The 72,089-nt window shown below is 37.6% G+C and overlaps 3 protein-coding genes and 1 non-coding gene across 4 annotated transcripts; 2 read left to right on the top strand and 2 right to left on the bottom strand.

The window, feature by feature from the left end:
- Positions 1-20,789: 20,789 nt before the first annotated feature.
- foxa3 (forkhead box A3) lies at positions 20,790-26,824 on the bottom strand. The gene is made up of 2 exons (XM_014994221.2): positions 25,997-26,824; positions 20,790-23,883 (listed from the first exon to the last, which is right to left on the bottom strand). Exons 1-2 carry the CDS (start codon positions 26,066-26,068, stop codon positions 22,603-22,605), a joined length of 1,353 nt encoding a protein of 450 aa, XP_014849707.2. The 5' UTR covers positions 26,069-26,824; the 3' UTR covers positions 20,790-22,602.
- Positions 26,825-29,714: 2,890 nt separating this feature from the next.
- Positions 29,715-29,904, top strand: LOC148155732 (U2 spliceosomal RNA). The gene has a single exon (XR_015765165.1). It is a non-coding gene; the product is annotated as a U2 spliceosomal RNA (small nuclear RNA).
- A 722-nt stretch (positions 29,905-30,626) lies between these two features.
- On the bottom strand, positions 30,627-38,528 carry irf2bp1 (interferon regulatory factor 2 binding protein 1). Its single transcript, XM_088011627.1, has 3 exons — positions 37,232-38,528; positions 35,406-35,768; positions 30,627-35,057 (listed from the first exon to the last, which is right to left on the bottom strand). The coding sequence occupies exons 1-2, from the start codon at positions 38,224-38,226 to the stop codon at positions 35,438-35,440; spliced, it is 1,326 nt and encodes a 441-aa protein (XP_087867753.1). The 5' UTR covers positions 38,227-38,528; the 3' UTR covers positions 30,627-35,057; positions 35,406-35,437.
- Positions 38,529-38,642: 114 nt separating this feature from the next.
- On the top strand, positions 38,643-43,998 carry polr1g (RNA polymerase I subunit G). Its single transcript, XM_014994820.2, has 3 exons — positions 38,643-38,858; positions 40,449-40,593; positions 42,508-43,998. The coding sequence occupies exons 1-3, from the start codon at positions 38,774-38,776 to the stop codon at positions 43,292-43,294; spliced, it is 1,017 nt and encodes a 338-aa protein (XP_014850306.2). The 5' UTR covers positions 38,643-38,773; the 3' UTR covers positions 43,295-43,998.
- The last annotated feature ends 28,091 nt before the right edge of the window (positions 43,999-72,089 follow it).

Raw genomic sequence — 72,089 nt, forward strand, 5'->3', positions numbered from 1 at the left:
GATACCATCATGGTACCGAACGAGGAGGAGGAAGAGCAATGGCGGGACGTAAAAAAGCGGCTTTTCAATGAGCGTTACAAATACTACAGAGTCAAACACACACACACATATTGGAGGACAGTGGAGCCTGAAATCAGCCTTGTCGACCTGGAGCGTCTGAATGAAGAGAAGGCCAGCTCTCAGCGTGTTTATTTTGACAGGGGGGAGCGAAATGGGAGGGGCGACAGGTCTACAGAGGGACACAGAAATGAAGAAATGAGAAGGAAAGGAAGAAAGACCCTGAGAGGAGAAGATATTTAAGATTCGGACATTCCTCCACGTTCAAAAACAAAGTGCCAGTCTGGCCTGACAAATTGCTTTTCCTTTCTCTGTGTTTTTCAGGAGACTTGAACCGGCCAGGATGAGGAGTACGAATTCAGGCTCTTCTGGCTTTGGGTTCATGAGCTGGTGATTTTAGAGTAGATGGGAGACGTCAAATCCAAGCATCAAAAATAACCAATACTGAGCTCAAACACGACTGTTACGTTAATTGGTCTCTCTAAATTACCCAAACGAGCGTGTGTGTGATTGACTGTCCACATGGTCATTGTCCTGTGACAAATGGTTTGGTTTGGTGGCATATCCAAGATATAATCCGACTAGTGCCAAAGATTGGCACCAGTCTCCCTGAGAGCATGCAAGGACCGGCAGGTAGAGACAGAGGACGGATGGATATATTCACACCTGATAGTCTGGTAGACCCGGTTCAATTGGCGACCAAAATTTTAACATTTGTTCCACAGTTTAATTGTTTTATTATCCTAAACCTTAAAAAAACAACCAATGTGTTTTCAACATGCAACCTGGAAGGAGAAGGTTTGGTGAACAAGTTTAATATTTATCTAATTAAGAATAGCTCTGTGCATTTAGGGTGTTTTCAAACCTGATTGACCAGTAGATTCGGTTGGATTGGGGACCAAAAGTTACAATATTTGTTACATTTTCAGCTGCCATGATTTGGTTTCTCATTGCACTGAGTCAAACCACCCAAGTCATTTGAGAAACCTGTTCCCCTCCTGGCCTGAGGGGGCGCTGCACCAAGAACTACTCTAGAAAACAACACAAAATCCTCTGAAGACACTGAGAGCAGCTTCTCTGTTCACAAAAGGCAAACCAAGATAGAGTGGCGTCAGATTTTAGATGTTGTAGGATTTGTCTTTTCTTTGCTAAAAGACCATGAACCATTTCTCCTTCTAGCACTAGAACCTTGTGTATGTTTTGGTTGTATTTACACAAAATTCCCTGCATCATAGTTCGCTTCCTGCCATTGGAACGTTCTCCGATCCGATTGGTATTCACATATGCCGAGAACGAGGTTTGTAGGCGGACCAGAGATCACTTTACTGGTCCGCATCAGAGTTCGATGAAGCGCATTCAAACCTCCCCAAACAAACTGGACTTTCTACGCAAACGAACCAGAGTTTAATTGAACTCAATCAAACAGGGTTGGTGTTAATGCAGCCCTAAATGCATTTTTGGCAGGAAATGGAGGGCACACCTCCTTTCAATTCTAGGGTTGTACATTCAAAAACACTTAACAGATAAATTGATACTATCGTAATTAAACAAAGGTGAAACCTGGAGATGGTACAACTCCTGATTCAGTTGCTTGTAGAACCATCTATAGCTCCAATGACTCTTAGCAGTCACATTTACTCTGGTTTCTTTGCTTCTGAATATCTATCTCAGTGTGGCATTTCAATAAGGGTTTGGACTTTGACTGGGCCACTGGGCCTCCTGATATGTTTACTATCAATGTCCTGTTACTCACCAGTCTGTTGGACGAATGGATTCATGTTTGATTCGTGAATACTTCCTGTAAGGCAGTGGTGTAGTCTATGTGATACATGAGATTTACCTAAAACTACTTAAAATAACCAGAGATGTGACTCAAGACAGGTTTCATTAGCATAATGATAAATTGCGTAGCATAATAGCATCATGAGCTATATCGACTGATAAAAAGTGCTAATATTATGATACGTTTTCCAGCCTTAATGTCACTGAATTCTCTCAAAATGTGTTCTGACTGGTCTTATGAATGAAAAAGGCTCCATTGAATTCCAGAAATAAATACAGCGAACTGTGCAAATGCAAATGTATGGTATATGTCATGGCTGCCACTCCAGAGAAGGAAGTGGTCACAGCATACCTACTTCCAGAAATTAGACTCCAGCACAGCTGCGATGTGCCAACTGTTGGTTTGGATAGATTGGTTTTCTCCAAGCATTACACTCCCCATTCTCTGAAACTATCCATTGGACATGAGTCCAAAAGTCTTTGTTCTGGTTAATTCAAGAGCAAGGTGCCTTTCTCACTGAAACATAACGAATAAGACCTGAAATCTGCCGTACAACATGAAAAGAAACTCGTCAGGATCTACAGGAACAATACATCCAGGCTCACAAGTGTCTCTGAAACTAATAAAGTCCTTTGTCTCTTCGTGACGTTAAACTCTTTAAATCCAACAGATTGAACTCTTCACAGCCTTTTTCTGATTTCCTACGGTGTCTGCACTGGACCAAACTGAGCAGAAGTGTGTTTTTCAGACTTACGCAAAAATAATCGCTGCTTGTCCGCATGAGCGTGAGAGGTTGTCGGCCTCTCCTCAAGGAGCCCCGTTCAAACACACACACGCACGCACGCACGCACGCACGCACGCACGCACGCACGCACGCACGCACGCACGCACGCACGCACACACACACACACACACACACACACACACACACACGTGAACAGAGTCTGGAGCCAGAGGACATAGTAGCACTCATTCATCCTCTGGCTGCAGCTGCCTCCCCCTCCATCCTTCTACCGCTGGTCTTCAAACCTTTTTCATCCCTCCACCTTCCCACCGTGACCGTTTTAGGTTCTGGGAAGGTACAAAAACAGTCTTTTGGATGAACAGTCGAGTTGGATGTGTGCTCGTAACACCGATTTGCCCAGAGACACACCAGCACAAGCCAGACCCTCGTAATCTGTCCAATCTGCCGCCACAGACCTACCCTGGTGTCTTTCTAGTTTCCAGCTACACCTCACCAAACAGTGACGAAGATGCATCGTGTTGTCAGAGTTTGATCTACTGCAACCCAATCACTTCCACTGTTCTGACTGCTTCTCCTTGCTTTGATTTGTCTTCTTATCTGCCTTAAGCCTGCTACAATCCAACTCTTGTTTGTCAAGAAAGTCCGGTTCATTTGGGGAGGTGTGAACGTGCACTTGAACTCTGATTTAAACCAAAAACATGAATTCTAGTCCGCTTTCAAATCTCGGTCTCGGTTCTTTCAGTGGTTTTTGGTGCAGCGCCCCCACAGGCGAAGGGGGTGAACAAGTTTTTCATTTAGTTTAGACTGGTTGACACAGGTGTTGAATTCTGTAACATTAGTGGCGTTGTTCTCAGTCAGTTGCTATGGCAACAAGACTGTAAGGAGTGCAGCCGAGAAAGAGAGGAAATGGAAAAATATGTGCAGTTTTGAGATAATCTTTGACAGTTTTATATTATTTTTCCCTTTGCTGTGGTGCACTGCACTAAATTAATAACGCCCACATCTCCAGGTTTTATGTTAATGTAATTGTTAATAGAAAAAAGTGTCTTTTTGTCCTCCAGCATTTTGCGCATGTGTGAGATTTCCACAACGTCTCTATACACCAAACTGACTCTTTAATGGGTTGTCCTTTTTTTTTTTTACAATACTGTATGTATTTTAAAAATTAAGTGGCCCCATTATTTAAACTGCTGACTCCTTTAAGCAAAACCAAGGATTTCCCTGCGGAAGTGGTGCCACTGTTCGTTTGACGCTTGGCATTCAAAATGGGAACGGTTCAGTTCATGTAACTGAATTTATCACTGCTCTGAAGCAAATTCAGGTTGAATTCATGTTCATTGTCGTTATTAAAACCAAATCAATTTCCATGTCGCCAGGAAAACAAAAGTTTTCAGTCACATCTGACTGGTCTTTTCCAGTCAGATGGTGGTCTTTTCTCACGTGTGGCTGTTAATTTAAAGTCCCGGTAGCACAATGGGTAGGTGGAGGGCCACTAATCTGGCCCAGCTGGATGCTGCTGAGGTGTTTTACTGGATGTGAGTGTTTGTTGCTGTTAATTGGTCCTGGCTGGGGGGTGGCTGCGATTGGAGGCTGTGGAAAAACAAATGAGCTACAGTAACAAGTCAGTGAAAGTGAGCAGGACCTTCATTCCTCTGCAGCATGTAAACCAAAGGTCATCAGTCATCCATTGTCTCAGGAAGCTAATCGCGGCTGTCACTGACTTCATCTTAGATTTCTATGCAGTCTCTGAACGCTAAGGAGAAATGTACTGATTCTGCTTTTAATACCTGGGATCTCTCTATGTAGATCCTTGAAATATAGATTTTATTTCTGTTTAAGTATAACCAACAAATTTTAAAATTTTGACTACAAACTTAATTAACTTGATTTTGCAAGTTAAGTTTAGCTACTTTCAAATTTAATTTAACAACTTAGATTACTTAAGGTAGAATAACTACAGTTTTATAAAAGTTAAATAAATATTCATAATCTTAGTATTCCTGAAGCCTTCTAGATATATCCTTTAAATACTTAAAGCTTTTTTATTTTCTCTGTGGGTGGCATATTTTATCACTTTTTTTAATACAACACACTTCCCTTCAAGGGTTTGCAGCTTTATTTTTAACAGAACAGCGTCACAAAACAGTTTATAAAGTTTTACTTATAATATCCTGGCTGCTTACTCTTTTCGAATCCTTTTGTAAATACAACTAATTTTGTTTCAGAATTGGCACCATAAATTATTCTCACTACTATATTACATTTTTTATATTTTTTAAAATGTTAAATTAACTTGTCAAACATTTTAATATAAATCATGAAAAGTAAAGCAATTAAAGATTGTTTGCATGCAATTTAATAAACAAAAAATAATGTAAACAGTTTCGATGTGAACCAGAATTTCAAAATTAAAAAAATGAAAAGATAAACTTTTAAAACCAAGCAGAAACAACTACTGACCTGTTTTTTGTAGCAGAATGAGGAGCTTTCTCCCTGTCAAACCTACAGAAAAAGACATTAAAGAAAACACAGTTTCAGGGGCATAATGATGTAAACTTAACAGACACGTGTTTGTTTATGACAAAACACTTTTAACTATAAATGTCCATCTTTAAAATGCATATTGTAAATGTCTGTGCTACAAATCAAAAACGTAATAAAGTAGCTAACTGGCAGAAGCTAACCGAACGATTAGCTTCCGCCTGTTAGCAGCTAACAGTTAGCCGCTCTACAGTTAGCATGTTCACTTAGTTTTTATGAGCTATTCTCATGTATTAAATAATTAACCGGACTCTGTTTAACATAATCGATCGACTTCAAACAAAACAATGGAAAATAACGATTACCTGTTGTTAAAGCCTCCGATAAAGTCCCGGAACGGAGGCTTGTCTCTTTCCTCCTTGCTGACAATGTCTGCAGGAGTTTTCCTTCAAACACTTTTGATAGAGTGGAAAAAATATTATCGTTTTTAGTTTAAAATCTGCTCCTTTTAGTTTGCTTTGCATTAAGCTAAATTTAAGCTGATATTATAAGACTAGTTATCAACGTAGTAATGTGTTCAGACAGCAATCCTACATTATTATGGAAAAATTTTATTTATTTTAACTATCTATGACCCAACCATTGAATAATTTTTAAGTATAAGTTACAGATATAAAGATATGGCTCTAATAAAAATAGTTTAAAAATCCTTCATGTCTAAAATATGATTTGTTTGTATTCTAATTATACTGACTTTTGTTAATTTATGGAATGCTCTTAATGTAAAACTTTACACAAGACAAATACAATTTGCTCGTAATCTAATATTCTTTAAACAAGTAAGAAAATATATGAGCAATGCAATCAAAGACAAAAAATCATTTTAAAATCTATGTATATGGACATAAAAAGAAGAAGTAAAATTCTAATTCAAAGCTGATAAGGTGGGAATTTACCGTCCCTGTGTGAGAATATGTTTTCTTTTGTTATTTTACGTTCATAGAATGTAGAAGATATATATTCAGTTTGAATAGTTGTTGCTTCATCAGGGAGCAGATAAAAATATGTAAAATACGATTTGTTTTCTGGTTTCCTACCAGAACAAGAAGGAGATCTTGTGACTTTTACCAAGTGTAGCTAAAGTTTGTGTCATCACCAAAAGCTGTGGTTAGGGATGTTGTAAAACTTTCTAATCTGTGTTGTGGAGCAAAACTAGTGATTGATAATGAAGCATGTCAGAGAACAGAGCCCTGAGGAGCACCATGTGTGACTTTTGTTCATAAAGAAATAACACTTTTTAGTGAACTCCCATTCCATAGTGAACTCCCATAGTCTGCCGGAGGTCAAACTGAAGGTTTAGTCTGCCGGAGGTCAAACTGAAGGTTTAGTCTGCCGGAGGTCAAACTGAAGGTTTAGTCTGCCGGAGGTCAAACTGAAGGTTTAGTCTGCTGGAGGTCAAACTGACAACCTTCCCTCACCTTTTTCTTCTTCTACTCTCCATTTTGCATTATTTTTGTTATTTCAACTGTTAATTTTATGTTGTTCTCTCAGAAGCCACACCGGTCTGGTGTTCTGTTTGCTTACTCCTGGTTCTGGTTCTGCTGCAGGTTTCTTCCTGTTAAAAGGAAGTTTTCCTCTCCACTGTTGCCACATGCATGCTCAATATGAGGGATTGCTCAGAAAATTTATTTTTGAAATGTCAAATTGCGCAATCATATAATCGATGGAAACAAAGCTAACATAATCTTGATGTTCCAAGTTATTGTGTAACTAAATTCGCTTCACACAAAAACATATAAGCAGATGCATGATGGCACATCTTGAGTTTTCTTTGTCCAACAATAAGATAGAGCGGCCATTTGCTTTTGTTTCCTTGGTCCAGTCTCATCCATTTGATATTTCCATCAGTTATGTTATGACATGAGAAGTATTCAGATCATATATTATATTTGCACGCCCTGACACTGAGAGCAGTCATCTTAAATTACCTGTACACCTGTTCCCGCCCACAGACAGGTGCATAAGGAGCTCCACACCTGTACAGACACCAGCTTCACATTCAATTGTTGACTCTTTCTTTTGTCTTTGTCACATGTAAGACCTTAATTGTGTACAAATTGTTAAATTCACAGCCTTCTATTACTGAATAATGTTTTTTTGTGACTCAGGTTTATCGATTAGTTGCAGCAGTTGCTGTGGAAATCCTTTTCTCACAGCGTATCTGCAGACTCAAACCTCATGCTTTTGCCTCTCTGCTAATTTTATCTCCTCTCTATTGCAGGCCATAACTGCAGCTGTTATATTGCCGCTGCTTACATGTGTGTGTGCGTGTGTGTGCGTGTGTGTTTGTGGATCCAGCTGTACACACACAGCTAATGAACTAAGTTCCTGGATGCAGTTTTCACAGTGGTGTGACTGTCTCAGAGACTCTGGGGAACGGATTCGGTTTTACTCCGTCCTGATTTCAAGCTGCAAAGAAAAGTTTCTTAATTCTTAAATCTTATTGTTACAGTTATAGTTTCCACCTGGTCAGGAAATAAACATACAAATGTTAACAGGATATTACACTGCAAAAGTTTCTGTCTAGTTTTTAGCGCAAATATCTTAGTACACCTGAAGTCAAAACTAAATTACTTTCCAGCAAGATATAAAACAAGTCTTGAATATTAATTTAAAAACACATTACTGACATTTTCTTTTCATTTATAGCAAGAAATAAGTTAAGATTATAAGTGAAAAAAATTCCCTATTCAAGAATTATTGCAAATCTTGCTGAAAAGTTACTTGTAAGTTAGTTTTGTGTTTTTGCAGTTTATTCGCACTAAAACTGCAAAAACACAAAGCCTTACCAAGTATTTTTAGGCTAGTTTCTGGTGCAAATACTTTAGTTTTCTTTAAATGAGACAAAACTAATTAACAACAACTTTTCTGTAAGTTATATAAACTTGTCTTAAATTCCTTAAAATTCATGAAAATAACAAGCTATTTTTCTAATGTGTGTAAAATAATCTGTCAGTGGCACAACTTTTTTTAATCAATATTCAAGAATTATTTAATTAAAACAACTATCAATCCAGTTCTAGTTTCAGATTATTTCATGTTTAACATGCGGAAATTGCCTAATAATCTCAGTGGAACTAGAAGTGCGTTGCTAGGTTACGGGTTGGGCTTGGCTGGGGTTGCTAGGTAACAGCGCAGTGCAACTAGAACATTTAATTAATTTTAAGGAATTACTGACTTAAACAAGCGCCTATATCCTGCTGAAAAGTTATTTGTAAGTTAGTTTTGTCTTAATTCAAATGTACAAAGATATTTACACTGAAAACACGACAAAAATACTTGGTGAGATTTAATAATTTTGCACTGAAATAGCAGCAAGAAAAAAACTTTTAGTGCAGTTTATCCAGCCGAGTTCTGGCTTCATGGCACCAGAGTGAAAATTAAAAAATTGGAGATTTGAAAAGAGCTCAGCTTTGCAGAGATGGGATTGTGTAGAGCAGTAATCAGTATCTTACAGAGATATGAACTTAAGTCGCTTTAGGCTTGTCTAGAAGAAATAAAACAATGACTTGGAAATAAATTCTACTCCCTTAAAAATACTTTATCTCTTACATTAAACAGAAAGAATTAAAAAATGTGTTTGTGCTGAAATCTGGACTTAGACCTGAACATTCAGAGCCACATAAAAACGGTTACAAAGTCGGCCTTCTATCACCTGAAGAACTAGAGGATTAGAGGATGAATGTCTCAGAAAGATCTAGAGAAACTCATCCATGTGTTTATCTTTAGTTGCATTGATTACTGCAGCAGCGTCTTCACAGGTCTGACTAACAAATCAATCAGAAAGCTTGAAATGCTGCTAGTAGTTTATCAATCACTGAACGGCTTAAAGATCTGCTGCTGTTGTATCAACCTTCCAGACCTGTCAGATCTCCTGGTTCTGGTTCTGCTCTGCACCAACAGAACCAGAACCAAACATGGGGAAGCAGAATTCAGTTCCATAAATCTGGAACAAACTTCCAGAAAACTAAAAATAACCTGAAACACTGAGTTCCCTTAAATCAAGGCTAACCCGTCTAGAGCTGCTTTTTTATTAATAATAACTGGAACACTTATTAATCCTGTTCTATATTACAACTTTTGATCACTTCTCTTTGTTCTGGCTTTGTTTTGTCATGTAAAATAAACTTAAACTTGTTTTTAAATCAGCTAATATACATTTTATGAAATTCACATTTCTTGACAAAACACAGCAAGATTTCAAACGGAGATTCTCTGCTGCACACAAAGATCAGATCTGATTCGCTGTAAATATTTGCAGCAAATAATCAGAGTGATGAGGATATTTAAAGAAGTATTGACTGTTTCTTTTCCTCTGTGAACCTAGTCGCTGTATTAATATTTGATGTTTTTTTTGGGATTATTTAGTTTTCACTTGTCTCTCCAAAGACGCCGTGTCTTAGCTGTTCATGCTCGTTTCTGCATCATTTTATGTTTGCTTCAAATTTGGTTCAACATTTTTGCAAACCTGATGAAAAAAATACATTATATAGTTTACAGTTTTTGGTTCATCTAACAGCAAATATCCACATTTCTTTGCTTCTTTGGGGTCTAATTTTAAAATAACTTGCACAAAAATAAATATCTTTAAGCAAAGGTGGTGGACATTTTGTAACCATTAGATAAAAGAAAAAGTCATTTCTGCAGTCAACATATGTGGAATTGTTTAATAAATTTACATATGTGCATTAAATATAATTTTTTTAAGCCAATAAACATAAAAGCCAAAGAATCATTGCTCCCTTGATAAACTAAGTTGGTCATTAAAAAGGTTAATTTGCATTTGTAGAAACATTTCTATGTTAATGTAATCTTTATTATTATTATTATTATTATTATTATTATTATTATTATTATTATTATTATTATTATTATTATTATTTTTATTATCTGGCTGAAATATTAAGCAATGATTGTCCAGATGAACTTTAACAACTTTTTTGTTGTTTTGGTAGAGAAACGAGCCCACAGCATCACTCCGCCATGCTTGTTTGACCATAAAATTAATCACAGTCCTTCTAATTAACATAAAAGAGAAAGTGGGGGAACTAATGTTTGATTTCATACTGATTTTCTTAAAGCTGCAGGATGTAGCATTTATCAAAATACATTTTTTAACATATTTGTTGAAACGATCGATCTCCTCCACCTTCTTAGTCACTATTGTCGTCTGAAGAAGCACCAAAAACAAACAATTAGAGTCAAGAGGCGGGGCTTAGCGCTGTCAATCAATCGCATGTACTCCTTGCTAAGTGTGCTAATGACAAAGAAACTACTTACTGTACAGGAAAACTGTTTAGCAGCCGTCGTTAGCTGTTGTGCTAACTAGCATTAGCATTCATGACCAGCTATCAGAGAGCCCAGGTTGATTGACAGCGCTAAGACCCACCTCCTGACTCTGATCGGTTGTTTCTGGTCTCATTCCACACTCTCTCGACATAGAGACAGCTTCAACAAATATGTAAAATATATTTTTTTATAAAAGCTACATACTTTGCTTTAATGTAGAATTTTATTTTTGAATTTATTTTAAGTCTTTTAACATTTTAGCAGCAGAACTATTAAAATCCTGTCGATTTCACCCCTTCGCAAGCATGTCTTTGACTTTACAAACTGAATGTATTTGTATATCACACGCACGTACACACACACACGCACGCACGCACGCACGCACGCACGCACGCACACACACACACACACACACACACACACACACACAAACACACAGAGAGAGACATACCAATGAGCACGTTGTGGACAACGTGGGGTCAGTATCTGTTCCTGACGGGATTCTGACATGCAGACTGAAGAATCAAACCTTTCACATTCCAGTCGGTGCCTCCTGACTCACCGCCGACCCCTGGAATAAAATAATCAATTTGTTGTTACGGCAACTGCACAATCATGCCAAAAGGACATAGCTTCTGTGAAGGTATGTTGTTCCTCCAGTTGGCTACTTTAATATATTCTTCCAGCAAACTACTTTTCAAACATGGATTTATGACATGCAGCCACCCACAAAGAGGTGTTTTCATTTGCACTTAATGGGATAATTGTTTATGAAGGTAAACCTTCATGAAAGCAAATCATTAAAGTAGTAGCAGAGTAGCAAAGGTTCTGTATTACCAAGATAAATGGTTCATAAATTCTCTGGTTTTCAATTGTTGCCTGACCATTTAAAAGTAATTTAAAGTGGACCTGGGTGGGTTTAAAGGTGTTTATTTTTTGCACATTAGAGTAAATTGAAAATAAATATTTCCTATTTTTCCTCATTCGATCTGGCTGTAAATCAAAGCAAACCCATAAGTTTCCAAAGTCTGATCCATGGTCCTGATTGAACATTAGCTAGGTTGGTGAGAGTAAATGCTGACATCGATACAGGCAGAAAAATAGAGCAAATTTTATATAACAATTGTAAAGTCAAAGTGCTTGAAAGAAAAGGAGAAAGAAAAAGAGGGAAAACAAGTATAAACAGTGAAACGTATTACTAACTATAAAGTTAGCTTTGTTAACCTTCAAGCCCAAATCATAAGTATTAGTTCTGCTAATGCTAACGGCTGCCAACATGGTGTTAAGCAAAAGCTAATGCTAAAGTACTGTAAACATACCAAAAACACATAATCTTAAGTAATTTTTTGTCCAGTTTCTAGTGCAAATTTCTTAGTACAATTCAAATAAGACAAAACTAATAAAAAGTAACTTTTCAGCAAAAAATAGGAGTTTATTTTAAATCAATAATTTATTTATACTGATGAAAAATATTCTAGTTCCACTGGTGGATTATTTCATTTATAGACATTTTCCCCATGTTATAAGTGAAATAATCTGCCAGTTGATCTAGAACTATGTTGCTAGGTTACGAGCTGTACTTAGCTGGGGTTGCTAGGTAACGGCGCAGTGGAACGTTCTATCATCTGTATCAATATTAAGGAATTATTGACTTAAAACAAGCTCCTATAGCTAGCCAAAAAGTTACTTGTAAATTATCTTTGTCTTAATGCAAGTGTATGAAGATGTTCCCACTAGAAACTAGACCAAAATTACTTGACAAGATTTTGGTTTTGCAGTGTACAACATTTTAATTTTACAGTTTACAGCCATTATAAGTGTAAAAGGGTGTCCAACCACAAATTAGCAAGGTGTTTCTAATATGTGCAATACAGGGCTGTTGCAACTTATACTGCAAAAACACAAAATCTTACCAAGTAATTTTGGTCTAGTATCTTGTGCAAATGTCTTAGTTCACTTGAAATAAGACAACCTATCTTAAAAGTAGCTTTTCAGCAAGTTATAGGAGCTTGTTTTAAGCCTTGGACGTGCCCTGTGTGTCTCTGTCTATGTGTCCAGATTCGGCCTGAGATTTACAGCAGGCTGTCCCTTCAATTCAACTGGTGTTGTCCTAAAGTCTAGCCGGTAGCGCACACAGGCAGTCCGACCCAACACATGCCTCCCAGATGTTGGCCAGCATTCCTGAAGGCCTCATCACACTTCCGGGCCTTTTATGCCTCCTCACACCCTCCTGGTACCGTTACAGTCCACTTGTGGGTCGGCTAATTTACAGCCGCGATGGAGAGATGTGACACCTTTGACTTCTGTGTTTTCTGATCTGAAATTGTGGCGGTTTTTATGATGGCAGTTGCCCAGGGCAGCATTAGAAAGGGGATGAGGACAAATGGCTGCTCCATAGGAAATGAGTGGAGAAGGACTTTTCAAACTTAAAACAAAATGGCTTCCTTTTAGCATTCCTGAATATAAAACCTTGGAAAACTGAAAAACTTCAGACATATTTGGCTTGAGGCAATAAAACATTTTTACAGTGGCAGTTTTTGATATGGGCAGTTGCCCAGGGCGGCATCAGAAAGGAGTGGAGGGCCTAAAAATTAGAAAAAAAAAAATCTTATGAATCAGTTGTCCCCTGAGCAAGTGTGCTAATACTTGTATTAGCATGTGTAGCTGCTGTTTAGACTACATTATCTGCTTTCTGCTACAAACATTTTTACAGCAATTTTACAGGATTTGAACCAGATGAAATTAAAATTTTCATTTGATGAGTTTTAGGAAAAACATGTTTACATAAAAAAAATGTTCTTATATCTTAAATGCAAAATGTAGATATTTTTTGTATAGATTTGAATTAATTACTGCTCCGAATAGGTTGTTCTTTCAGCAAATGGTCTTTTTTGAGTTAACGATGAATCGATTACTAAATCAATCAACAATTGCTTAATCATGATTAATCCGATTAATCGTTTCAAATGCAAAATGTTGTTATTTTTGTATAATTTTGGCTAAACTAGTTCTCTGAGTGCATTGTTCTTTCAGCAAATTACATTTTTTATTAATCACTTACTAAATTAGTTGATAATTATTTTCAAATAAATTAATCATAATTAGTTGGATTAATTTAGACTATTAATTTTTTTAATGAATTAATCCCAATTAATCTAGTTAGTCATTGATATTTTTTTGTACAGTTTAGGCTTAATTGGTGCTCTGGATATGTTATTTTAGAAAAATCCATTACTTAATTAGTTTATTTTTTTCTAAATGAATTAATCACGATTAATCCGATTACTCGTTTCAGTCGTAATGGACAACCCGTTTATTGAGTCCATATTCAACTGAACACCTTCAACCAGACGTGTTATTTTCTTATTTATGACTCCATGTTTGCCATTATAATTGTTGTGGAGCGGTTAAAGATTATCTCTCTGATAATTATGATAACTTACAGTAAACTGTGTGTAGCAAAAGGACTCTCTGGTAGCTTGTTTGGCCTGAGGCGAGGTACAGCGGTTGTTTGCTTTTGAATGATTGAGTGAGTTTACGATGGAGATGCAGGAAGAGGAGCTATCTCCTGGATTATTTGATGAAACAAACAGCCGCGCACACTGGGGGTTTCCCCTCCGTTTCGGTTCCCTCTCCAAGCGCTTCATAAATACAACCCGAGGCCATCAGCGGGATCGGAGGCGGCCGTCACAGATCTTCAGGATATCACCCTGCGTTTCCTGCCGCGCACGTCCAGTCATCCTGAAACAGGAGGAGACGCAGGTGTTGCATATTAATCTGCGACATGACAGTTAGATCCTTATCTCCGTTCATTCTTGGCAACAAGTTACATCTTCTTGGATGACACGAATTTTTATCTTCAGGACAAATGAAGCTCATGTTCCATGAATTGACTTGACAAAACCAGCAGGTGTTTAGTCGCAACGGAAGCAGCGGCTGCGTTTCCGTTACAAATGTGCGCAAAAAGTTTGCCATATTCAGCGAATTTTGAGAAAACACAATTTTGGCAATTGCTGTGTTTTCATTAAATAAGAAACGCAATTAAAATCACACGTGAACAAGTTTGTTCACGTGACAAGTCATTAAAAATATGCGGCGCGATTATCCTCCAACTACATCCTGTCGTCTTCTTCGTGGCTTCCGCCAGTAGCTGTATTTGATATTAGGAAAATAAATTCATTTAATGGAAACACAGCAATTTTGAAAACAAAAACTTTTCATGTTAAAAAAATTATTTTTGAAATTTCAATTGCTCAATTATATGGTCATTAGCTACCAATAACCATAAAATTGCGCAAATGGAAACTACAAAAATAAATTTGCTTAATGGAAACACGGCAATAAAAAAACAAATGTTTTTCTATAAAAAGTTTGTGTTGGTAGAGTGAGAAAGTTTTTTGGCCATATTGAAATTGGTTTATTTCACAAAACTGCAATGGAAACACTTTTTTCACCTCACCAGAATCATATGATCAACAACAGGATGTTACTACTGACAGAAACAACAAAGAAGACGACAACAGGGAGTAGTTGGAGCATGATGGCGCTGCATGTTTTTTCAATGACATCGTGTGAACAAATGTAATCAAAAGTTATTTTAATTGTGTTTCTTATTTAATGGAAATACCACAATCGCAAAATTGTGAGGGTGGGGGAGGGTTTCAACCTTAGAAGAATATTGAGAAAGTTTTGAGCAAATTAGTAATGGAAACACAGCTAATGTTACTCAGAATTAAACTTAACATAAACTTGAACCACGTTGCCTAACATCAAGGAGGATCTAGTCTCCTTTATTTCCTTTTATTTTTTGTTGAGCGAATGGTGCAGTTTGGATCGATACCCTCCACACACACACACACACACATACACACAAACCCAGCAGCAACAGGTTAAATGCAATCAGCCTCCTGTACTGCGTTCGTCTCCCAGGCCAGCAGTTTATCTCGGGCCTCTTTGCAACACCCACGGCTGCCGGAGCAAAGTCCAGCCGCTTATCGGCGCCTCCGTCAGTCTGACTGAACGAATCCTCTCTGAGCTGCTCTGAGTCCAAACCAACCTCCAGACCCGTTTCTGCTCATAACAAGAACAATTTGCTTCGTTTTATCCCATCAGCAGCTCTGCTAGCATTAGCATGTTTAGGATAAGTTGTGTTTTAATTATGTGAGAAGTCACACAGAAAAAGAGCCAGAGTTCTTACCAAGTATTTTTGGTCGAGTTTCTTGTGCAAATATTTTAGCTCACTTAAATAAGACAAAACTGACTTTTAAGTAACTTTTCAACAAAATATAGTAGCTTGTTTTAAGTCAGTAATTCCAGATTATTTCACTTGTAACATTTGGAAAATGTCCTGTTATAAATGAAATAATCTGCCGGTGGAACTAGAACATTTTCATCAAATATTAAGGAATTATTGACTTATATGAAGCCTCCATATCTTGCAAAAAAGTTACTTCCAAGTTAGTTTTGACTCATTAACAGTGTACAAAGACAGCTGCACTAGAAACCACATTAAAATACTTGGAAATATTTTGTCTTTACAGTGTAGTAGAGTAATTTGTGGTAAAACCTAAATGTTGCTGATTATAGTTGCTCTTGCTGATTTTGAGGCAGCTTTTCAGCATCTAAATGTTCAAACTAGTAGAAACTGCAACTAAATGTGTTTCTGCAGAGCATCGACTCAGGTTGTTTAAATAGAAATCCTGGTTTTAATGTTAAAACCATGAAAAGGTGCATCTTAACTGACACTAATTTAACATTCATGACTTTTGCGCCAAAAGTGGTGCATATTTACAGATTCACAGGGAACACTTTGCGACCAGTAGCTCATCCGTGTGATGTGTTTGTAAGATCAGTTTCAAATTACCAGCCTGACTCGATGACTGACTTTCCTATCGCTTTCTCATTGTACCTATTTATTTTTCACAAGAAACCGAGAGTTTGTCCTGAGGGCTAAACTGAAAGCCTCTCCTCCTCTCCCTCCCTTCGCTCTCTCTTTCCTCAGGCTGTGACAAGTATAAACAGTTTGTCCCGCTAACAGGATCCAGGATGCACCGCCTCATTTGCATTGCACTCCTTAAAACACGCCACCCTTTCTCTCTTTGTTCCTTAGTTTTCCTCCTTTATTCATGTTTTTTGCTGAAATTAATTAATCAAAGCAGCAACTGGAACTCCTGCAGAATGAAACTGCTCTTCGTTTTGCAGTGAGGTCCAGTGTTTTGCAGCATGGAGATTTTTCTTCAGGTCTGCATGCTTTACTTCTGGTATCTGTCACCCACTGAAAAGCCTGCAGGCAGCATCAATGTGTCTTCAACAGAGCATACAGACTCAATATGCTTCAAATCCTCCTTGATGATGACACACTAAGTAGACAAGCATCGTTTTAATCCTCACAAACTGTAATTTGTTTCCAATCATATTTGTTTGCATGAAAATAAAGATAAATTTATCCAAGAACATCCAACCAAGTGATATAAATCTTACTACTTTTTGTCTATTCTAGGGTAAATATCTTAGTACTCTTGAAATAAGATAAAACTAACTTAAAAGTAACTTTTTAGTGAGATTGAGAAGCTTCTTTTAAATTCCTCAGTATTTATGAAAAATAGTGTTTCAACTGATTATTTCACTTATAATAACACATTTTTCCCATGTTATAAAATAAATAATCTGCCAGTGGAACTAAAACTTTTTCATCAATATTAAGGTATTATTGACTCAAACAAACTCTCATATTTTACTGAACAGTTACTTGAAAGTCAGTTATGTCTTATTTCAAGTGTACTAAGAAATTTGTGCAAGAAACTAGACACGAAAATCCAAAACACACACAAAAAAAGAAAAAGAAAAATGCTGCAACTGCAGAAAAAAATGGTGAGATGCAAAAGGAAAAATGTTGCAAATAGCAAAATCAACAGCAAGTTGCAAACTGGCTCCCCAAAACAGAAGTCCTCCAGGCCACTAGGGGGAGTCGATCACCAAATCATATGAAGCAAGACGGGATGTCATTTAAAAGAAAGTTGGAGGAAGTAAGAAAACTTCATGTCTTCTTCAAACAGTATTTTAGAGCAGCAGTATATTTACGTTGGCAACATTACCAAACACAGACTCCCCCTTTTATTTGGGGAGGTGTGAATTCACAATCAGACAAAAAAATCATCTCTGGTCCGCCTACGAACCTCAGTCTGGGTTCGGTTGAAGTGAACTCTGGTGCATATTGAATTCATATGTGAACGCCAAGCGGACCGGAGACAGCTGCAAAAGCAGGAACTGGTCTACAGCACAGAGCATTCTGGGTAAATACAACCAAAACAAATGCCTTAGCCTAGCGTTGGCGGGAGAAATGACTCGTATTCTTTAGCTAAAGACAAAAGATAAATCCCACAACTGCTAAAATTTCACAGCACTTGATTTTTGTTTACATTGAAGAAGGAAGTTGAGTTTGGTGTCTTCTTCAGAGGTTTTCTGAGTATGAAAGCAAAGCAGCCTCCAAAGCCATTCAGTCAGCCATTTAATTTTGTAGCAACAAAGATCAAAAATAGTCATAGATCTGAAAAATATTTATTAATTTAACAAAACATTTGAGAGAAATGGCAAATATTATCAGAGGAGACAGGGTTATGTAATGACAGTGTATGGTTTCCTATCCTTAATGTTTATGAAAATTTAAGGTATGAGTTACAGTTTTATCTGGGTCCACTGGCAGATTATTTCACTTATCTAGACATTTTTCCCATTATATGTTATTGTTAGAGAAATAATCAATATTAAGTTATTATTGACTTAAAACAAGTTTCTATATCTTGATGAGAAGTCATTTGTAAGTTAATTTTGTCTTATTTCAAGTGTGCTAACATATTTGTACAATAGACTAAACAAAATATTTGGTAAGATTCTGTGTTTTTGCACTGTGTTGTATTTTACCAGGTAATTTTGTCTTAGCTTTTGGATGCAATTCCATTTGATTCAGTGGAAAAGGAATAAAGAAAACTAAATACAAAAGCTTTTGTGTAAAAACAAAATGAACATTAAAAAGTGAATCCTTTTCCTTCCACTCTCCAATAGTAGACTAGTTTGTTTCAAAAAATCCAAACAAATGTGACAAAACGGGTGAAAAAATAACGTAGATTTCTAATAGAGTGGATTTATTTTATGATGTAAACAGTCAGTAATAGAAAAGTGCGATAAACACGGATTTCCCCACAAACTAGAAGCTAAATCATATCTTTATTGTGGCCATCCAGACGTTTATCGGCGGCTCGTATCTGTTTTGCCAGATTCTCACGTTCAGAAAGTGGGTCAACCGTGGGTTACAGATTACAGGAGAGGCGGTTGAAACTGCTGCCGTTTCAAACCCCACACCGAGTTATTCCGTGTAAATAGTTTAATCTCTTTTTCCCCCGAGGACGGAGTCGGTCAGGTCGGTCACACCTGGGCCGACCTCCGGTGTGTGTGAGGAACATAACAGGTAAGACGCTGGTTTATCTTATCGAGCTAGCCGCGCTAAAGCTAGCTGTGTAAGCTAGCTGTGGGGAAGCTAGGTGACGAACTGTGTCACCATAGTAACTGAAGACAAGCCACCATTTCCTGAGGTATAAGTTACATTTTTACCAAAAAATTGTTCTGTTTCACTTCCAGGGAGACTTTACAGTAACTTTTAAATTGGATTTGATTGGTATTTACTGAGGTTTAAGATGTTTTAATGCTACTTAGTTGTTAGTTTGAAAATTAAGTGACAGAAAACTCTGGAAAATTTTGGGTTTATGGGTCTTGCAGAGATAATTTACCTAGTTTAAAGTATTTTTGTGGATGAATATTGAAGAAAAGATGGAGTATAAAAATATTTTTTGTCCGTCCATCCATTTTCTCTGTTTTCATCCATCCATACAAAAATATTTGTTTCCGTCCATCTCTGCCTTAGTAGAAAGATATTATTTAATTGCATAGTCAAATTGGGGATTTAATGTTTAAAATGCAAATATACATCCAGATATTTCTGAGAAACATTCATTTTTGACATGAAAACCTGTAGGGACCTCATCATAACTAATAATTTCAGACTGTGATTTAAAAAAGTAAAGAAGAGGGGAGGACAGAAAGAAGAGCTAAATGTTTCTCATTTTCAGTCTTTAAACTCTGTTATGAAGACAAAACTAACTTACAAGTAACTTTTCAGCAAGAAATAGGAACTTGATTTTAGTCAATTATTCCTTAATATTGATGAAAATACTCTTTCCTCTGGCTGATTATTTCATGGGAAAATAAGTTAATCTGCCAGTGAAACTAGAACTTTTTAATCAACATTTATAGATTATTTACTTTAAAAAAGCTCATGTTTCTTAATGAAAAGTTACTTGTAAATTAGTTTTGCCTAACTCCAAGTGTACTAATATATTTGCATTAGAAACTGGACTAAAAATACTTTGTAAGATTTTGTGTTTTTCAGTCCTCGGACTCTGTCGTCTCCTGTTTCTTTTAAATGACATATAAAAATCCCAATAGGTGTTGCTGTTTTACAGTTCCAACCTTACAGAATTTAATCTGGTTTTAATAAGAAATAAAGTCATTTTAAAATCTTGTTAAAATGAAAATGAGTTCTGGCAGTTAAGTGCTTCCGTAGAAACTTTGATTCCTTTTTGTTTCCTTGAAATGTTGCATTCAGGGTAGATGCGTGTGCATGGCACACTTTTTTTATTTGTTTAAAATTTTGGGAAAACTGTATTTTTGTCAATTATCTACACTGAAAAAAACAAACAAAATGGAGCTCCAATTTAATTTGTTGTTAGTAATCAAATTAAGTTTGTCAAACTTAATTCATTTACATATCAATGTAAATGAATTACACTGACAAAATAATAAATTTGGGTAAAATTAATTTGATTACAAGTAAAATTAGTTTCCTTTTTTAGTGCACTGGTTTAACATAAATAAAAGCTTGTAGTTGTTTTTTTTATTTTAATTTTCAAATTACTGCTGCTAAGTTTGATATTTTTAAGCGATTAACTTAAAAACCAGTTTCAAAGTGCAAAACTGCAACATTTAAACTTTTTTTAATCAGATTTCTGTCATGTTTTAACATCATCTGCTGCATGTTTTCCTCTGTTTTAGTTGTTTCTTCTGTTAGTTTTCCTTTAGTTGGGTCAACAGGAAAGGTCATCAGTTTTCGGGAAACTTCGGTCTGACTCGAAAGCGAAGAGCTTTGAGTCTCTCAGCGGGATCTGAGCGTGTTTAGTCTGACATGTCGCACTCCACAGTCATTTGGTTTCAACAAGATGCTGCTAAACGCAGCCAGACTGATTGACTGGACAAAAAAAAGAGAAGAAATCCTGCACATAAAACGTTTTCATTTTAAAAAAGAAATAAAAAAAGCACAATGTCTTCCCCACATTTTTGCCTTTTTTAATAAGAAAAATGAATCATTTTAATCACATGTAAAACCACCAACAACAGAAACAAAAACAGAACAAAAAAACAAAAATATATATTATATCAGCACACTTTCAGAGTTCGTAAAGCAACATAGCTTAAATAAAAGACATTTCTGTTTGAAACTTAAACATCATGTGACCTGAAACTCCTGCAAAAAAAAACAAAAAACAAAAAGAAAAATCCTTCAGCAGATCGATCTCTTATCAGATCAGCAGGCGTTTGAAGAAAAGGCACTTTTTGGACGTCGGAGGGTCACTTGACACCCCCAGCCCCCGTTCCGACACAAGGAGGGCGATGATGTAACACACACACACAGACACACACAGACACACACGCACACACACACACACACGCTATCAGCTCACCTGGCCTGTGGGAGCTCCAGAGTGCAAAGTACTGTATGTAAATCCTCCTCTTAGTGCATCTCTCCCTCCGTTTTTCGGTAACTGACTGTTCGCCGCCATGTTTTCGGAACAACATGAACATCTTGGGCCATGAAAACAACTTTTTGTACATTTTTTTAAAAGTCTTTTTCTTACCACAGTTGCTTTGTTTTATTCTATCAGGACTTTAAGGTTTGCAAAAAGAAATTGCTGTAACGCTGAAATTACTGAAGCAGTAACCTGAAAATTGAGCTTTGTGTTGTAACCGGCGCGACTTCACTGGAAAAAAAAGAGAACGACGCTCCAGCTAAAAAAAAACTGAGTTAATTTGTTTCACGTCGAAATAAGCTTACTTTATTTACATTTGACAACTTAATAAACTTAATAAATTTACTTGGATAAACTTAATTTGATTGCTTGTAGCAAATTAACTCATTTTTTAAAAGTTGGGTTACCCGTTTTCTTTTTCCAGTGCAAGATATATTAAAATTTATTCCCTTCATAAATAGACACAAATCTCATCCTCTCCCCCCTGCATGTTCCCTTTATTTACACTGTATACAGGTTTAATTTTCGCCCTGCAGAGACAGAATCTGACGCAAAAACACGAAATCTCACCAAGTATTTTCGCTCTAAGTCATAGCGCAAATATCTTATTACACTTGAAACAAGACAAAACTAACTTACGCGTAACTTTTCGGCAAGATAGAGGTGCTTGTAATTCAGTAATTCCTTAATATTATGAAAAAGCAGAGTATTCCACTGCACAGTTACTTAGCAACCCCAGCTAAACCCAACTCATAACCTAGCAACACAGCTCTAGATCCACTAGCAGATTATTTCACTTATAAAGAGACATGTTTCCCATGTAATAAGTGAAACAATCTGGAACTGGAACTGGGTTGCTAGGTAACGGGCTGGATTTGACTGGGGTTGCTAGGTAACGATGCAGTGGAATATTCTACCAGTGGAACTAGAACTTTTTCAACAAAAATTGTTGACTGAATCAAGCTCCTTTTTCTTGCTTAAAATTTACTTGTAAGTTAGTTTAGTTTAGTTAGCATATTTGCACTATAAACTAGAACAAAAATGCTAAGTAGTAAGTAGTAAGATTTTGTGTTTTTGCATTGTAGGGGTGGCACTCTAGAGCGGGTGCCACAAATGGTGTTGGAATAACTCTGCCTGTAATGAAAGTAGTTAGCTGCATCTTCTTCATCGCTTCTTGTGTAACGACACAGTCTCCTTCTGTGAGAAAAGCAAACAGTTTGTTTCCGGTTCCTCGAAGAGCTTTGGTGTCCATTTTAGAAAGAGAGACCTCCATCTTGGTTCACCATTTGCAGAAAGGTCTGTGTGTGAATGTGTGTGTGTGTTTGTCCTTATTAGGAGGCGTTGAGCACCGAGCGGCTGCAGAGCGTTTGGTAGTACGCTCCGGAGTCCATGGCGGCCGGGCTGGAGCTGTCGTAGATCTGCTTGACTCCCACCGGCGAGCTGCTGGCGTAGCTGTTGTAGGCCATGAACTGGTCCTGGTAGGACTTGAGGTCCATCTTCTGCTCGTTGGACATGAGGTTGGTGATGGAGAATGGGTGGTTGAAGTTGTAGTGGGGGTCCAGCGACTTGAGCGGGTCGCTTTGTAGGTCCATGTGCGGCGGCATGGCGCTGGGCAGCAGGTGGGAGCCACCGGCCAAAGTTTGGGAGTGGAGGAGAGAGTTGGAGGTGGGGGAGGATCCGGAGAGGGACATGGAGGAGGAGGCGGAGGAGGCCGGCGGGCTGTGGAGGTGAGAGGAGGACAGTGGGGGGCAGTCCAGGGAGACCAGGGTGTTCCTCTGGTGCGGCTGGTCGTCGGAGGAGCTGGGGTGGGAGTTGTCCGAGTGGGCGGACTCCGCCCCCTCCGAGCCGCCAGTTGGACTCCGATCCTCCCCCAGGCGGTCTCCCTTTCCCGACGCCCCCTCCTGGTTCTTGGCTCCCTTCTTGGCCGCCTTGTCCTCGATCTTGAAGCGCTTCTGGCGCCGCAGGTAGCAGCCGTTCTCGAACATGTTGCCGGACTGAGGGTGCAGAGTCCAGTAGGAACCTTTGCCCGGCTTGTCCGGCGAGCGCGCCACCTTCACGAAGCAGTCGTTGAAGGACAGCGAGTGGCGGATGGAGTTCTGCCAGCGCTGCTGGTTCTCGCGATAGTAGGGGAACAAGTCCATGATCCATTGGTAGATCTCGTTCAGGGTGAGCATCTTGCTGCTGCTTTGCTGGATCGCCATGGTGATAAGGGAGATGTAGGAGTATGGCGGCTTGGCGTGGGTCAGGGAGCGCCGATACGGCTTCGGCGGGATCTCCTTGGGTCCGGCCCGGCTTAGGGAGGCGGCGGAGGAATACCCCAACTGGCTCATGGACTGGCTCATGTTTTGGTAATGGGACAGGGAGCCCAGGGAGGTTGGGGCGGTGGAGCCCAGCGGGGTGAGGCTGCTGGAGGACAGGGAAGACGCCACCGGGGACAGAGACATGTGGCTGGGCCCCGTTCCCATGGAGGCCAGGGAGGAGCTGCTGAGGCTGGAGCTGGGGTACGCCATGTTCATGCCCGCCGGGGAGGCCGTGGCCGGGTTCAGGTTGATGTAGCTCATGGAGCTCATGGAGCCCAGCCCGGGGTTCATGGTGCTGGGAGAGGAATACATCTGAATATGGGAGGGGGAGACGTCTGGTTAGCGTCAAAAAGCCGGTTTTCACCAACAAATCTGGACTGTTTGGGTTGCTAACTAGAAGAATGGCCAACATAATCAAAGATGGCAATCGACAATATGTAACATTTGTCACTTGTTTCTCAATTAGTGACTGTGTATTGTTACGTTTTATGATGTAAAGCCTTTGAACTGCCTCACTGCTGGTTTTATTTATAAAAATTACCTAAAATTATCAAAATTTTCACATTTATTAGAAGCAAATGTGAAAATTTTGCTTCCATAAAACGTTCAAACTTCCTGAAAACTGCAAAACAGCCGAAACCAAACGAACTGGAATATTGACCAAAATAATCAATGATGGCAATCGACAAAATGTGAAAATGTTGCTTCTGGGAAACTTCCAGGCATATTCGTACACTGATCATGGCAATTGACTAAACTGGTGATTGTTGCTTTTATGACTTTTCATTTTTGTGTTTTTATAATGTAAATTTAATTTGAACTGCTGGTTTTATTTACAAAATTACCTAAAATTATCAAGATTTTCACATTTGTCAGAAGCAAATGTGAAAAGTTTGCTTCAAATGTCCAGAAAACTGCAAAGCAGCTGAAACACTGACTTCCTTTGAAACCCACCTGCTTAGTTATTTTTAACCCATAATAACTGGAATATGTAACGTTTTTTACTGGTTTCTAAACTGGTGACTGATTCTTGTTTTTATGACTTTTTGTTTTAGTGCTTTTTATGACTTGATGCACTCCCTTGAACTGCCTTGTTGTTGGTTATATCTATAAAATTACCTAAAATTATTCAGATTTTCACATTTTTCAGAAGCAAATCTGAAAATTTTGCTTCTGTAAAAATGTTCAAACTTCCAGAAAACTGTAAAACAACCGAAACACTGACTTTCTTTTAAACCCACCTGTTTATAGTTGATTTAAAAAAATAACAACTGGAATATTGAGCAACATATTCGATGTGTATCGATGATGGCAGTCGATAAAAGGTATTATTTCTAACTATATATTGTTTTTATAACTTTATTCACTTTGTCCTGCCTTTTTGCTGAAATTATACAAATAAACTTGATTTATTGATTGATTAAATTTGATTTTATGTACAAATTAATCTAAAAGTATCAGGATTTTCACATTAATCAGAAACAAACTGGATAGAAGCAGCGATTTGAAACTGAAGTCTCTCTTATCAATGCACAATGAGCCTCTCAGTGCTTGGATTTCACACCGCCGTGTTAACCTGAAAATGCGTAAAAAGACGCGTCATGGTGCCTCTCCGCTCAGACGGCCTCCTCCTCTGTCGCCATGGGAAAACAAATCAAAAGAAAAAACTAAGAAAAAACTAAAAACACCTCAAAATATAACAAAAACACCATAAACGTAACTTAAACAGGTGGTTCTGATTGCTTTAATGGAAGTTGTCGGTATTTTTGGAGACGTAAATCTGCCGCCGGGAAGGAAGGCAGCCCCGCTTACTGATTATTGGTTAAATATTAGCAGGCTCTTTCTTTCTTGGTAATTTCATCATGGGGCTGAGGTGAGAGCCGAAGCTGCTGATGGAATTAGCAATAATTAAATTAGCGAGGAAGAGGGGAAAGATGCGTCATTAACACCTGAACGGTCGCGACCTTTCAGCCGCATCGGAAACACAAAAGAAGGCGAGCTATTGAAGCGCAAATTTATGCTCCAAATTAAACATTTCACCTTAAATTAGAATAAAAAACATCTCTGTAAATAGCACGTTTTTTAAAAGTAGGTTAATTGTTATTTCTAGGAAGATATTAGAATAAACTTTACCCTTTAAGACATTTATCTTGACTTTAATCTGAAATAATTTACTTACTTAAAGCATTATTTAGAACACATCCAAATTAGTTTTTTTTACACTTAAGTATTTTTTTTACTTAAATCGAAATACTTTTTTAGTCGAACTCCTGTTGCGCAAACGAAATGTGTCCCTCTTCCCCCATCTGCCAACCTACAAAGGCTCCGAGCTGCTCCGCGTTTTATAAAAACGAAAAAGTAACAATAAAGTCAAAATAATTTCTGAGTAACGTGATGAAAATGTAAGAGTGAACTCGGGTTTTACCTCGCTGGCCTCGCTGTAAAAGGTATTCCACTCTGGTAAATCGTGCGCTTCCATCTTCACAGAGCTCAACATCCCCAACACAAGTCTTCAGAAAGCAGAAAAATATCTAAAACCGTAGTTTATGTTTGTTTTTTGGGTTTTTTTAGGGAGAAATATATATATATATATTAAAAAAAGAAAATTACAATCCTCAGCAAATGGAAAATCCGGGCAGAAAGTTTCCTCGATGCGTCAGCGACGTTCCTCTGAGGAATTCAGTGGATTTTTCTGATTTTTTTCACTCATCCATTGTTTCAGAATCGTGTTAATTAATTACAGAGGGACGCTGGGTTCTTCTTCTGGCCCGTTTGTCTTCACTTCCCGCCGGGGAGCCAGTTGGGACGCAGCTCTGGATGGGACGGAGGCGCAGCGCGCAAACACAGTGAGGAACTGCGCGTCTCCTCCTGCGCTTATAAAAGGCGCCTGCAGGTTCCGCCCCGATCCCAACGCCGCGTCGGGATCCAGGAAGGGCCGCGCGGAAAGGCCGATGTGGCCCCCTGGCGTGCTGTTTATTGGCCCGGCGGGGAGAGATGTCAGCAGGGGAAGAAACCTCAAAACTAAAAGTTAACTTACTTATAAATAAAGTGAAATGTTGCCTGTTTGCAGAGTTGGGTACAAACTAGTTACATTTACTTGAGGAACTTGTTTGAAAAAAAAAAGAAGAAACTTTTAGGAGTATTTTTACTACGCTGTACTTTAAGTAATATTACTATGAAGTATTTCTTCTCTTACTTGAGTAAGTTTCTGGATTTTCTTCCCACTGAATGAAAAACTAACATGTTTTAACCAGAAACTCACCAGACTCAGGCACACCTGCAGTTTCTGTTAAAGTTTTTTTTATTGAAAGAAACTGATTTGAAAAATGTTATTTTGCCTGATTTTATTATTTTTTAATTATATGAATTATTGTCCTTTTTCTCTTTAAAATACTGAAATCTCCACTTTGCTTTATATTTTGTCCTGCTGATGATGTCATTTTTCAATATTTAAATTATTGATCATTTGATCAGTTACTTGAGTAGATATTTTACCAAATACTGTTTTACTCTAACTTCAGTAATTTCTTGGACGGCTACTTTTAATTTAATAAAACTATGTTGGAGTTGTGTTACTCCTGAGTACAGCTGTGTTTTCTACCTCAGATATCTTCTGTTGTTTGGATGCAGGGTTATGAAGTGGATCTGCAGACAAAGCGATTAAAAACCAAAATACCTCAATATTCTCCTATTTTCACCTGTAACGCATGTTTTCTCTGTTCTCCGTGGTTGCATGAGACCTGATCATAACAATGTTCCCACAAACCCCCCACAATCTTTCTGCCATCAACAGGCATAAAGACGCTGGTTATGCAGATTTCTCCCTCAGACTCTAATCCCGCTGGCCTCCCGCATGCGCATCAGCTCCGTCTCCTTCAGTCCCCATTAAGGCTGAGGCATTGACATTCACGGCCTCCGTCTGCTCCCAGGCCTGATGTGTATTCCGAGTTACGCCGGGGTTTCCTTCATATCCGCCTCCCTGCTGCAGCTGGTCGCGAGTGCGGAACAAAACACAACAAAAAAGGAAGAGGAGAAGAAGAAGAAGATGAAGAAGAAGAAGATGAAGAAGAAGAAGACGTCTACGTCCAATACGCGCATCAGCTGAGAAACCTGGAGCGTTATCATTGTTTTTACGCACAAACCAACAGCGAGTAAATAATCTTTTGTTGTTGGCATCAGTTGTCGATATTTTAATTATATGGTCAAATATTTACCAGGTAGTGAAATCTGTTTATCTTTGGAATATTTGACTATCTGGACGGAGGATCTCAAACATGCTTGCAGGGATATTCCAGCGCAAACATGTGAAACGCTTGAAAACCGCAAAGAAGCAGCAGCCGCAGAAATGAAGAACTTCCACGCCTATTTAATTGGATTCTGATCACTTCACTCATTCGCCATTTTGTACTTTTTGCTATATCAGGTATTTTCGTACCGACGTTTGTCAGGAACGAAACGGATTTATCTGAAAAATCTGTTGATTTAAACATTTTTAAAATGTGACTCTTACAATTTCAATTGGCAAAAATCGTTTTGCTTTTATGAACGGTCTGAACTGGGATTAGAACCAAAATACAATGTGTAATATATTAAAAAATAGGACATTTTACTACGAAAACTCTAAATCTTACCAAGTGATTTCTGTATCACAGATGTCAGCACACAAAACTAACCTAGAAGTAGATTTTCAGCAAGATATTAAGTAAATAATTCATTAATATTGATTAAAAAGTTCTAGTTCCTCTAGTAGATTATTCAATTTATTTCACAATCAACGGACACTGCGTCGTTACCTAGCAACCCCAGGCAAGCCTAGCCCGTTACCTAGCAACCCGGCTCTAGTTCACTGGCAGATTATTTTTATAACAAGATATTTTTTCTCATAAGTAAAATAATCTGCCAGACAAACTACTACTTTAAAAAATTATTTTAAGGAATTGACTTCAAACAAGCTCCTATATGTTGCTGAAAAGTTACTTGAAAGTCAGTTTTGTTTTACTTCTTGTGTACTAAGTTATTAGAAATTAGACCAAAATGACTTGGTAAGATTTTGTGTTTTGCGTGTTTACTTTAAGTGCTTATACAATTTAAGCATTTTCATGATGGCTTATTCGCTATAAATGGTCAGAATTTCACGACTTATCCGTTAAGATCGCTGTTCCAATAAGTTTTTGCCATCAGAGTTTATTTTTTTATTTAAATATCTCAATTTCTATGTAACTTCTCTGTATTTTCTTTCGTTTTGTGTCTCAGCGGGTTGTTTTTCTTGTCAATAGGGGCTCCATGCCGTCCATTATCACCTCTCTAATTGGCTTAACAATAGCAGTAATGAGCTGACACTAATGGAGGAAACGACACATCAACCGGTCCGAGGCCGTTGGGAAGGACAGACCCAGATCAGCGTCCAGGCGGATTAATATGCATCAACCGAGGGAAAATTAGAGTTTCTGTCATCCAAACAGGCTCGTAAAGGGACAAATTAGGGTTGTAGCTGCGCCTCCAAGCACTAATTGATATATAGCGCCATCTTGTGGCAAATGCAAAACATTAAGCTCTGCACTTAAAATTACATTTTTACCAAATTCACCAAAATCTGAGTTGAATTTGAAAGACTTTAGACAATAAACTCAGAGTTACTAAAAACTAAGTTAGTCGAACTGAAATAAATTACTAACCTTTATTTCACAGGGAAATCCAGTTGAGATTAAAAATCCATGTTACAGCAGCAGTACACATTCACAGCAAAACAGAAAAAGTTAATTAATTTAGCAAAAAGGTTCCTCAATTTAAAATATTAACAGATAAATGTTTGCTAAAACATTTAATGACAACTACTCATATATTAACTACTATATATAGTTAAAGTGAGAATTTGTTTTATTGGCAGTCGTATTCGCGTCTCGGCTTCCTATTGGACGAAAGCGTGTCACGTGGTTACATGTAAACCAGGATATTTTGCTTTTGTTGACTGATTGAGTTTAATATCCCGCGACATACTAACACTAAAACTACCGGGTCATCATAAAATAAATACACCACCGTCTCTGTTTCTGCTAACGCTTTAAATTATTGTTAAAGTTTCTGAACCGTGAGTTAAACTGAGCCCCGCCTGGAACAAATGGTTTCCTCCCCGGTTTTGTGGTATCGCTTCTCGGCCTTTTGGCTCAGATCAAGTGTAGTTTCTGTTCTTATCAGTTTAATATCTGATAGTCCTCCAAACGAGGACCATGTATTAAATTGATTTTTAGAACAAGGAGCTGGAACAGGGGCTTGCCTCGTCCGCTCCACGCATTGACCTAGTATGGCAGTACCTCCAGGAACAGTGCACCTCCATTATGCTGTTAAATAGTAATACTACTAAATACAAAAGCACTTAAGAGTAACTATAGTCAAAAGGTAGAATTGGTAAATTTAGCTTTAATTTACTACATACTTAACTTTTTTTTTTTTACCAGTTATTTTGTCAAAGCTGATAACATTTTAGTGTTTAGAATATATAATAAAACATTAATTTTGTGGTTATCTTCTGATCATGCATCTGTAGTTCCCTTTATTCAAAATTTATTTCTTAATGTTCCATTTTAAAAATCCCCAAAATGTTTTTTTGTTGCCTAGAAATGCATTTGCTGCTTTGTAACTGGGCAAATATGGCCGACATGGAAAAATGCAGAAGCTGTTTTGCTTATATGGTCTCTTATCAGCTCTCCAATACATTTGTTATGAATAGTTGTCATGTGACATCACAGTTCTGTGAACTTTGTAACCGACAGCCATCTTGGTAGGTACTATGACAACAATGAGGGAATGCCAATAGAACAGGCATTCCCCTCATTCCCATCCAACTTATAAACAATAGAACTGCAACTATTACCCAACTACAGTTTGAGTTCTCTTTCCACCTGTGTAGCACTAAAATAAATAACTAAAACAGATATCTGTATTGTGCTCCACAATCTGGAATATGTTGTATTTAGTTATTAGGGTTTTATTAAATATTTATTCCCAATAATCAAGTCTTTAGATGTTGAAGTGTCAAAAATAGAAGGACAAACATACAAGTTTCCATCCCGTTTATTGATGGTTTCTATTTTGTACATGAAGCTGCAGTAAAACCAAAAGCTCTACAAAAACAAGAACATTGATAAAAACAAACTCCAAACACAAAGGGGGACGAAACGGCCAAACAAAATGCCAGCTGACTTTACAAAAGCTTCAGATAAAAAGGAAAAGCGCTGTGATGGCATTTGGAGGGAAACTGATTTGGGTTTTTCCAACGACATCACAGAGTCCACTGCTTCCCCTGAGGTTCCCACAGACAGATGGTAGACGTTTTTAAAAAGGCACTTACCGAGGGATTGCATTACGTATCAGTGCATATTATACTTTATATCAAATTCTCTAGACATTTCTCCAAAAACAGAGCCAATCTGAGGGATATTACATGTTGAACACGATTAATTATTACATCCCATTGTATAACAGAACACAGGAAACTGAAGAAAAACATCCGTTTGAATCCTATGACAGAGTATTAAGGCTGTTCTAGACTGAACTTAATAAAAAATAGAAGTTTGTCAAATTTCACATATTTACAAGAAAAAAATGTCTCTAATGTTAAACGCTATAAAGTCAAGACAAAAATGGTAATTTTCCATGACTCAAAGCATAAATTTACAATATTAAGGCAAGGATTTAAAACATTCAGAAATTTCAATGAATAAAACTCAAATTCATCAGAAACATTTATCTGAAAAAGTTTGATACTTTCCATACTTAAAATATTAAAGCTAAGATTTTGGCTAACATTGTAAAATTCAGAACTTTCTGTCAGAGAACATCTTCGCTTTAATATTGTAAATTTATGTCTTAAAATTATGACAACTTTGTATTTTTTTTTCTTGCAAATTTGTGATTTTTCAGTACTTTTTTCTGTTAAATACATGAAATAATTTTTTTTAGCTTTTTATTGAAAAAAATATTTTTCCTTTCATCAAAAGTGGCATTTATGGTCAAATTTGTAAATTTATTTAAATCATGAAAAATTTGCATTTTTTTTTTTTTTGCAAATTTATGACTGATATTTTTCTTGTAAATACATCAAATGTAGTTTTTTTTTTTTTAACTGAGATTTATTGTTTTTCTGTCATCTAAAATGACCTTAACACTCCATCGCAGGTGAATCCTGGTCAACAAACAACTAAAAATAATCTTTTATTAAACATTTACAACCAGAAACATCAGGTTGGGCTGAACATGACCTTTGGTTTGTGCGTGCATCGTGCACATAAAGGGAGAATCGACCCAAAACACAAACTCAGCTCGAACGTTGGCCCCGCCCACTTTAGTTTCAAACATTTTAATTCCTAAAATAAAATCTGGCAAATGAACAAATACATTCATCATATGTGGGAAAACAAAACTTTATGAATCAATTTTTTCAGGTGGATTCTCCCTTAAAAAAAAAAAAGTAAAAAAAGATACGCAATTATATTTCATAACATATTTCAAACTGTTGCATATACTAAGACTAAGGGATTGCACATACATACTATAACAGATCTTTACAGTATATAACATTTAACATTCTAGTATAAAATATAATCCTAGGCCTATCAATAGATATCTTTTGAAATATACATTCGGGGTAAAGCGTAGGCTGGGCTGGATGTGAGCATAAAGCAACGTTAAAGTCGAGTTTACCGCGCCAACGTTCTCCTTCTTCGGTTTCACGAAGAGTCACGTAAAGCTGGCGTAAAGAAAAAAACAAAAAAAAGAAACAGCAGAGAGAAATGTCGTGGCCTGTTACCTGCTCACATGGCGTCAGTTTCACAATTTCTTTCAGCTTTAGCACCATCGTTTGTCTTTTTTAGTTTCACGAAGAGTCACGTAAAGCTGACGTAAAGGAAATAAAAACTGCCAACATGGCGTCAGTTTCTTGATTTCTTTCAGACCTGAGCATCTTCAAATTTAACAAAATTGGTGTAAAACATTTGTGCAGCAAAAATGTCTTGTTTGTGCTGCTATCATCTTAAAGATATTAAATGTTTCCAGAGGTCATGAAAGGTCAAACAGCTGCCACAACTTCTTAAAAAAAATTGCTGTCAATCAACTCGACTATATTTGTGCAGCAAAAAAATGTTTGTGCTGCTTTTGTTTAGAAAATATCAATCTGACAAAATTTGTGTCAAATGTTTGTGGAGTAAACATTTTCATGCTGCTAGTAATTTAAAGATATTACTTTTACAAATCAAGCAAATTTGTTGCAAATCAACTCAGCTATGTTGTGCAGCAAAAATATTTGTTTGTGCCGCTGTCATTTTAAGGATATTAAAAAATGTTTCTGGAGGTTGTGAAAGGTCCACCAGAACCCCCACCTTCCTAAACGATATGTTTGTGCAGCAAACATTTTCATTTGTGCTGCTTTTTTAAATGAAAGTTTGAAGGTCGAAAGGTCGACCACATTACCCAAATCTATCAAAATTTGTGTTAAACGTTTGTGCTGTGTTTGTGTAGTAAAAATGGTTGGTTTGTGCCGCCATCATTTACTACATTTACAAAATCAAACAAATTTGGTATCAAACAACTCAGCAAAAATTTTTGTTTGTGCTCCTTTTGATATGAAGATATCAATGATGACCTCTGGAAACTTTTTTTTATTATCTTTTAAATAATAGCGGCACAAATAAAAATGTTTGCTGCACAAATGTTTGACACCAATTTTGTCAAATTTGAAGAAGGTAGCGGGGGGGCAACTTCACTCAGGTTTTTTTCAGCAGAGTGCCAACGTTCTCCTTTCTCTGTTTCACAGAGTCACATAAAGCTGGCGCAAAGGAAATAAAAGCACAAAATGTCGTGGGCGGTTACCTGCCAATATGGCATCAGTTTCAGATTTCTCAGCCAGTTTATTGCGAGATATGGTAAAAGAAGGGGGCTGTAGGGGGCTCCGTATTATACAGACTTCAGTCAATTTAGTTGACAGCGTTAAAAAACGTAGCAAAGGTAACATCCAACAGTGTGCAGGAGAGAGCGGTCACTGTAAAACAGTGTTTTACTCTTTTGATTTCCGCCATTTTAAATTATCTTTACTTTAGCTATTAGCATGGTTAGCATGTAGGGTTCCCTACAAAATGCTTAGATTTCCAAAAGGCTCCCAACCCTTTTAAAATCAAGCAAAAGGCAGTTCTGAAGTATAAAACAGAGCAACTTCGCTCTGATATAATCAACCTGTTTGATAATTTATGAGTTCAGCCTCTGGAGAGTCTCCGTCTCCTTCAATTCGATTAAATGTTTCGAAGGCGGGAAACAAAATACCAAAGTCCAGCTCTCTGGGTTTCCTGCTATGATAACTTCCACACTGAAGAGTGTTGTCAGTTCAACCAGGTGGTATTTCTGGATCGCTAACTGATCAGAAAAGGAAATTTTGAGCCTCTATCAGATGATATATCGGTGCGTCTAGGTGCAAAAGCATTTCTGTTTAATTACCGTTGAGGGAAATGTGAGTTGTTGGTGTTTTAATTAGCGTTTAACTTCGTTTTGTTCAAGAAATTAAGCAAAATATTAAATTTCATGTGCGTGAGTAGTGACATGCTAGCATCGTTTCTGGTCTCTCTGACACAAATATTAAAAATTAATTCAGAAACAGTTGTTTCTTCCACCTTCAGTTCAGTAATTTGTTTTCACGTTTTTATCATTTGGAGTTTAATCAAAGATTAAAACATTAAGCTTGATCCATTTTTCTTTCCCGTTTTCTACTATAAAACTATGAAAATTCATTAATTTCTCTATAATGCACAATTATTTTTAGCTTTGTTTTGTTCTGTGGAGTCCTTTTGCTTTCTAGGGGACATTCAGTTATAAAATACAGAAAAATAAACAATATGCAGTCGTGTCGAAGAACGAACTGAGTTTCGGCTCCTAAACGTTACTGAATTAATTTATTTTCAGCCACAGAAGAACTAGAAATCTGGATGTCAGCTGCTGTGTTGGTGTGATCCTAGTATACTAACTGAGCCAGTGCAGGTTAGCCTTTTTTGTTTGAGTTTATCAAACAGAAACAAAGCCAAGCACTTGGATTGTTATGCATGAAGCCATGGAGACATAAATCACATGTTGTGGTGCTTTTCTAATGTGATGTTTAGCACCTATGCATCACTGAGGATGCGGCAAAAACTCAACTATAACCAATGTTTAGATGTTGACCTGTGCTGGAGATTCGACTCGGTGAGTAGAAATGTAATTTACATTCGTTTTAAATGAGGACAACTAATGTATTGAGTCCTTTTCAGGTGAGAAAAGTGATGTTTAAAGGAAAATATGATGAAAAACAGAAGCTTCTGAACTGTTACGATGCTGTTTAAACTGAACTGCGAGTCAGAGGAGTTAGAACCTGTGTAGTGGAGGATTTCTGGTTTTGTTGGTTGTTGTGTTTCTTTTCTGGGTCCCTCAGCAGTCCAGTGTAGACATCTCTTATTGTACTGAATCCAAATCTGTAGAAACAAAAGGAAAACCATAATCATCACATACAAACAACAATAATTACAGGTGAAACCAGTTTAATCCAGCAATATTATCACGTTTCCATTTGCCTGGTTAATAATAGTCACCCTCACTGTTGCCAACTTAGCAACTTCGTCGATACATTTAGCAAGTTAAAAAACCTCTTTAGCAACCCAAAAAAACAAAACAAAAAAAAAACATAACATGATGTAAGGCTAAAAAACGTGGATTTTACATGATACTGCACCTTTAATAAATGTAATATCTATAGTTGAAGCTGTGGGTCTGAAACCTAAATGCATTTTTCTGCAGAGCTTTTAGATGTGAAATGAACCCGCCTGCTGCTGCTGCTGTTCAGTCCGCGTCACCATCACGTCTCTCTCTCTTTCTTAACAGTGACGTCTCCTCCTCCTCCTCCTGATCCTCCTGATCCACCTCCACCTGTGCCGCCTGCTGCTCCGCTCCCTGATCCAGAAGCCGGAGCAGCTCCTGACCCTGAACTGGCTCCGGATGCCGCTGCTGACGCGGATCCCGCTGGAGCCGGAACGGCGCCCAGGATGGTGGAGACCTCTCCCTGCATGAAGGCCCAGGGCGGGCTGTTGGGAGAGTTATCCAGCGGGCAGCGCTCTCCGCTGGGGCAGTACACCTCGCCGTCGCCCCGCCGGCTCTGGATGTACACTCTGGTGCAGGGGAAGCAGAACCTGCATTTGAAATGAGAGACGGGGGACATTTATGAGAATACAACTAGTATAGACCAGTCATAATTTCCATCTCCCATCTGGAGGGCAAAAAAGCTGCTGCTAGCCAAGGATTAGCATTAGTTTTAGCTGTTTATCTTAAATATATGATTGATATATAAAAGAAAAAAGGTGCAGTGCTTTGCTACTAATTGCAAACATTACATAAACTAGATAACAAGGTCAGGAAAAGGTTTTTAATTTAGAAAAAAATAGCGTGGGGAGGAGAGTAGTTCAGCAATGCTAGCTTGAGTTTGACAACTTTACCATGTAGCTATGCTGTGGAATTCGGTGTGTTTCAGTTAAAAAATAAAAAAATAGGCGAGCTAAACTACTCTGACAGATCATAAGAAGAGCAGATATTTAAATGAGCTAATCTACCACTGCTGTGTTCAATGCTCTTAAGAATTTAAAGTTTAAATGTGGATACTTGCAATAAGAAGCCATTATTATTAGTTTTTGTTGAACATTATCTCAAAATGACAATATTATCATTTATTGCAATAATTTCTGGGACAATTTATTATCCAGTAAAATTTGTTGCGACAGGCCTACTAATTGTTTTAGTTACTAATTGTTTTATTGATTTAACGGATAAATAAGTTTGACATATTCTACAGATTTTTTATTTGACCATTTAAGCCTTTTTTAAAAGAAAATATTAGAAATAAATAAAAGATGCAAAACAAACAAAGTTATTCTTTTTTTAAGAAAGTAAACATTTGGTCCTGAAATACAACATCATCTTATTCATCTAGTGAATTTGAACCAGAAGCAGCAAAAACAACCTCAGGAGTTTTGGCTGAAACATCTTTACAGATTTTGTTCTTTTTTTTGTTAAATATAAATGTACATTTATACATATTTGGCTTAATTACTGCTCTGATTGTTTGTTCTGGAAATTGCATTTTTTTTATTTTATATTTTACTTAATGATTAATCAGTTGCTAAATTATTTGACAATTATTTCAATAGGTTAATCATGATTAATGGAAGTAATCATTTCAGCACCAATTGAAATAATTGATTAATCAATTCTTTAGCTGCAGATGCATCCTTTGCAACAAATGATCAAGCGTATGCTAAAGGAATGCTATATTATACTATTTTATCAATAAAATGATTACTTATTTAAAGAAAAAAAATTGTTTTCATTTTGAATTTTAAATGTATTTTTAATATTCTGTAAAATAATATTAAATCTCTGATTAATCAAGCACTAAAGAAACATTATTGAATTAAAATTGTTTTTTTATTTTATTTTATTAATTTAAAAAACAGAATTGAGTTTCCTTGAATTTTTAAATTTAATGTCATGCGCCAATTTTTGTAACGATTAATCGTCTAGAAATATTGATTAGTAAATTAATCGTTAGCTGGAGCACTAATAAAAAACCGCAGTAAATCCATATAAACAGAAAACGCACCTGTGCCCAGGCACTGATGGACACTGGACAAAGTGCGTGTCCTCCAGACGCTCATGGCACAGCGTGCAGGACAGCGTGTTTCCGGTCGGATGGGTGTTGCTGACAGATGCCGACCCCAGCTCGGAGGCGCCGTTGTTGGGTAACGCTGCAGCTGTGGTGGCTGCCTCCGCGGAGCTGCTGGATCCCAGAGGCTCGGATCCGGACCGGGCCGTCGGGGGGCGTTGCTGCCTGGCCGGGGATGAAGCGGGCTTCGGGCTCGTCTGGCTCACGCCTCCAGCCATGGAAAAAGACGAAGAAGACAGGCTTGTGCTCTTGCTGCCGCTGGTGCCAGCCTGGGTCTGAGTCTGGGACTTGGCCTGGGAGGAAATGAGCTCCCGCTCCAGCTCCGGAGTGATGAAGGAGGAGATCCCGATCCCCAGCTGTCTGCGGCTCATCTCAGCCAGCACCGGAGCCGGGAAGATCATCGGGCTGCTCATCGGCGCTGTCCTGGCGGTCAGACCCGCTGGCATGCCCGCAAGCAGCCCGGGCATTCCCGCAATGCTTTGAGTCACCAGATTGGGCGGGATGGCGGCTCCGATCATGGGTCTCCGGCTGCTGCTGGGGCTCTGGCGGTTCATCTCTTGGGGCGGCTGCCCGTCGCGGTGCAGCCCGTTGGGCGGCACGCGTATCGTCGTCCCGCCGCCTTCCCCTCTCCCTCCCCGGTCAAAGCGCTCCGCGTGCTGCCTTCCGCCGTCCGGCCCCGGCTCTGCTCTTGCTAAGGAGCCGTGTTTGTTGGGAGAGGGGCCGGGCGACCTCACGTTGCCATCCTGCATGCCGTGACTCCGCTTCAGCTGGCGGGCGCTTGCTATCAGGAACTCGATCTGGTTAGCCCCCTCGTAGTTAACGCAACCGCGGCAGACCACCTCGCTGAAGTCCCACACCACGGTCCATGGCATCTTCGGCAGGTCGCACAAGTAGCACCACTGGCGCCTGGACGACGAAGAAGGGGAGGACATGGCTGCCTGGCGGGCCACCTGGCACACCTGTTCGGGTTCAAACAGCCAGCTAGCACGCTAACGTGCTAACACAGGTTAGCTTCGTTAACCTATTTCGGTTCGACAGGTGTACGCCCTCTCTTTTCGACAAGCTTTCCGCCTTAACAGATCCAACACAACTTTAGAAAAACGCTACTCATTTTAAGCATTAAAAATAATGACAAATATTAAAGTCGTCTAAGCTCTTTTCAATATATTTGCTTTGTTTGTCCTGTTCGGCCTACTTCTCGCTCCTGTCAACTGTTTTTCCCCCGACAGACGCTGGTAGGTTACGTAATCGTTCGAGGAGGATTGTGGGTGTTTGAGTTGTTTTGACCAGCGCTACCAACTCAAATACTTCCAACAAACCGGGAGGTGGGACTACAATCCACCGTGACCCGGAAGTACTCCTTACAAGTCTGGGTTCACTTTGTGTCAACACATGTTCATTCCCACCTCAGAGCCATGCGTGTTGAGCTAAAAAACGTTGTGAGTTCTATTGTTAGCAGTTATTTTTAAACTATAAAACATGCCAAAAGACATTTCTTCGTCTTCGAGCGAGGATGAAACGGACAATGTTGCCATGGAAACAACAGAACGGCAGAAAGAACCCGGTAAGCATACGGATGTAATTTAAGCTAAGTTGGTGCAAAAAAGAAATGGGTTTTAAAATGTTATCTCCGACCAAAAACCTAATATTACCGTGTGTGTTACACGTTAAATATAAATTAGAAATAACTATTTTGTATATGCGTGTTGTTAATCAACAAAGTTGCTTAACAAAATATGAATACTTATAATTTATGTATAAAATAATACAGTCTGAGACACACTCCATTACAGTAGATGGCGGTAATGCATTCCATACATTTCTTACCAAGTGGAACTAATACTTTTTCCATCAACATTAAGAAATTAATGACTTAAAACAAGACCCTATATGTTGCAGAAAAGTTACTTTTAAGTTTGTCTTAATTCAGTTGTTTGAACTGGAAACAAAGCCAAAAAATATTTGGTGAAATTGAGTTTTTTTGCAGTGAAACATGTCTTTTTGTAACCAAAGACATTTTATGTAGACTTTATTCCTAAAAATGAAAAAAAAAAAAAAAAAAAAAACAGTCCATAATCTGTTTTATTCTGACATTTTAGCTTTCCTTTAAGAATAATTTGTTGTTAAAATGAATACTTGCTTCAAAACTTTTGATCCTTTATCCTAAAAATTACTTTGGTACACTGCAAAAAGTCTTAGCACATATTTTTGGTCTAGATTCTTGTGCAAATACTTTAGTAAACTTGAAATAAAACAAAACTAATTTACAAGTAACTTGTTTTAAGTCAGTAATTCCTTGATATTGATAAAAAGTACTAGTTCCACTGGTAGAATATTATAATGTGACATTCTTCCCATAGTATAAGTGAAACAATGCTACACAATATTTTCTTTGTGAATGATAAATTGACCCAGAAGTTGTTGCAATAAACAATAATGTTGTTTTTAAATCGCTTTCCAGCAATATAATGGTTATGGCACAACAATTCAAGAACACATTACCAAGTATCAATTCTAATGAACATTTAACACTGGAACTGGAAGACATTTTAAGAATCCAAAATAAATAAAACAACAAATAAAATGAATTAAAAAGTCTCTGTAAACAAAATTGTTCTTAATAAAAAGGTGCTAGTTGAGACCAAAATACCAAACTGAAGACTTTTATCATCCAGTTTTTGGTAGAAAAAGAAAAAAAAAGAGAAAAACAATTAATCATGGGAATGATTGATCTCGATCTAATCTATCATGGGATTAACTGATTTATTGCGACAGGCCTAGAAATAATCTGCCAATGTGATTTTTCATCAACATTAAGGAATAATTAAACTAAGCTCCTGCATCTTGCTGAAAGTTATTTATAATTTAGTTTTATATTATTTGACATGTACTAAGATATTTGCACTAGAAATTAGAATAACGATACTCAGCAAGATTTTCTGTTTTTACAGTGAATCTTTGGGGATTTTGACAACATAATTGAATAAAATCCCCTCACTTTTCAGATTTTTATTTGTGTTTGTCCATCACAAAACATCCCAATAAAAACAAAACAACAAAGTATGTGGAAGCGTTTTCCCACATAGTGCTAAGCCGACAGATCCTCTGCTTTCAAACTCTTATTTAATGACGAGTTGCTTGTTTGTTTCTGCAGCCAGGAAGACCGCGCGGCTGGAGTGTCCTGAGGACTTTGTGTCTTTCTGCCACGTCCCCTGCAGCAGCACGCTGGCAGACAATCTGAGGAACAACGAGAACGAGTTGTGGCTCATTAAAGCTCCTGCCAGCTTCGACCCCCACTGGTGGGTACAGCCTGTGCTCCTTGCGTCTGTTATCATGCATTCCGATCTTTACAAGAACTTGAATGGAAATTAAGCTTTGTCCTCACGGTTTAGTCTCGTTGCTGTTCCGTTTCAGCGGAAAGGTGAGGTTGAAAATCTTCTTAGAACTCAGTCAGGGATGATTGTCAGTTTTTCTGCCGTTCTTTACTGGCCAATTTTATATTTTATAGAACATTAGCAGCTGGTGAGGAGATCTTGGTTTAATCCAGTCCACAAAGACTTTATGTCCAGCAAGTTTAAAATAAACCTTAGTTTTCTTCCTGTTTGTCATCTTCTCGATTTAGAAAATGTTGGTTTCATTTCAAATTAATAAGTTCCACCCATAATTTCCATCTAGATTTATTGGTTTCCCATGATAAAGACATGGAGGACCAGTACTTGACTGGTTTGAGTCAACTTCTCATTTGAATGGAGAAAAATCACATGTGGCGTTCCACAGGGTTCAGTCCTGGGACCCCTGTTGTCTACATGCTCCTGTGAGCTCAGGCAGGGCTAGCCCAATCCTTTTTAGCATATTTTCATTTTTGAGGCCCTTTAAACCAACATGTCAACACCAGATGCTTCTTCGATCCTAAGCAACTCTACTGGCACATATGTAGCATACCGGCTACCTTTACAGAAACAAAACTGAAGTTACTATCTTTGGACCTAAAGAAGAACGACCTGGAGAAAACGCACAGCTTCAGCTGTTAGAGCTGGAAACCAGAGATCAAGATGAACTCTGACCCGAACATTCAGAGACACATAAAGACGGTTACAAAGTCGGCCTTCTATCACCTGGAGAACATTTCCAGGGTTAGAGGACTAATGTCTCAGCATTAGAAAAACTTATCCATCTGTATCTGTAGTTGCACTGATTACTGCAACAGGTCTGCATAAAAAATCAGAACGTTGATTATTTCACTTCTAACATGGGAAAAATGTCTTGTAAGTTAAATAATCTACCAGTGGAACTAGAACTTTTACTCAACGTTAAGGACTTAAAACAAGCTCCTATTTTTGCTAAGAAGTTACATGTAAGTTAGTTTTGTCTTTTTTAAAGTGCACTAAGATATTTTCAGAAGAAACTAAACCAAAAATACTTGGTAAGATTTTGTGTTTTCACAGTGAACAGGAAAGATTTCAAAGAAAATTCAAATTCATAAAAACTTTATTAATCCCAAAGGGAAATTAAATGTTGTGGTAACTCTTCAAATAGTTATTGTATATTGTTACGGCCGTTGGCAGGAAAGATCTCTTGTGGCTGTCTGAATTACCTACAATAAATTTGATAACATTTTGTTTTTGCTGTGTAATATTGGAGAACAACCTACCCACACAAATGTCCATGTTATTTGAAATCTTTCCTGTTGAAATTTTACTAAGTATTTTTACTTTAGTTTCTTGTGTAAATATTTGGTGCACTCAAAAAAAGACAAAACAAACTTAGAAGCAACTTTTCAGCTAAATATAGGAGCTTGTTTTAAGTCTATAATTCCTTAATGTTGATAAAGTTCTAGTTGGGCACTGCCCCATTACCTAGCAACCCCATCCAAGCCCCAACCGTTACCTAGCAACCCCATCCAAGCCCCAACCGTTACCTAGCAACCCCATCCAAGCCCCAACCGTTACCTAGCAACTCAGTTTTAGTTCCACTGGCAGATTATTTCACTTATAAATGTCTTGTTACAAGTGAAATATTCCACCAGTGGAACTAACTAGAACTTTTTCATTAATATTAAGGGATTACTGACTTTAAACAAGCTGCTATATTGTTCTGGAAATGCAGTCGTCTTAATTCAAGTATACTAGGGTATTTGACATTAGATAAAAATTATGTGGTAAGATTTTGTGTTTTTGCAGTGTATTCCAACTCTCCATTTGTTTTCCCTGCAGCTTCAGCGGCGTCCAGGTTCCCCTGTCGGGTCTCCAGACCCTGAAGGTTCCGGTTGGACCGGTCCAGCAGAGCTACAGCGTCCTGGCGTCGTCCCGCCCCAACGACCTTCACCTGCTCACCAGCGACAGCCGGACGTCGGACGGCTTCGTCTTTGCTCCGGCCTTTTCCGGCCTGCTGAACATCTGCGAAAGCTACGGGGACGCCGGCGCCGAGCGGGCGCCACATGTTGTGCCGACCGCCCCGGCGCCCGCCATCCCCGCCGGCCTCAAGCAGCGGTTCCACCCGTTCGGCAGCAAGACCCCGAAGCTCACCTATGTGGCGGAGAATGAGGTGGACGGAGCCGCGTTCGGGCCGTCGTCGACGACGCTGCGGCCGCTGGTGATGAAGCAGTTCGTAGAAGACGGAGGCCGGGTGGGTGAGGATGACGAGGAGGAGGAGGGCAGGAAGAGGAAAAAGAAGAAGAAGAAAGAGAAGCGGATAAAGTCTGAAGAAGTGGAAGTGTTGCTGCAGATGAAACAGGAGCCATCCGATGAAAATCTGGATGAAGTGACGGCGGTGGGTCTTCCTTTCGGAGAGGAGAAGACGACGAAGAAGAAGAAGAAGAAGAAGGACAGGGAGCGGGAGGAGGTGGAGGAGGGGCTGGAGCCCGGCGTGAATGTTAAGGAGGAATCAGTTTCTGTGAAATGTGAGCCGCTGGACATTTTATACGGCGACGCAGCGGAGAGTTCAGGGAAGAAGAAGAAGAAGAAGAAGAAAAGCAGAACTGAGGAGGACGTTCAGTCCTGATTCCCTCCATCTTTGAACGTCTCCAGACGTAAACGCTTAAAGCTGCAGCATGTAACCTTTAGAAAAAAGGTCTTTTCACGTTTATGACACTGATAATCTCTGAAAAGATCGATCTCCTCCCTGAGCTGCTATTGACGTCAGAAGAAATGACCAAAAACAACCAATCAGAGCCTGGAGGCGGAGCTTAGCGCTGCCAATCAATTTCATTTATCATTTATGCTGCTTAAAGTGCCAGAGGCAGAGAAACAACTCATCACGACAGGAAAACTGTTCATCATCAGTTATGGCTACGCTAACTAGCCTTAGCGTTCATCAGTGGAAGGTGATTGACAGCGCTAAGACCCGCCTCCTGGCTCTGATTAGTTGTTTCTAGTTAGCACTGGGAGAAGCCAGAAGAGCTCAGTTTTTCACGTTATCTGTCTTAAACCATAATTAGTTTGTAATCATTTCTTGTGAAAGTTACGTACTGTCTCTTTAAGGCCGGTTTCCCTCACAGCAGCTGGACGAGGCGGGAAACGGGGAAGCATCTCCTCGTTTTGGTCCAGTTCCTGCCGACTCCTGGTGGATTTTATGGCCTGAGATTTGCTCTGTGTCGCTGTGTTTGCTTACACAACCACAGATTTACTGTGGTAAAGCTTTCAGGACTGATTTGGGTCACAAACCTCTAAAATGAGATTAAAAAAACTTTTAATGAAGGGGAAAAAGTGTTTGGTGTTTTTTGTCCTGCAGTTGTGAATTCAGACCAACAGTTTTTCTTAGAGATGTGATTTCATCCTGGAGAAATCACATCTCCATCCTGGAGGAATGAAAACCAAATGTGTGGCCCTGAAAGGCAACAGTAACATGGATGAAAGAAGAGTGTATCTGTGCCTGGTGAATGTTTGGTTAAAACATGTTGGTTTTCATTCAGTGGGTAGAAAACCCAGAAATTTGAATCAAGTAAGGGAAGAAATACTTTGTAATAAAATTACTCAAAGTACAGCGTAATAAGAATATTTCTAAAAGTAAATTTTAAAAAAAGTTAGTAAATGTAACTAGTTACTGCCCAACCCTGCATTTAATTCAATAGAAAACTTCAACTTCCTGATCAACTTTGCCATTTTTTCTAAAATCTTCCGTCTTTCCCTGACGCAGCGGAGGAGTCCTTGCTGTGGCCGGTAGGTGGCGCCAGAGTCCGGCCTGTGGGCCACACGGCTCAGCCTGCAGCCTCAGAACAACCTCTCACCTTTTAGACACTTATTTCTCCCGACAGATGTGATGGATTTCCTGCTGGAGTCTGAACGCAGAGGAAGGATTTCTAAATGTTGGTTTCTGAGGCGGCTGACGGAGAATCATCGGATCTTTGACTCTGAGGCGAAACATTTCAGGCTCGGCTCTGCATCACCCCCACCCTGCTCCTCTCCGCTCTGCACCGGAGTATGGTCCTGCTTCCTAATGAGCTCAGGCACCTCTGGTGCTTTCACAGCCTCACCATCTGTGGTGCGTGCACACACACACACACACACACACACACACACACACACACACACGCACACACACACGCACACACACACACACACACACACACACACACACACACACACACACACACGCACACACACACACACGCACACACACACACACACACACACACACACACACACACACACACACACACACGCTCCCAGCCTGGGAAGCATGTCCATCTGATCAGACTTTGCAGCACCTTGCAGCTCTATGGCGTACTGGGCCACTGTAGACACAAAAAAAGTACATTTCCACTAAAAACCTCTAAAACAACCAGGAAAATTTAACTGAGTTTGAAAAGTTAAAATTTGCAACAAAAACTCAGAAATTTTCCAGAAAAAACAAAGAAATTTGTCAGTTTGAAAAAAAAAAATCTAAATTTGAATTTATTAAATTAATCTCAAAATTTGAGTTTTTCCTAGCACAGTTTTTGCTTTTCAAACAGAAGTATCCATATTCTTTTCTCAAAATAATCTGCATTTATTTCAAAATTTCTGAGTTTTTTTCAACCATGGTTTCAGTTTTTGGAACTCAGAAATGTTGTTTCTTCAAAAAGATTCTGAAATTAATCTTCCTTTTTTTTCTTGCAAATTTTTCAACTTTTCAAACTGAATTTCCAAAAGTCAAATAATTTTGACTTTTGAAACTCAAAGATTTCCTCATTTTTTTCTAGAAAAGTTCTGAAATTAATCTCAGAAAAATTGTTTTTAAGAATATTTTTGGATTTTTCAATTTCCAAGCATTTTTAAGAAATTTTCTGAAATCAATCTTCAGAAAATCAACCAGCTTTTCAAACTCATAAATTTCCTTATTTTTATTTTTAGAAAATTTCTGAGATTGAACTAAAAAAAATCAGAGAAGGGTAAATGTTTTGGCAGAAATTCACTCCCGCTTCTTTTTTTATCCACCATGGCGCTAACACAGCTCAGCCTGCAGGTTTTGTTGGTTTAGCTGCCAGCCAGTAAAGCGTAAAGCCAGAAATGTCAGCGTCTGGGTGAAGAGTCTCTCTGTGAGTCAGAAGTAATGCCAGAGATGTGTGTATCTTCGCAGGTATGTTGAAGGTGTGTGACATTTTGCTCTCCCTCTGCTTCAGATGGATGCTGTGTAACAACAATAGCTCCCATCTAAAGGTGGCGTATTATGCAAAATTCACATTTTCCACATTTTATACTTTAATAAAATGTGTTTATAAAAATTAGCTGATTTATAAAAAATCGGCTAAATGGGTTTTAGCAGTAAATTAATATTTTTTGGTGTCTGGAAAACAAACCTCCTGAATGTAACATGACAAATCAGCAGGTGCTTCCCCTTCACCTACTGACCCCAGCCAAGCTCCGAACATTACCTATCATTAGTCCTTTAGTCCTGGAAATATTCTCCAGGTGACAGAAGACTGGCTTTGTAATTGTCTTTTGTGTCTGTGAATGTTCAGGTCTCGGTTTTAAATGTTTTGTAAGAGCACATTTATTTACATTTATGTTTCTTTAAAATCTCCAGCCACATGTTTCCACTGACATTTATTAGAATGAATAAATTCACTCTGAACACAAACAGCCTCAGTAAAGTTCAGGTGAACTGAACAAACCTGGATCTGATTCCCATGGGAATAAAAAGATGATTTGTTGTTTTTTTCTGTCGTTGTTGTTGCATCAGTAGAAATCTGTGTGTGTCTGTATGTGTGTGTGCAGCAATGTGATCAAGAAGATGTGTCAGATCCGTATCTCATTTCCGCCATATTTATTCTGCTGTCAGCAGATCATCGGATGAAACAAACATCCGAATGGAGCCCCAGAACCCAGGATTCTGTTCATGCAGCCGTCAGTGGCTCTGTGTGTGTTTATCTGTCTGTGCTGCTCAGAAAGACGAGCTTTAACCGCTTAAATATGTCGCCCACAGCCAGTTCTCATTCTGCATTCACTACATGTAGCTGCTTTTCTGTTACAAACGTGTGCAAAGCTGTCTAAATAGACTGCCATGTTGAAAAAACAAAATCTCACAATTGCAGCGTAAATAAGAAATAACATTAAAGTCACACATGAATAACTTTGTTCACACAATAAATCATTAAAATTCTCCTGCCACTTCCTGTCATCTTCTTTTTGGTGGTTTGCGCCAATGGTAGCATCCGGTTGGTGATCATGTGACTCGTTTGATGCAAATTAAGTGTTTCTGTGTCAGTTTTGCAAAATAAACCAATTTCAATATGGCCAAGAAAACCACCACATGCTACCGGCAAAACTTTTTATTGAAAAACTAGTTGGTTTTGTTTCAAAACTGACATGTTCCCAATAAGCTAATTTGATTTTAAAATATCAAATTGCACAACTATATAATCAGCAGAAATGCAGGGAGCATTCCACAAATGTTGAACAAACACAATTTTGCAATTGTTGTGTTTCAATTAACTAAGAAATGCAATAAAAATCACAGATGAATAAGTTTCTTCATGTGATAAGTCATTAAAAACATCATCCTTAAACTACTTCCTGTCGTCTTCTTTGTGGTTTCCACCAGTAGCAACATCCTGTTGTTGATCATGTGGCTTGTGCTAAACGCAAAAATTGTTTCCATTGCAGTTTTGCAAAATACGCCAATTTTGGTAAGACAAAAAAACTCCACCTCATTCTAGCTCCAAACATTTTATCAGGAAATTCGAAATGACCATTTTTTTCATTAAGTAAATTTATTTTCAAAGTGTCAAATTGTGCATATATGTGGTCAATGGAAACTCTGACAGTGTGAAGCATTTTCTGTTTCCTTTAACCATACAATTGTGCAAATTGAAATTACCAAAAATAAACGTTGCATTTTGATTTTAAAAATCTCTCTTTGGCTTTGGGAGGTAAAAGTGGAAACTTAACCTGTTGTTTGGACCAAAATAAATGTTATAGTAATTAGATTTTTTTTTTTGCTATGTTGGAACATGTATGACTACCGAGTATCAATGATGATATGATGATAAATTAGGAAACCTGAGCTGCAGCTCACACTTCTGTAAATGCATTTAGCATTTCAAACACTGGAAAAATCTGGTGAGCAAATAAGCAAAAATCAAAGTCAATGTTGCTATCATAAGATCATCTTCTATTTTTAAGTCCTGATTGAAGAAATGTAAACAAATGCAAACCAATATTGCAGCATGCTGTTGCTAAGTGATTTAATGTAGAAAGAAATAGATTTCCTCATGTTCTTGATTCACTTTTCATAAGACGAGAAACAAAACATAAAGACGCAGGAAAGTTACATTTAAAATAAACTTCAGAAAGTCAGAATATGGAGGCTGAATTCGGCTCCAGGCCGGGTCTCCATGCACGCAGGATCACGCCTGAATGGCTTCGTTCCTTGAACGCACCGCTGTCGCCGCTCAGTATGGAAGCCCAGGGGTCAAAAGGTCATCCGAACAGGTTCATGTTCATGTTTGCGGTTGACATTTGATGATGAAGGAGAAGCTGCAGAAAAACAACTATCAGGACAAGAAGAAGCTTAAAGAGGCAGTATTATGTCAAATGTTCTTTTTTAAACTTTACATCATATAAAATTATTCCCACATCAAAAACAAACCTGGAGTGTTGTCCTGATGTTTTCCATGCATGTTTCATAAATACTTTAATTGCCATGGCAACTTTTCAGCTGTAAAATGCCTGGGTGGAAACTAGCCCCGCCTTCGAGGCGCAGCTGTTTCCAAGCTTCTAACTCCCCCCTCAGCTCCTTCAGACTAGCCAGCAGCATTTAGCAAACACCTGGTGGAACTGAGCTCTTTATAGGAGCTACTTCTCAGAGTAACGCTGATAAAAACATTAATAGAGGAGCCATGTTGGGATGACTTCCTGAAGGTGGAGCTTCAGAAAGAACAGGAGCTTCTTAAAGAGACAGATGCCCAATTTCAAGGCTGTAAAATGGTAGTAAAACTTCTTTTAAGTCACTGGCAGATTATTTCACTTTTAACATGGGAAAATTAAATAACCTGCCACTGGAAATAGAACTTTTCTTCAATATTAAGAAATTATTGACTTAAAACAAGCTCCTTTTTCTTGCTGGAAAGTTACTTACAAGTTAGTTTTGTCATATTTCAAACATACTGAAATATTTCCACTTGAAACTAGATCAAACATAAAAAATACTTGGTAAGATTGTGTTTTTCCAGTGTACTGAAGTAATTTCAAGCATAAAACATCCAAATTTTGAGGTATTATTTTTTATATAAGAAATTATTCTTAAAGAAAAGTTAAAATATAATTCTAAAATATAGTATAGAAACATTTTTCCAGTTTTAGGATCAAAGCCTACATGGAAAATGTGTGGGTAAAAAAAACCCACATTCTTCAACCACGTTTGAAACACTAAAAAAACACAAAATCTTCTTGAGTTATTTTTATTTTTGATATAATTTTCAGTGCAAATGTCTTAAGACAGTAAACTAACTCACAAGTAACTTCAGTAAGATGTGAGCTTATTTTATGTAAATAATTCCTTAACATTGATGAAAAAGTTCTGGTTCCACTTGCAGATTATTTCATGGGGAAAATGTCTTAATATATCTGAAAAAATCTGCAAAGGGAACCAGAACTTTTTAATCAATATGAAGGAATTATTGACTTAAAGCAATCTCCTGTATCTTCCTGAAAAGTTACTTGCAAATTAGTTTAGCGTACTAAGATATTAGCACTAGAAGCTAAACCAAAAATACTTGGTAGGATTTTGTGTTTTTGCAGTGCAGAGCACCAGAGCTGCATCTGAACACAGTAATGATATTGGGGAGAAATAAAAATAAAAATAAAAAAACATCTGAATTTGACAGAAGACAAGATGAAAGTTCACATGTTTGGGTGAATTGAGGTGTCTCCTTCTGCAGGCGGTAATCATCCAGCAGGCTGATTCTGCACTGTAATACATTATATCTAAAGGCAGTAGACTGATGCAATTCATGTCTCAGTGTGTGTGTGTGTGTGTGTGTGTGTGTGTGTGTGTGTGTGTGTGTGTGCTCGGCTGCAGAGCTGTCTGCCGTGGAAGAAGACGGGGATGAATAATAAATGCAGTCTGAAGTTTAGATCCAACGTGTGTGGACTACTGAGCAGCGCCGAGGCCTTTCTGCCGCCCTGCCAGGTCTGAGGGGGGATGGTTCCTGTTTTTTTTTTTTTTTGGAGTGTTTTTTTGGGGGGGGATTGGTGTAGGGGTAATGAATTGGAAAACATATCCTCGCCCGTTCCGCCCCTCCCTCCCTCCTTCCCCTCTTCGCTTTCTTTTCAACCCGCGCGCCGCGCTACAGCCAGCCTGCGGCAATGCGAGCGCTGCCATGGCAACGGAGACGTGCAGGGGGCCGCAGAGGGGAGGGGGGCAAATCATCAATGTCTTTAGAGAGAAATACCCTCACACTTCAAATCAAATCAATAGACACATAAACACACAGCCGCACTCCTCAGAGGAAATAAAATAATTAAACAAAATATAAAGAATCGAAAATCTGCAGCAGAGGAACTGAAACTCGTTTCCCACAAGAACCGCCATCTTGGTAAGTGTCCGTCTTAGCTAGCAGATAAAAGCTACATTAGCTAAGCTACTTTTGTTAGTTTGGCAGTGAGTACTACAGTAAATATCACTGATATTTATCTTAGTATTATACATATACTTATATATAATACACATGTGACGTTCACATGTCAAAAGTAATGACGTTCTGTACTTAAGTAGAAGTAGATTAGGGCTGCAGCGATTCCTCGAATGATTCGAGTACTGCGATTACTAAAATTTCTCGAGGAACATTAATCTGCCTCAAAGCTTTTTGTTAAATTATGTTTTTTATTTAGCGCACCGTGTTCGGCCGGGTCATTGTTTGTGTTGGGCAGCGCTCTCACTGCGCCTGAGTTGTTGCTAAGTGCTAGTAGCATGACGTCCAATTTTCCAGGTTTTTATCGGTTTTTTGGGCGATCAATAAACATCCTTCAGTTGCTTGACATGATGCAATTTTTCAGATTACTCGATTAATCGTAACAACAATCAATAGAGTACTCGATTACTAGAATATTCTTTTATAACAGCCCTACTATAGATACTTGTATGAAAAAATATTGTAGTAAAAGTAAAAGTACAAGTTTTGGATTATACTTAAGTACAAAAAATAACTTTCACCTTCAAGAATACAAAATGACTTTGGATAAGTATAAAATATTTAAAAAGTTGTAGTCATACAAAAACAGCATTTCTAATGCGAGGAGCGGCCATTTTGAAACGCAGAGTTGAGAGGCGTTCCTCCCAGTTTCCCCTCACACATTAATCTGCTGTAAAAAAACTTTCTTTCAACAATAACTTTCCTCTCGCTGTTCCTTCCATAATGGCCAGTTTGATAGGTTTTAGTTGAAGTAAAAAATGGGGAAAGGTTCAGGGGTTGTGGGTTCTTTTTAAATGTTTTACAGGTGAAAGTGAAATGGGTCAGACTCTGGGCTGAAATGCAGCCAAAGTCCTTTGAAAGACCTTCAGAAACGCTGGAGGACGATTTATCTGGACCACTTTAGGAAAAACTCTGGTTCTTTGGGAGAAAAATCTAAAGAAAGATGAGACATCTAAAGACTTTTGGACATATATTTGTAATTAAAACCTTTAATAAAAGTAATATAATCCAGACTTCATGTTTTCTAAAGCAGTTTTTGTATTTTGCAGCTGAAAACAGGCAGACTTTATCTTCTCTGTATAACATTAAATCAAAGTAAAGTTTTCTTGTTTTAGATCAGATTAAAAAAAAATAATTTTCTTCAAATTAAAATCAGACTGCCTTACACTGTGCTTTTTATACAGTGGATCTTTATATTTACTCCAGCAATTTTTTCAGACCAAATTTGATGAATTTCAGAAGTCCAAACCAGCAGAAAGAAACAACAAAAGATGAAATAAAACAACAATAAAATGTGGAGATATTTATCAGAACTCTAAAAAAAGTCAAATCATTTTTATGGTTATTATAAAATAGAAATAACTTTGGTAGTTGGATTAAAACAAGCTCCCATGTCTTGCTTAAGACTTTGAATTTCGTTTAGTTGCTTTTTCAGTCTACTAAGTTATTTGCACTGAAAACTAGAGTAAGAAATACTTGGTAAGACTTTATGGTTTTGCAGTGTAATCAACTAAAAGTTGCAGCACAGCTGCTGTCAGGGCCTGGAGTGTAACTGAAGTGCAGCTATCCGTCTATGTTGCCAGATATGTCAATAAGTTGAGCAATAACTGGATGTTTGAGGCGTTTTTGTTGCTGGTTCTTGTGTGTCAGCCTTAGTCCTGAAACTGAACAAACAACTTGGTTGCATACTAATGTTTCTGCCTGACGCATCCGTCTTCCTCCCTAGAAACATCTTCCCATCCTCGCTTCTCTCCCAATTATTTTCATCAGTCTGCCTCCTTCTTTGCTCCTCACGTTGCGCGTGGCAGTGATACAGCGCCGAGCCGCTGCGGTATACGCCGCCCACCCAACCCAACGCCGCCGCCGCTGCTGCTGCAGAGACAAACAGGAGTTCAGCCACTAGAGACATGAAGACGAGCAGCAAAAAGACAACATTTTACACTCTGAACTATTAAAGCTGCAGCTGCATTTACAAGAATTATATATTTGACATTTTTCATTGTATTTGGCAATCCCTGATTTACAGAAACTGCTCTGATCGCTACAGATTAAATTATATTTTGGAGCATTATGAACATAAAAGGAATAATCTGACTGTGTCCTTTTTGTGAGTTATTGGAGTTTTCTTTGCATCTCAGAATCTGTTGCTAGGCTCACTGTGAACAAAGCAGTCAAGTCTGACATATGTTATCAAAGCAGCCCTCTTAGCAGCTTGCTGCAGTTGCCATGGAAACCCCAATGCCAGTTCCCCCCATTGTTTGGATCGCTCGATACCATGAAAGCTGTTTTTTTTTTTTTCTTCTTAAATTTAATAGAGCCTTGGTGTATTAAAGCTGCGGTAAGAGGCGGATTGGTGCAGATTGTTGGTGTGTTGCAGAATCGCGGTTCATGCACGGATTCCTGGAACAATGCGAGTGTGTTTCATACAACTTATTTATTTATTTATTTGTGAATGTGTGAAGCTCCTTGGCTTGACCTTCACGGCGGATGCAGACAGAGATGATGCTCTGCAATGACAGAGAAGCTGGAAACGGCCATGATGGGCCAAAATAAATTATTCTGTTATTATTTATTTATTTGAAAACAGATTTATTGGATTTTTCTTTAAAAACATGCACACACACACGCACACACACGCATCCTGCATGATGTTCAGTTGCAGTCTAAAATGGGTTTTGCAGTTTTGAGCTCCTCTTTAATTCCATTTACTTTTAACAAATACATGAAAATCAATATTTGAAAGTAAATTTTTTAATTTTTGCTCATAAGCAATATTTTAACTCCACAACTTCCTTCAACAACGTTCGAAACAGATTAAAAGTGCAATTTAGGAATCCACAGTATTGTGAAAATGTTTTAATTAATCCCTTGTTATATATTTATCTTCCAAGCATTCAGACTATCTTGTTGCATATTAAAGTGGTCTTGACCAGTTGCTTTCCACACGTTTTGAAGATTTTCAGGAGTATTTATTTAGTCTCATGACGCTGGTTAATTTGTTTTCTGACATTTTTCATATAATTAATTTCAGTTTTCATTGGTTGTCTTTGTACAACAGTTAGAATAAGTGTAAAGAACCGATAATATTTAAAAGTGTATTTAAATGGTTGTTTCATGCTTGGTTATTTAATTGTAAAATTTTGAAGTACCTCGTGTTTTATTTTGAAATTCAGGCTCTTATTTTGGGAGTATACCCTTTAGCGGAAGTAAGTCCAACTGCTCCGTTTGCTAAACGTTAGATTTTCTGAGTTTAAAGTAATTTTAAACTCCTGGGTGACGTCAGACACGAGGTATGTTACTTTATGACGTTTACAATGTTTGTGGACGTGTACAGGATTAATGAAAGTGAAGTTAAAGGTTTAATAAGTGATCGGCTGAACACAGCGGTGGTTGATCGCCTAATTTAAACACCTGCTCTGATCAGAAAGTTGGCGTGACTGAACCGAAACACGCCGAATTTCTTATTTTACGTAAATTTCAGATTTAGCGTCATTTTGACAACTTGACAGCAAAAACCAATGATGGTCATCGCTAGTTAGCAGTTTTTTGCCCTTAGTTGGGAAATCGAGGACGGGATCTTACACGCGTGACATTGCAACGTGTCTATAAATAAAGGTTTAATTCAAAATACTATTTTACTTACTGAGATAAAAGTAATATTTTCACCATGTTATTTCATATTTATAAATGCCAGAGTTCCAAACTAAATATTAATTCACAATCTAAATATTTCCCTTACTAGCTAAATGCTAGCTAACAAGCTACCATCTAGCTAAGTGGCTAAATCATTTAAAAATATTTGCCTATATTTTATTGGATATTTAGCTAGTAAGCTAAATATTTAGTTACCATCTAAATGTTTAGGTCTGAGCTAAATATTTAGTTTTCAAACTAAATGTTTGCTTCAAAATAATATATTTATATTGCTAACTATTTTAGTTCCAAACTAAATATTGATTTTCCAAATTAAGTATCAAGTTCAAAAGCAAATATTTACTTTAGCTAAATATTTAGCTAGCAACCTAAATGTCCAGTTAGCAAGCTAAATATTTATTTTAAAACTAAATGTATAGTTTTGGAATATTATTGTACTTACTGGGATAAAATTGAATCCTCTGAAGCTCCAGAGCATAGCTTCTTCTGGGTGTCTCACCTTGTCTCAGAGGAACTCTGTGATCCCGTTGTACAGTGATTAACCCCGGATCATTACTGAAGATCTGCAGATCAATCACTGAAACAAACGCTTCACCTTCAGGCCCCCTCAGCTGGTCCCGTACTGCTGACATTGCAGGAATATCTGCATGGCTTGCGTTCCACCTTCATCTGTCTGTGACATCCGGGTGTAAAGTTCAACATTTACATTAACACGACATTAGACTTGCAAACCAGTATTGACATCAGCAGAGACAAAAGACGACACGTGTGATAAGTTTCCAGATTGGTAACAGAATATCAAACATCAGTGGCAGAACAAACCTCTGGATGCTTTAACTAAAAAAATACACACCAAACTATGACGTCAGGTGTGTAAGGCCCCGCCCCCATTAGCTTAGCTAATAGCAGTGGTAGCTAATCTGCAACAGCTAATCACTGTTGCGATAAACAAACATCAAGCCTGAAAACATAAAACTGTAATGGACTGAAAGTTCTGTGTTTGGGAAATGTTTGTGTGTTTTTTGGTATCGAATCCTGAAAAATATAGTAGCGTTGTTGTCAGTTGCTATGGTAACGACTAAGCGAGCGCACGTGTGTGTGTGTGTTTGTGTGTGTGTGGCATACAGAGAGCAATTAAATGTTTGGAAATTATTTTTTTTAAATAGTTTGGAACTACATACTGAGCAAAATATTTAGTTTGCAAACAAAGTATTTAGCTTTTAAATTAAATACTTAATTTAGAACTCTGACATTTATAAATGTAGGAATAACAACACCAACATTTCTTTCTGTGTGACAGAGTAAATTAACCTAAATATTGCTGTTAATTTTTACTGAGTAACTTTTACTATTAATTATGGAACCTTATAAACATATTTATGGATTTGCTTCCATTGTTTGTGTGTAAGAATTAATTTATTTGCAAATTTCTGACTCTGGGAAAAAAGTTTTATTATGACTGTTGTTTTAAATGATTAAAAATAAATATAGGAAGTAAAACTTAACCTCACACACACAAAAATAACATGACCTTTAATTTCATGAGTTATTCTTGAATTATTAAACAAATGTTTAGTTTTCACAGAATCATTTGAGATTCTTAAAAAAATGTATCACATATGGAAATCTAGTTAAATGTAAAAAGCAGCTGGAAAAGTTGTCAAATGTGAAAACGTAATTCTGTCACGTTATAGAAGTGCAGTGATCGCAGTATTAAATATTAACAATAAGTCCATTCCTGAATAAAATATTGAAAATGAGCATAAATGTTCGGTTTTATTAAACAGGTGCATTAATAAAACTGTTTAAATGAATTCTCTGGGTTTTTCTGACCTCCATCCGTCTTTATAAAATCCTGCTGTTCAGACATTTGACATGCGACTCGGGTCTGGATGTTACGTAACAGAAACAGGTCAGCAGGAGTGTCGCTTTCTCTCCTTATCCTGCAATTTACTGCTTTCCACACAGTCAGATATGGGAAACGTTTACGCATCTAAATGCTTCATAAAACGTGTTTTAATTTTGAGTAATAGCAGCGTACTTTAATTTGGTTTCAGTGATAATAACAGCGATTTTTCAGAAAGTCTGCTGCTCCATAAGCTGACTTATGTAAAGAGGATTTAGCTGACGCCGGATTGTTGCATAAACTGAGCCTCTGTGCCTCGACTGTCCGACAGAAAACCGTCTGCTTCTTCTGGACTCCATTTCCCAGACCCACCCGGGACCACGTCTAATACCTGGCAGTGGCGTCTGCCATTTTCTAAGGTCAGAGGTGAGTAGAGTACCAAAAAACTCCCCAAGTCAGAGTATCACCACTTCAACATGGTTTTACTCAAGTAAATGTAAAAAGTAGCCAGAAATCACTCAAGTAAGAGTAAAAAGGTATTTGGTAAAAAGTCAAGTACAGAGTAACTGATCAAGTTATCAATCATTTAATATTTTAAAATGGTATAATGAGATGGACCGAAATATAAAGTTGAGTGGAAATTTTGGTATTTTAAGAACAAAAATGACAATAATTCATATAAGTAACAAGAAATAACAAATTAAATGTTACCAAATCAGTTTCTTTCAATAAAAAAACTATAGAAACTTTAACAGAAACTGCAGGAATGTGTCTGTGTCTGGTGAAGTTTTGGTTAAAACATGTTTGTTTTTCATTCAGTCGGTAGAAAATGCAGAAATTTTACTCAAATAAGAGCAGAGATACTTTATAATAAAATTACTCAGAGTCTTGACGCTGTCAATCACCCTCCGCTCTCTGGTACGCTGTTAGCTTAGCCTGTTGTGAATGCTAAGGCTGGTTAGCATAGCCACTGATTTACTAAGGATTGTTCTCCGTAGTGGCTCTGTTTTTACGTTATCGTCTAATTTTTCCTGTTTTACCTGGATTGTTCTCCGTAGTGGCTCTGTTTTTACGTTATCGTCTAATTTTTCCTGTTTTACCTGGATTGTGCTCCGTAGTGGCTCTGTTTTTACGTTATCGTCTAATTTTTCCTGTTTTACCTGGATTGTGCTCCGTAGTGGCTCTGTTTTTACGTTATCGTCTAATTTTTCCTGTTTTACCTGGATTGTTCTCCGTAGTGGCTCTGTTTTTACATTATCGTCTAATTTTTCCTGTTTTACCTGGATTGTGCTCCGTAGTGGCTCTGTTTTTACATTATCGTCTAATTTTTCCTGTTTTACCTGGATTGTTCTCCGTAGTGGCTCTGTTTTTACGTTATCGTCTAATTTTTCCTGTTTTACCTGGATTGTGCTCCGTAGTGGCTCTGTTTTTACGTTATCGTCTAATTTTTCCTGTTTTACCTGGATTGTTCTCCGTAGTGGCTCTGTTTTTACATTATCGTCTAATTTTTCCTGTTTTACCTGGATTGTGCTCCGTAGTGGCTCTGTTTTTACATTATCGTCTAATTTTTCCTGTTTTACCTGGATTGTTCTCCGTAGTGGCTCTGTTTTTACGTTATCGTCTAATTTTTCCTGTTTTACCTGGATTGTGCTCCGTAGTGGCTCTGTTTTTACGTTATCGTCTAATTTTTCCTGTTTTACCTGGATTGTTCTCCGTAGTGGCTCTGTTTTTACATTATCGTCTAATTTTTCCTGTTTTACCTGGATTGTGCTCCGTAGTGGCTCTGTTTTTACATTATCGTCTAATTTTTCCTGTTTTACCTGGATTGTTCTCCGTAGTGGCTCTGTTTTTACGTTATCGTCTAATTTTTCCTGTTTTACTGCATTTCTAGCCTGAACTCTTTCCATTATGTCCGTCTGGCCTGGAGGTCTAAGGACAGCTTCATCTCATCTCAGTTATTTCTGAGCACTTAGCCTGATCAGATTAGCATTCAGTTATTAAATGAGCAGAGATCATGATGACTTTGCAGAGGAATGCAGAGAATCAAGGTTAGTTCAAGTTCACCAAACCACTAAGTCTGCCTTGAATCTCACTTAGTCCCGATGTTTATTAGCTTCCTGCTGCTCTTCTTCGTTCTGCAATGTTGTAACGAGGAAAGGAAATTAGAAGAGGGAAAAATGGAGAGATGGAAGAAGGAGAGGGGAGGCGGGGAAACTAAAGTAGAAAACAAAGAATGAAATGAAAGAAAGAAAGGGAAAAAGTGAAGAGATGTTAGAAAACGTGTTTATGTTTATCTTAAAGAATTGTCACTATATAGCTTACTCTTTTTTTCATATATTTTTAACTTATGTGTGAATATCTGTGCTTCCAGTTACCTGAATCTGCTGCTGTGGCACCTGAATTTCCCCACAACAATATTTCTCTCCTTGGATTGAGACCAACATTCTAACATTTATTACATTTTCAGTTGCTCCAGTTATTTAACCGACCAAACCCTTTGAAAAACCTGTTCCCCTCCTCACCTGTGGGGGCGCTGCACCCAGAACCACTGAAGGAAACAACATGGAAACATCCAAAGAAGACGCAAATTGTAAATGATAAAGCTTACGGTTACAAACGATGCCAAGTGGCCCACCTCATAATTAAACCTCAGGAGTTTGGAGGAAGTGACAGGAAACCGTTATTTTGTGTGTTTTTTGGCGTCCCGCTGTGCAGCAGCCCCAGGCGCTCCGAGCCGTCGGCCTGGAGCGGGTTCCCTCTTCCAGGCATCCCAGGATGTTTCCCGTCAGGATTCATGATGTGGTTTGTAGGTGACTGGGTCTCAAACAGGTGGATGGTTGAACCCTCAGGGTGTCGTGACGTTCGGGAACAATGTGATTAAAAACGAGTGTCTGCTTCCTGCAGGGCGGCTTCTCACCACAGGAAGTCTGCGCTCAAACATCACTCACAGCTTCCTGTTGTATCTGAACTCGTAAAACTGAGAACAGTATTACCAATAATTGTGTAAGACTTTCTGCAAGAAAGATCTGATTTGGTTTTGACCAAATTGATGCTTTAAAAACATTATTTTTGACTTGTTAATATTTTTTCTACACATTTTCAGCACAATTTGCTAATTTAATTTGTTTATAATGAATTTAAATATCCCTACTACGTATGTCTAACTTATGCTTAAAATGTAACTTTTTGAAGTTGCCATGCAAAAACTGAAGACTACATGCAACATTTGATGTTTTATGTCATTATAAGGATTTAGAATAGAAGATGTTTGAGAAAGTTATAGTGCTGACAATAATATTTATATAGAGACACTGAAGCTGGAGATTTTTCAAATAATAAAAAAGTAGTTACTCAATATGAGTATTAGAGCCGCGCTTAGAAAAACATAAATAAAAGTGCATGTATAAAGTTCTGACTTTATTTTGGTAATATTATGACTTTATTCTCACTTTTTAATTTTGCTTTAGTATGGCTCTTATACCCTTTCATAATTTAACTAATTATTAAAAGTAATTCATTCATAAATGGACAGCCATGTTGTTTCTGATTTATGCCAGTATTTAGACGCTGTATTTACGACGCCTGGTGTTGAATTGTTCCCGTTTTGAGTCTTTGGAGAAACGTTTAGCGTTCATGTGGGAGCAGAGGGCCGCCGTGGAGAGACGAATGTGTCCTGGTGGATTTGTATGATTTGCAGGACTAGGAGGTGAAAAAGGTCATTACAGTAAAAATAGAAATACAGCTAAAGTAACTGTCTCCAAGCATGTTTTCAAAACTACAACTGCCAAATATATACCAGGATTTATTATCGCCGCTATGTCATTTTACCAAATATGGAACAAAAGGAACATGAGGACAGGAAGTGGAACTGCTGCATAAATAGTCTTCACCCATTCCAAAATAAGAGCATGAATATTAAAAGCTAACTGCTTGAAGAAGTCTTAACAGTCGATAACCAAAACTTCAACTAATTTAGAGGAAGCTAAGTGTGCAAAATTTAGCTAAGTTAGCAAAAATGCTAAAGTGCTAAATGAAAAATTAGCTATGTTGTTAGCGATTTACGTCTCAGCGGTTGATAATCAAAACTTTAGCACAGATGTCAAACCTTATTCAAGTGAAAGATGACAAAACAGTGAAATAAATTAGCACTTTAGAAATTATCTGGAAAAATAATTTTAGAGTAGACCTAAGCTAAGTGCGCTAAAGTTAGCAAACATGCTAATTTAGCGCTAGTGGGAGAAATGGCTCATGGTTTTTTTTAATCCAAAGAGAAATCCTGCAACTGCTAAAATCTGACGCTAGTTGATGTTTCTTTACATTTTGTAAAGAAGATTTTGTGCTCAATGTTTTCTCTGTCATTTCCTTCAGTGGTTCTTGGTGCGGCGCCCCCACAGGTGAGGAGGGGAACAGGTTGCTCAAAGGGTTTGGATTGTTTGATATGCTGCGTTGTGAAAGGGAACTGCAGCAGCTGAAATGTAAGATGTCTACTGAATGTACTGAATTATCAGAAGTGAAACAGCCAAAATCGGTTTGTTTGTTTGATATGGACCAGAAAAAGTGAACTCTGGTCCACCTACAAAATGAATCAGTTCAGATGAAGTGAGCTCTGGTATGGCTTGAATGCATATGTGGAAGCCAAGCAGACTGAAGGCCACTCCAAAAGCAGGAAGTGGGCTATGGTGCAGGGCATTCTGGGTAAATACAATAAAAACAAACGTGCTAGCCTAGCGCTGGCTGCAGACATGGCTCATGGTCTTTAGCCAACGACAAGAGAGAAATCCAACAACCATTAACTCCGTTTTTTTTTTTTTTTTTTACATTTTGTGAAGAAAGAAGTTGTGCTCAGTGTCTTCAGAGGTTTTTGCATTGTTTCATTCAGTGGTTCTTGGTGCAGAGCCCCCACAGGTGAGGAGGGGAACAGGTTGCTCAAAGGGTTTAGTCTGTTTGACACAGTGGAGTGTGAAAGGGAACCGCAGCAGCTGAAATGTACAAATGTTGCAACTTTGGTCCCCAATCAAACCGAGTCTCCCAGACTTTCAGGCAGTAAAGAGCTTCGTCTGTTACAAATGCAGACTGTCTTGCCGTACTCAGACATTTGCAGTTTTTGAAAGCATGACCAATTATTCTGCCGCCTCCTCCCTCACGCCGCCGTAAGCTTAGAAGATTAACGCTCTCTGAGCGAATCTGCAGCTCTGGATGTTTCTGCAGCACCACAAGATGACTTTTTATTCCCACTTATATCAGGCTTCGTCCTGCACAGCTGCTCTGAGGACTTCTGTGAAATCAGATGAAATACGGGAGACGAAACGAGCCTGCTGAAAACATAGTACACTGCAAAAACACAAAACCTTACTAAGTATTTTTGTTTAGTTTCTTCAGCAAATATATTAGTTCACTTAAAATAAGACAAAACTAACTTACAAGTAACTTTAAAATACAAGCTTGTTTTAAGTCGATAATGCCTTAATATTGATCAAAAAGTGCTACTTCCACTAGAAGATTACTTGACATAATTCTTATCAAAATCAGTAAATTATTGACTTAAAACAATCAACTATATCTAGGAGAAAAGTTACTTGTAAGTTAGTTTTGTTTTATTTCAAGTGTTTTAAGGTATTTCCACTGAAACTTATACAAAAAACAAAAATACTTGGTAAAATGTTGTTTTTGCACAGAAATCCTACATTTTATGTTTTCCACTAATTGGATTTTCAGAAGCTCAGTTTTGGTTTGGTGCAGTTAAATTTTTTCAGTTATTTTATGTGTATAAAATTCAGTTTCACCTTCAGTCGCCTTACCTGCAGTCCATCCAAGAAGAGACAAAGAAAATGCTGTGGAGTCTTAAAATTGTGTTTTTATATGAAAAAAAGAAAAGGAGGAAGCATAAAAATGTCCTTTTTTATGCTATTTACAGAAAAGAACACACACAGGACTTATTTGTGTCCTGTTAGACATCACACTGTGTAGGATTCCCTTTTTTTTTTTACCATAGAAAATATATTTATTAAAGCATTCAGGCCCCACAAAAACGGAACAACAGCGACTGCAAGATTGCAGAACATAATCTGTACCATAAAATTGATAAACAACTTACTGTACACACTGTTTGCACTGCAGCTGTGGCATAAGTCAGAAAAATAAAAACATTTGGTAAATCTCCAAAATCTGTGTTAGAAGCAAAGCACTGAAAAAACAAAACAAAAAAAAAAAAACCGAGTCAGTTTGGAAATGCTACAAACAGCATTAATAATGGATTAGTTCTGCATATTGGTGCTCTTTAAATTATAAATGAGCTGTGGATTTATTACAGAAGTTCATATTTGTTGCTCTAACTTATTACACCGACGTGTATCTGTACGCGTTGTTAATTAAAAGACAGAAATGAAGGTTAGTTTTCAAGCTTTGAGCTGTTCTTATTAAAATCACAGTTAATATTTAAATCCTGTTCACAGACCAGATTTGACTGGTTTTAGTACTAAAAATGTTCCTTTTAATTTATTCTGTTATTTATTCAAGGTAGAAATAGATTATATATGCCTTAAAAGCTCATAAAATACATAAATGTGTATCTATATTTATATATACATGACTTGCTGGTTTAATTTAAAAAGTTTATTTTACTCCAGACAAACTGACGTCTGTAACCAAATGTCTGTTTTTAAAGCAACCTGCAGCATTTAGTTGCATGTACCAGAAATTATAACCTACAATTTTAATCTTTTTAACTCTGCCACTCTAAATACAAAATAAAGCTTCTCAATAAAATCTTTATTAATGTAGATTAAGTCTCACAGTGATCTCCAGTGTGTGAACTGAAGGTTTTGAGTCTTTTTTATTAAAAATGTAAGGCTTTAGGTAGGAGTAATGGCCGACTACGACATGCGTTCATATATAGACTGGAATGTTATTGGTTAAAACTAGTGGTAGGCACCACTGCTAATGCTAAAATGCTATTTCAGCATGGTATTTAGCAGAAGCTAATGCTAAAGCGCTATCCACTATGACACAAAACATGTTAAAAAGTGATTTATCCCCTTTATAGGGTCGTTATTAACTACAGTTGAGTTGCAGGAAGTGATTCCTTGGTTTCACTTTTATAGTTGTTTAATATTCACATCAATAGATTTCAAACTGTTTACTACAGCCTCTACATCTACTGCAATGCATTCTGGGTACAAAATACACATAATTTGCTGGTGAAGAATTAGAGAAGCCTCTCAAAACAATTCATATGTAAATTTTTACATGGATTTGTTTAATTAGCACTTCCTGTTGTTTGTTCATGTAAGCGTATTCTTCTGTGTACCGAAAAGTTTCTATAAAAAATAAGGATACAAGAAGAGGAAATGCAATTGTCCTTCAAAATAAGAGCATTAATGTAAACAACTACTTGGCGAATTCTCAACAGTTAGAAACCAAAACTTCAAATAATTTAGGGAAAGCTAAGTGCGCTAAATGTTTTCAGTCAGCAGAAATGCTACAGTGCTAAATGAAAATTAGCTCTGCTATTAGCACAATTCCTAACAGTCAATACCAAAAATCTTTACGTCAAATTTTAACTGAAATTTTACAAAGCAGCCAAGGAAATGAGCATTTCATAATTTATTTTTAAAAATGATTATTAGTACTAGTAGTAGTCCTAAGCTAAGTGTGCTAAACTTAGCAAAAGCTAAATATAAAAATAACTCTGCTGTTAGCGCAGTTTGTCTAAGAAGTTGAGGAATTCTCAACAGTCAATAACCAAAAATTCAACTAATTTAGGGGAAGCTATGTGCGCTGAATGTTTCCAATTAGCAAAAATGCTAAAGCTCTAAAAGAAAAATTAGCTCTGCTGTTAGCGCATTTCGTCTCACTACCTGAAGAATGCTAAGCAGTCGATGGCCAAAATGTCAGCACAGACATTCAGCTTTATTCAACAGGACGCCTACAAAACAGCCAACTAAATAAGCGCTTTAAGATTTAGTTGGAAAATTAAATTTACAGTAAACAAAGTATGCTAAAGTTAGCAAAAGTGCTTTATGAAAAATTTGCTCTGCTGTTAGCACATTGTGTCTAATTACTTGATTAATTCTCTAGCTGATAATCCAAACTTTAACTAATTTAGGGGAAGCTAAGTGCCGACGTGTGCCTACCACCGATTGAATTAAAGTATTATTAGTGCATTTGTGGGGATACAAATCCTCCAAAATGAGTTTTTCCTGAACTTTCTGCTGAATCTTGATTTCTATTCTACTTGGTAACTTTGGTAATCAAGTACCAACGCATTTTTAGCTTTAAAATAATCATTTTTATTTTGTTTTTATTTTGTTTCTGGAAGCGACATTGTGTTTGAGTCCTGAATTTGTTGCTAACGTTTAGGGTGACAACAGGGTGGAAACCTTTAGCTGCAATGCTAGTAAATATGTTCCCATTGGCCATTGAGGTAGGCATAAATACAATTTGACATATATTTTAAAATAAAATGTAAATAAAACCTAATTATTCCTGCTATCTATATTTTGTAGCACAGTTTCTTAGCTCTGGTTTCTAAAACAAGGCTTTCTCTATGGAAAACTCGAAGCGGCAGAGATTCAGGCTGCAGTCACTCCAGATGCTAATTTATCTTCAGAGGAACCAGCCTGGGAGTTTCGGGTGTGCGGCTCCTCTGGGAGGCGCTGGCATTTATTTTTAGAGCTTAAATGAATGAGGGAACATGGGGGGAAAATGTAGGAAGGGCAGAAGAAGTGGGAAGCAAATCAATATGCTGCCTGTTAGCGAAGCGGTGAGCTATTAGCGCTGGTAGCTGCTTTGTTAACGCTGACAAAGATGGATAATCTGCTAGCATTAGCAAGGAGGAGATAAAGAGTTACAGTTAAGAAGCAAAGGCTTTTCTTTGGCAAAGTGTGATTAATTGAATGACTTTTGTCATAGTGGCAATTAGGCCCCATTTTTTTCTTGTTCTACTCTAAAACTTCAGAGTACATGCAGCTGCAGAAACGGCATCCCGGTGCCCCAGTTTCCAGCTCCCAGGCTGTGCCGGTTGCAGGCCTGCGGAAGCACATAGTTAATCAAAGAAGCTGTCTGCCTCGCTCCTCTGGGGCGCACAGCCGCTTTATCTGTGCAAACTTCACAAGTAGGGCAGCTGGGACAAAAATATGCTGAAGCGCTTCCCTTCCTCCCTCCTAAAAAACTGGAAACTTTAAGAGTTATTTGGCAGGTAGCAGGAAATACAAAGATAGGGATCATTGTGAGTTTAACCTTTCTAAGTGCAGTGAGTAACTTACCTCTGGCATCCTCAAAGAAAAAACCTCCTAAAACACCTCAGGAGTCGACCTGAGGCACAACACACTTCAGCAGCTCTTTATCTGAAGTGAGCATAAGACTGACATTAATAACACGGTCATAAACATGAAGGAGTGTTTATGACTGTCGCTTTAAATAGTGACACTTTTAAAGCATTAAGACTCAATTAAAAGTATCAGTTTGCATTAAAAGTTTAATTACTTAACAAATAACACTTCATAACAACAGACATAAATGTGTGTCTGTTGTTATGAAGTGTTTTTATGTAAATAATGACACTTTTAATGCAAAGTTTCATGAAAACTTTAAGTCAATTAGCTGTCAACTTTGCATTATTCATTGAATAAAGATACTTTTGAGACAAACTCGTCTGAAAAGTGTCAACTCTGAACTAACAGATTCACTGAATGACAATAAACATTTATGACTGTCATTCAGTGAATAACTAAACTTTTCATGCAAAATTGTGTGGAAAGGTTCATTAAAAGTGTAAAGTTTGCATTATTTGGTAAATGATATTTTTAAAGCAGGGTTGCATTTAAAGTGTCATTATTTACAGGATGACTCTTTGTGACAACAGTCACTTGGTTAATGATGACAGTTTAAATGCAAATTTGCACTAAAACTTGCATTAAAGGTCAGCTTTGTATTACTTGGTAAATAATTACACTTTTAATGGGAAGTTTCATTAAAAGTGTAATTACTTACAGAATGATGCTTAATGACAACAGTTATAAAGGCTTAATAAAGTCTCCTTCATGTCTGACAGTCTTATTCACACTTCAACCAAAGTGTTGCCTGTTTCTAACCGGGGAAAAGAAACAACATTTTATTTTCTAAAATGGACAAACAGCTGGAGGAAGAACTGCTGTGCACTGAAAAAAGAAAACCGTTGACCCATCTTTAAAAACTTAAGTTAATATGTTGCAAGAAATCAAATTAAGCTTATTAAACAAAAGTAACTTAATTTGTTGACATGAAACAAGTTAAAAATTTTAAAAGTTTTTTTCAGTGTGGAGTTCACTGCTTGACTTAATATGAGCTGAAAACAAAGCAGGTAATTTCATTTTTGTCACTTAAAGCAACCATTTCTCCTCTGTGGTGTTAAATACTTCGATCTTGTAGTTTGATTCATTCCCACATATTTAAAGATCTAAATGCGTCTGTTGGTTTCACGTTGGGGCGTGGCGACACTACTGTCGTCAGAAAAACAAACCGTTTGGGTTGATTAAAAACTTACAGAAAATATGAAACAAAATTAATTCTGTTCAACAGCATGAATAATTACCCAGTTAAAGCTAAAGACGCTTTTAAACACATTAAATTCATCTAAATGTGCTCAAAACATCTAGTAATTTTTCATCAGGAATGATTTATTTACTTAAATCAAGCTCCTGTAGAAGTTGCTTTTAAAGGAGTTTTGCCTTATTTCAAGTGAACTAAGATATTTTAACTAAAAACTAGACTAAAAATAATTGGTAAATTTAGTTTTTTTTTTGCAGTGTAACATTTATTCCCATTCATTAGAGCTTCGGTTGAACTTCATCTCCAGAAAATGTTGATTTGCTCCCAGCAGTTCAGCCTCCGAAAAAAAAAAATTAATTAAATTTAAATTTAATAAATATTCAAGTTGATCATAAATTTTAAGCATCAATAAAATTGGGCAAAACTACAAGGGCATTTTACGGCCATGTAGACATGAAAAGAAGAGACAAAATTTCCACCAAAAACTCAGAAGTTTTGAGATTAATTTCTGACATTTTTTAGAAAAAAAATCTAAATTATGAGCTCCAAATGTTGAAAATTTACTGAAAAACACTTTGGCAAATTTGGAGTTTCAAAAGCCAAAAATAATTTTTTTTTCATAAAATTTTGAGATTTATCTAAAAGTTTCAGAGTTTTTCTCATAAATGTTCAACTTTTCAAACAGCAATGTCAAAGTTTTTTTTTTTTAAAAAAGAAACATTTTTGTGCAAATTTGTTTTCAAACTCAGAAACTATTTTTTTAAAAATTCTACGATTAATCTCAATTTCTGAAAATTTCTCGCAACTTTTCAAACTAATAAATGTTTGTTTTCTACAATTTCAGATTTTTTTTTAGTTTTCTAACTCATAAATTTCTTACTTTTTTCTAGAAATTTCATGAGATTGATCTTAAAAATTCAGACTTCTTTTCTCACAAATTTTCAACTTTTCAACCAGAGAACTTTTGTTGTCTTTTTGAAAGTTTCTGAGATCAATCTCAAAATGTTATGAAAACAGAAACTAACAAAAAAACTCGCAGACACAGATTTTTAAAATTGAAGTTTTTTTTCTAGAAAATTACTGAGATTTATCTCAAACTTTCTGAAAATTTTCTCACAAATTTTTAAACTAAGAAATTTTCATGTTTTTCCTAGAAAATGTCCGAGATGAATCTGAAATTTCCTGATGTTTTTGGCAGGAATGTCCTCCTTATCTCCAGTAACCCAAACACGGCGTCATGTAAAAACCGACCTGAACGTATTTTAATCTGAAATGACCTAAAACCCGAAGCGGATTCAGCCTGATCTTCTGGCTGGAAGCTGGAGGGACTTCTTTAGGTGGCTTATGGAGAAAGTTATGTGGAAGGAGAGTGACGAGTGGCGGGCGGTTCGTACCATGCTGTGAACTGTGACTCCATTTCCTGTGGTGGGAGCCGATGGCATGGAGAGAGTCGGATTGGCCGGAGGTCAGAGCCTGACGGTGGGTCATGGTGGATGCAGGTGTTGGTCGGATGACGCTGGTGCACAGGAGGATTGTGGGTAGATGGATATGTCATAGAATTGAACCCCTGAAACTTTATTTCTGCTCTCATCCGCTCTTCACTTACCTCGGATTAGTTCATCTAGCGCAGGGGTGTCCAAACTGCGGCCCGAGGGCCATTTGTGGCCCCTGGACTGATTGTGCGTGGCCCCTGACTTTAACTCAAGAATAACGTTGTTTGTAGACAAAGGCTTTCTGGGTTTTTATTATTCTTACAAAGTAAAATCTCCCTACAGTAGAAAATGTCGGCAGCAACCAATTATATTCAATAATCCCATGTTTTGTTTTCTTCTATCCTGATTAAATCTGATTAATTATTCAACTTTGCTACATAGAGCCAGTGTCTTTAAACTAATCCTTATTTCATTGCTCAGAATTGACTACATTTTACTACATTTTATTTTTTTTGTCAAAATTGTAATAATTTACACATCCTTTCCCAAAAACATACCTGACTTTTACTCAAAATGTAATTTATTCAACTTTGCTACATTCAGCTGCAGCTACATTTTATTGATCAAAATTGACTAAATTTTGTTTTCTTTTTTTCTAGAAACAACATGTCTGACCAACCTTTACTCAAAATCTGACCAAATTCTGCTCTTAATTTAACATTTCTTAAACTTGGCTACATACAGCTAGCGTCTTCAAACAATCCTAATTTTATTGGTTAGAATTTAGTACATTTTGTTTTATTTTTCCAGAAAATTTGGTAATTTCTTTTTGTAAAATTGTAATAATTTCCACATCCCTTCCCAACAACATATCTGACTATTTAGTTTACTTAAAGCATGTTTATGGTTTGGACACCCCTGATCTAGCATTATCCAGAAAACAAAAGAAAAACAAAATCCAAATCCTGTTTCTGACTCTTCAAATCAAACGTGAGGATTTACTGCTTAACACTAAAGATGTTACTTTGCTTCAATGATTTATTTTACCCATAACCATGTACAAATAAACAAAACCTTTACAGCTTTGTATGGTCACACATTTAGCATTCATTGGTCCAAAAGCACTCCTGACGGCGACAGAAAAGCCTCGACGCCGACTGATTCCTACGTCGGCATCTCGGCGTTGCACTGACGTCACAAACGTACCATCCATTCTAACAGTTTCATTGCAAATAAAATATTCACATGCAATGATTGGAAAAAAATTACATTACCTCATGTCACATAGAAAGTAAGCGAAAAGTTCCAGTATTTAGAAATAAGTTTTCTTCAGAGATTCGTCTCTCTCTTGTTTTTTTTTAAATGTTTTTAAAGTCCTACACATTCTGTCAACAGCGTTGTTGGTCTCATTTGGGTTGTAAACATAAAGTTACAGCCGGCCGGCCGCGTACCATCGCTCAGAGAGAATTGGTCGATCGATCGGTTGCTATCAATCAGCTGATCGGGAAGAATTGGGTTGGGGGGAAATACAAACCATTCTTTGGGGCAACAAGACACCAGCGAGAGACTGGAGAACAGACTAAACAGTAAATCTGCGTAAGACACCCTGAGAATCACAACTACGTTTCCCTCTTCCTGTCCTCTCTCCTTTTTAGGCTTCATTTTTATTTTTTATTCCTCTGCTTCTTCCTCTAAGATCAAATCTTTGCCAGGTGGGCGTGGCCTCGTCAGTTGGGTTGCTTGGTCGGTAGCTTGGTTTTGTTGTGCTGGAAGCCAGTTGCCGGGCAACTGCCCCCCCCCCCATGCGGGTTGCCATGGAAACGGGTTAAGGTGGATTCTGGCCTGGTAAAGGTAGTATGCGGCACGTACAGTAGTATGAAGAGGAGGATGCAGGATGCAGCTCTGGGGGAAAAGAACAAGCCTTGGTTCCAAGATTAAAGAAATTAAATTATTTTTTTTTAAATGAGTGAAATGGTGTAGAAAAGTAAGCGCACCCCGTTCAGATTTAATCCCTACACGTCGAAATAAGCGCCAACAAACGTCTGCCACGTGGATTTCTGTCCCCAAAACATTTTTTTATTTTTTTTGCTGCACCACTACATCTGCTTCCGACAGAAAAAATAGTCCCGGTGAAATTCTCAGCTACTGCAGGTTCCCCATCAGCCTGTGACCGCCAAAATAAGAGCGCCAGAGACTTGCGTGATATATGATGATTTCATTTCATTGTGACTTTGTCTGATTCAGTTAGTTTTAATTGGTTCTGTTTGCTAGTTTTCATTAATTATTAGTTAAACATTGTTTTGTTTTTATTAGATATAGTAGTAGTTTTAGTTTTTCATACCTTTACGGATTTACGCCGCAATTTTCTGACAACTGATGTAAACTTAAAAATAAATTTTACATCAGTTCGAAAGGCTAATAAATAAATTAATAAACACAAAAATGAAGGATGTCATATCTATAATTTCATTATGTTTTAGTTTTATAAACACACAATATAGTTCAAGTTAGCTTTCCTCTCAAATTACCGTTTTTATTTCAGTTAACAAAAATGTTTTCCCAATTTCAGTTTTTATTTTGTTAGTTTTAGTTAGTTAACTGTACTAACCTCAATTGCAAACCTCTTAAAAAACATTATTTCCCTGTTTATTTAATTTACATAGTGCCAGTTCCCAACAAATGTCATCTCAAAGCACTTTACAAAACTAAATTTAATCACAAATTAAATTGGAACACATTCCATTTTTTTCCATTCAGAAAAATGTTAGACCTATTTGTACATTATTTATTTCATGATATATTTAATTATTTAACAATGCATGCATTCTAGGAGCTACATTATTATAAGTCTAAAAATGATTTAGAGACCCCCCGACCCCCCAATTTTTCTTCTTGCCACCCTTTCAGGCCCACGACCCCCACTTTGAGAACCCCTCCGTTACTGGAAGCTTCCTTTTGACGTTTTTACGTTTTAGTGCAAAATTTCTTTCACCTCTGAGGTTTTGAAGGCAGAAGTCCAAGAAACAGACATGTTAAAGCAAACTAAGGCCTGATGAGTTGAACCTTTAACGAATCAAGCAACTGAATTCGGTTTTGTTTGGATTTCAACCCTCAGGAATCTAAAAAGTAAAAAAACAAACAAACAAAAACCACTTTAACTTTTATCCCCAGATCTGTCAGTAGTATGTTATCGATGGAGAACATCACATGGGGCTGACGTGGTGTGCAGCAAAAGGATGGCGCAGGGGTAGGCGGTAGTGGTGGACAGTGATTGGTTGATTTGGTTGGTCAGGTGACTGAAGGGGTTATGGACAGTCGAGTTGAGTCAGATCACATGATGAGGGTTTGCAGCTATAACGTCAGGCGGTTCCATCAGGGAGCATGGAAGCCTGACAGGTTTTAGCTTTTTGGTGGACACTGGACAGAAACACCCACCCCGAGCCCCTCCCTCACACACACACCCAAACACACACCCAGACACACACACACACCCAGACACACACACACCCAAACACGCATGCATCCAAAGGAAAGTTAGAAGCAACTCATGCATGCTCACTTGAGTGAAGTCGGCCCCGCCCACCTTCTTCAAATTAAATGAAATTGGTGTCAAATTTTGTGCTGCAAAAAGTTTTGTTTGTCCTGCTGTCATTTTAAAGACATAAATGTTTCAGGACGTCATCAAAGTTCAACCAGCTTGTCCACATTTACAAAAATCAAAAGAAATATGTCGATCAACTGGGCTACCTCTGTGCTGCACCAAAATATGTGCTGCTATGCTTGCGCAGCACAAATTCTGAAGAGGTTAGCGGCACAGGCCATCCACATTTACAGAATCAAATAAAATCTGGTGTTAACTAACTATGCTACGTTTGTTCAGCACAAATTTTCATTTTAAAAGCAGCATAAACTTGAGGGCAAGTTTTAACTCAATTAGTGATTAGTGAACATTTATAAAATCAAATTAATTGATGTGAATTAATTTGTGTTGCCGACATTTTAAATATATTCATAAATGTTTCCAGAGGTCACCACAGGTAAACAATCCGTCCATATTTATGAAATCAAATAAAATATGGTGTCGATCAACTGTGCTATGTTTGTGCAACATAGATTTTCGTTTGTGCTGCTAATTATCAGAAATTTGTATTTAAAACATGGTAATCATATGCCTGTTCAATTTAACAAACAGCATACAAAACAAAAGGCTAACATTTCACGACC

The sequence above is a fragment of the Poecilia mexicana genome, unplaced genomic scaffold (genome assembly GCF_051168715.1).
Source record: "Poecilia mexicana isolate PSO_F unplaced genomic scaffold, ASM5116871v1 scaffold_13, whole genome shotgun sequence".
NCBI lineage: Eukaryota > Metazoa > Chordata > Actinopteri > Cyprinodontiformes > Poeciliidae > Poecilia > Poecilia mexicana.

Excerpts from the sequence above, each read along its gene's own strand:
- foxa3 (XM_014994221.2), bottom strand. The coding sequence starts at position 26,068 with ATGTTGAGCTCTGTGAAGATGGAAGCGCACGATTTACCAGAGTGGAAT. Across the intron at positions 23,884-25,996 it reads TTTACAGCGAGGCCAGCGAG|ATGTATTCCTCTCCCAGCAC; the intron begins GTAAAACCCGAG and ends TCCCATATTCAG.
- irf2bp1 (XM_088011627.1), bottom strand. The coding sequence starts at position 38,226 with ATGTCCTCCCCTTCTTCGTCGTCCAGGCGCCAGTGGTGCTACTTGTGC. Across the intron at positions 35,769-37,231 it reads CCATCAGTGCCTGGGCACAG|GTTCTGCTTCCCCTGCACCA; the intron begins GTGCGTTTTCTG and ends TTTCAAATGCAG.
- polr1g (XM_014994820.2), top strand. The coding sequence starts at position 38,774 with ATGCCAAAAGACATTTCTTCGTCTTCGAGCGAGGATGAAACGGACAAT. Across the intron at positions 38,859-40,448 it reads AGAACGGCAGAAAGAACCCG|CCAGGAAGACCGCGCGGCTG; the intron begins GTAAGCATACGG and ends TTGTTTCTGCAG. Across the intron at positions 40,594-42,507 it reads GCCAGCTTCGACCCCCACTG|CTTCAGCGGCGTCCAGGTTC; the intron begins GTGGGTACAGCC and ends TTTTCCCTGCAG.